This window comes from Sorex fumeus, unplaced genomic scaffold (assembly GCF_029834395.1).
Source record: "Sorex fumeus unplaced genomic scaffold, SorFum_2.1 ptg000051l, whole genome shotgun sequence".
NCBI classification, from domain to species: Eukaryota; Metazoa; Chordata; class Mammalia; order Eulipotyphla; family Soricidae; genus Sorex; species Sorex fumeus.
In genome coordinates this window covers 41650065-41721318 of record NW_026606108.1, presented here as the reverse complement: position 1 = coordinate 41721318, position 71254 = coordinate 41650065, and the positions used below count along the sequence as shown (strand labels likewise).

Sequence of the window (71254 nt, the reverse complement as noted above, 5' to 3'; positions counted from 1 at the left end):
ACCTAGAGGTGTCAGGACACGGCCAGGACCCCCAAATTTCAGAGTTCTAGGGGGACCCATTCCCCCAACATGGTCCAAGGGCCAAAGGAAAGGCTGCTGGGGTCAGGGGCATTGGAAGGACCAGGAGGGTGTGGGCAGGCGTGGCTCAGACTGGGAGCTGAGAAACACAGAAAAGCAGCCACCAGAGGAAGAGGCTAAACTAACAGGACGGCCACGAAGCCATGATGCACGAGTTAAAGAATTTCAACAGGGACAGAACGACGGTACAGCGGGGAGGGCATTTGCCTTGAACAGCTGACCCAGTTCAATCCTTGGCACACACAGTCCCCAAAGACCACCAGGAGGGATCCCTGAGCACAGAGTCAGGAATAGCCCCATGAGCACCCCCAAAACCAAAAATAAGTTTTGAATTACATTAAAAATGTGTGCTTTTTTTAAATACAAATGCCCATTTAAGAGACTCAGGCCTTTCTGCTGTGAAAAAAAAAAAAAAATTTGCGACCATTGCAACAGCACCTCGTCCTTCCAGACAGAGGTCAAGAGGCATTTTTTAAAATTTATTTATTTATTTATTTATTTGCTTTTTGGGTCACACCCGGCGTTGCACAAGGGTTACTCCTGGCTCATGCGCTCAGGAATTACTCCTGGCAGTGCTCAGGGGACCATATGGGATGTTGGGAATCGAACCCGTGTCAGCCTCATGCAAAGCAAATGCCCTACCCACTGTGCTCCAGCCTCCAAGGGGCCTCTTTAAATGCTGAAGGTGTAAAGGTGGAACTTGAGTCACCTGCTTGGTCCAGGGTCAACAGACTGGGTATATCGAGGCAGGGCCAGCCCCACCCTCCAGCTGTACCGATGTGCATGTATGAGCACTTGTCCGCTGAACTTACGAGGGAGCAGCCCCTGGATCAGGAAGAAATGGGGATTCTAGGGCAGAGGAAAGGCAGAGGGGGCTGTTAGCAGCTGCAGGAGGAAGGCCCTGGGGCTGACATGCCGGGGACACTCTGGGCTTCATTCTGCTACTCCCGAGCAGTGCCTGGACAGGGCTCTGCATTTCCCTGAGACTCAGTTTCCTCTTTCTGAAAAATGGGGGTAAAAATTCCTCTCCTGTGGCCATGATCCCAGAGACTCAGAAACAAATCTCGAAACCGAGAGGCTTTTGGCAGAAATGCGTCCAGACCCCACAGTAGGTTACTGTTGGCGGGCCACCCCAGGGGAGAAAGGGTGCTGTTCCTCCGCCTGCTCCCCCTTGGGGGCTCGGTGGCCTCCATCCGCCAGAGGCTATTGGACAGTCAGGTTTGGGCACACAGTGACGAGACACGGGGGCCTCACGGGATGGGGGTGGAGCTGGCCCTTTCCTCCCCACCCCAACGAGACCCCGAGTCGCCGCCCATGAATGGCCTTTCTGGCTCCTGATCAAGCTGCTTAATGGACATGATCCCAGAGACTCAGGAACAAATCTGGAAACCCAGCAGGTTTTGGCAGAAATACCTCCAGATTTAAGTGTTAACATTTCGGAATTCCAAAATCCCGAGGCCACTACTGTGGCCACGCAACATAATCTGTTATTCTTAACCAGCAATAGAAAACAAATTGCCTACTGTTGACTTTTCGGCAGATCTGAGTGTTGGGGTAAAATCCCAAATAATAATGGTGAGTCTGGTGTCAAAATATTGAATGTGATCAAAGTAGAGAGAGAAAAATGTGGAAATCATCTGCCCACAGGTAGAGGGAGTGTGTGGGATGGGGGTATACTGGGGTTTTCGGGGGTGGAGAATGGGCAACTGGTGAAGGTATGGGTGTTTCATTGTATGAATGAGACTAAATCCCGAAAGCTTTGTAACTGCTCTCACGGTGTTTCAATAAATAAAATTATAAAAAATGAAAAAAAATTCTCTCCTGGGGCTGGAGCGATAGTACAGGGGGTAGGGCATTTGCCTTGCACATGACTGACCTGGGTTCGAGTCCCAGCATCCCATATGGTCCCCTGAGTAACCACTGTGCATTGCTGGGTGTGACCCAAAAAGAAAAAAAAAATTCCTCTCCTGTCCCCCCACCCAAGGACAAGATAGCTACAAAAAAAAAAAGGAGGCAAAAGTGTGTGTGTGTGTGTGTGTGTGTGTGTGTGTGTGTGTGTGTGTGTTGGGAGATAGTTTATCAACATTGTACAGGTTTTCATTTCAGCTCTAGGGAGTACCTGTACCTCTCCCCACAACGCAGCCACCCCCAGCCAGTGACCCTCCCTCAAACCAGGACAATAAAGATCTAGAGTTGCCCCCCACACATACACCAGTTCCCTTGTCATCCATCCAGCACCCCCTCCCAGAGGCTATGCAGGCTGCACTCCTTTCTCTCCTCTCCCCCCTCGCCACTGCTAGAGGGTCTGCACAGGAGGAACCCACCTTCAGGAGACCTCAGCATTCACCCCACATGTAAAGAGCGCCTCAGGGAATGAAGAGATAGTCTAGTGAGTAGGGCTCTTATCTTATGCACTGCAGACCTGCATTCCATTCCCAGTACCCGCTATGATCCCCCAAGCCCCACCAGGAGTGATCCCTGAGCACAGAGTCAGGAATAAGCCCTGAGCACCACCGGGTATAAAACAAAAACAAAAACAAAACTGTGAGCTCAGTGCTGGCCCCTGACATGATCATTAACATGAAGCATCCTCCTGCGAGATGGGCTTCATTATTCCCATTTCACAGAAGAAGAAACTGAGATCAAGGAAATTCAGTACTTCAGTTATGCTGCTTCTTAGTGGGGCAACCGGATCTGACTGATGGCATAGCCTGGGCTCTGCCCACCAGGCTGCTCTGCCTTCCTTTCCATGTCTCGCTAGAAGGAAACCAGGCACAAACCAACAGGTGCCCCAGACGGCTGGATGCAGAAGGGAGCAGGGCGCAGAGAAAGACTCTGAGTACCACAGAATCAGCTCACCCCACCATGAAAGACTCCAAACCTCACTCCCTGACGCCCAAAAGGAGAAAGTGGCTCCAGAAACGACATTCGGCAAATTGCTATAAACAGGAATTAGGAGACTCTAGAGGAACAGGGAAACACTCTCTTATAAAGCTGGGGCTGTGAGTGCAAGGCACAGTCACAGGAACCCTATCCAGTCATTCCCTGGCTGGCAGCCACTGCAAGGCCCGCCTCAAGCTTGACTCCCCACCCCACCGACCAGGATCGCCGCACTGCTCTGAGCCTCAGTCTCTTCATGGAAGTATTGGGAGAATGCTTCCTTCCTCCCCAAGTTACTGCAAGAATGCCGTGGAAAGGATGGGAAAGGGCTGGCACACCCCGCCCCAGGTGGCAGCTCACAGGGTGCAGTGTGAGAGAGGAGAATGGACTGCAGGCAAAGGGCGGGGCTCCCAGGAGCTGAGATGAGGCTGGGCGGTTTGGTTATAATAGGAGGCATGAAAGGACAGTTCAGAGGACCAGAGTACAAGCTTCGTGTGGCGGGAGCCCCAGGTCTGATCCCCTGTGCCACTGAGAGCGACACCCCAACCACCAGGCTGGAAGTAGCCCCCGTTCACTGCATGGTGTGGCACCAAGAAATGAAGTGAAAACAGTAAGCCAGAAGGATGGTGCATGGTTAAAGCACTGGTCCTGCCTGGGGGTGATCCTGGCTTGACCCTGGGCAACATATGTGATCCCCCAAGCATAGCCAGGAGTGAGCACTAAGCCCAAAGCCAGAGTAAGCTCTGAGCAGTGCCAACTGTGACCCAAAAAATAACAAAAGAAATCAAAAAGAAAAAAAGAAAAAAAGGTGACGATTGTTATAATATCTTGGCTGGGAGAATACCTCAACAGTAGAGCATTTCCTTGCATGTGGAAGCTCTGGGTTTGATCCCTGACAACACACACACACACACACACACACACACACACACACACACACACACACAGTGAAAATATAGGGTTTAAGGAAAGGGGCTAGGGGGCTGGGGGCCATATCCGATAATGATCCGGTAATGTTCAGGGTTTACTCCTGGCCATGCTCAGGGATCACTCACTACATGTGGTCCCAGGGATGGAATTTGGGTCTACTCCATACCAGGATAGTGCTTTATATTCTGTTCTCAATCTCTCTCTCTGTCTCTGTCTCTGTCTCTGTCTCTGTCTCTGTCTCTCTCTCTCTCTCTCTCTCTCTCTCTCTCTCTCTCTCTCTCACACACACACACACACACACACTTTTACTCTGGGTCAGACTATTACAATACTTTAACAAAATATACAGACATAACAGGACTAGATTTACCCTTAGCAACCTTCTGCCTCCTGCCACCTGGTGCTGTGGCTAGAGGTTTAAGCCTATGCTTAGGACAAGGGGGAAACATCAGAAACACACGGAGTCTTTGTAGCCTCCCCACCCGCTGCCCATGAACTCCTCAGGCTGCCTGTCATCTGTTTCCTTAATGAACCTTCCACATCAAAGGGCGAGGGAGCCAGTAAGGTTGCAGGATGAAGGGCACATTCGTAATTTGAAACATCATAATTACTGTTTTAAAAAAAATGCTCAGAGGTGCTCTCAGAGCTTCGCTCCTCAGTCCAAGAATCCTCAAACACCCTTCAGTGAACCATGAGACTGTCCAATAGGGTGTCAGCCACCCTTTCAAAGGACTATTCGGGGCTGGAGCTATAACACAGAGGGTAGGGCATTTGCCTTGCACATGGCCGACCCAGATTTGATCACCCAGCATCTCATATGGTCCCCCGAGCACCCCCAGGAGTAATTCCTGAGTGCAGAGCCAGGAGTAATCCCTGTGCTGGGTGTAACCCCAAAAAGCAAAAAAAAATAATAATAATAATAAGTAGCAGCATTGTCCTCTTATTTTTCATTGATTTGCTCTAGTGGGCACCAGTAACGTCTCTATTGTGAAACTTGTTGTTACTGTTTTTGGCATATCTAATACATCACATGTAGATTGCCAGGCTTTGTTGTGCGGGAGGATACTCTCGGTAGCTTGCTGGACTCTCTGAGAGGGGTGGAGAAATCAACCCAGGTCGGCCACAAGCAAAGCAAATGCCCTACCTGCTGTGCTATCGCTCCAGCCCAATAATAAGTCACTGTCACTGTCCTTTTGTTCATCAATTTTGCTCCAGTGGGCCCAGTAACATCTCCATTGTGAGACTTGTTGTTACTGTGTCTGGCATATCAAATACATCACGGGTAGCTTGCCAGGCTTTGCCATGCGGGCGAGATACTCTCGGTAGCTTGCCGGGCTCTCCGAGAGGGGCTGAGAAATCAAACTCAGGTCGGCCATGTTGGCCGCGTGCAAGGCAAACGCCCTACCCAATGTGCTATCGCTCCAGCCCTCCAATAATAAGTAAATAAATAAATAAATGGACTATTCGTCCACAATAAGAACATCCAAGAACTGGAGCCATAGCACAGCCAGCAGCACACTTGCTTTGTATGCAGCTGACCTGTCACCCTGAGCCCTCCTGGGAATAATCCCTGAGTGCAGAGCCAGAAGCAAGCCGTGAGTCCCGCTGGGTGTGCTCCCCCCAACACCCTCCCCACCCAAACAAAACAAAACCAAAAAAACCTCACACACAAAACACAAAAGTGTATCCAGCCTGGAGGTTCCTGAGCTCAGCAGATGGTGAGGATTCATCATAGGCAGGTGACCGGGGCAGGACCTGAGTTGTTCCTAGACAGTTATCAGTGGATACAGCTCAATTACTTTCATTCCAGGGTGTCAACAGACAGGATGAATAATGGATCTATGTCAGAGAGGCCAAGGTTAAGGTGGTAAGGGAGAGGGGGGTTATTCGCAGGGCATCCTGTCACCAAATCTGTGGCACGCTGCCAGGGATCCACGGCACTGTGCCACCAATCCACAATGCATGTGATAGCGATAAGGAGAATGAGGCACCCACTCTGACACAGGACGGGCGAGCAAGGGCAGGAAGCCACTGGATCCAGTCAGTTTGGTCCTGCTCTGCAGGTTTTCCCACAGAAACTGGGAAAGGGCAAGGTGATGCCAAAGGTGTGGCTAAGTGCCTCAGGTGGAAACCGTCTCATCAAGATGCAGTCTCGGGGCATTGAGATGGAGCACGGGTGGAGGCACTTGCCTTGCATACAGCCAACTCTGGTTCAATCACTGGCACCACATATGGTGCCCAAACATCACAAGGGTAGTCCGGGTGGCCACCCCTCAGCGCAGGGACATGCCCACAGTGCAAGGTCGGAGCAGTGGAGCATCCTCAGGGTCCCACAATCAACAGACCACCAGTTGGTCAAGAATCCCCAGGAGAGGTCCCCCAGGATAGTGCTGAATAGTCCCCCATCCTTTCTGTGCTGAATCCTGGGCATCAGGCATCAGATGTCACTTTCCTGAACATGTTTGGGAGAACAACCCCAGTCCCACCACCCCACCTTCAAAAAAAAAAAAAAACAGCGCTAGAGATGGCTCAGGGGGCCAGAACAGACACTCTGCAGCCAGGAGAGACAGGTTCATCCCCAGCAATGAGGCCAGAGCAAGGTACAGTAGGGAGGACGGGAGGACGCATGGCTTGCACAAGGAGACCTGGGTTCAGTCTCTGGTATCCCCAGCACTTCCCGGAGTTATCCCTGAGCACAGACAGGAGTAACCCTGAGCACCTGAGCACCACTGGGTGTGACCCCAAAACACGAGCAAACAAAAAAAATACATAAAAATGGGAAAAGAAAAAAATAATTTAAACACACACACACACACACCCCCTCATCAACATGGTCCAGCAGTGAGATGGAATAACCAGGGGGTCCTCTTCCCTCCCCCCATCTCTCCTCCTCCACCAGCACAGCCTCTCACCCCTCCGATTTTGATCTCACCAATCACATTTCATTTGTGGGCGGGGGGCACTCAGGAACCATTCTTGGCTCTGTGCTCAGGGATCATTCCTGGCAGACTTGGGGGAACTCCACGGGGTGTGGGGATCGAACCCAGGTAGGCCAAGCGCAGAGCAAGCACCCTCCCCGCTCTGCTATCTTTCCAGCTACCCATCCTTTCTGTGCTGAATCCTGGGCATCAGGCATCAGATGTCACTTTCCCAAGAGCCTGTGAGCAAGGGACTGTCTTAGCAGCAGGCAAAAAGGCTACGGGCAGAGCTGTGCCTCACTGACACCCCAGAGCCGTCAGCCACAACCCTCTTGCCTCTTCTCTCTCGTCTGCCTGTGCGCGAGGCATTTTGATGGCCTCTCCTCCACCCCGAATCGAACCCCGTGCCTTCTGGGGTTGCAGGGGGCTCCTCAGGGAGGCTGACTTTGGAGGAGAAAGGCCCTTCAGGTCGGGAAGTCACATTTTTGAAATTTCTCAAGAATAGGAAAACTGGGGCTGGAGCAATAGCACAGCAGGTAGAGGATTTGCCCTGCACACGACCGACCAGGGTTCGATTCCCAGAATCCCATGTGATCCCCCGAGCACCACCAGGAGAAATTCCTGAGTTCAGAGCCAGGAGTAACCCCTGTGCATCCCCGGGTGTGACACATACACACAAAAGAACAGGAAACTTCCCGGGCTTGCGGGCAATAAATCCAAGACTGCCTTCTTTTGTGAACCGGCCCTAGGAGGAACCTTGGGGTGAGTCATCCCCAGGCTGGCAGGAGAAATGTACTGGACACTGGAGGTCACGTTGGCCAGGCGCTCACCGGCAGTGCCTGTTCTCTTGCTCTGTGAGCGGCCAGCCCCCAGGGCCCCGCCAGACTTTTTAGGGATCAATAGAGGCAAACACAAAGCATGTCCAAAATAAATCTGGAACCAGAATGTGAATCCCTGACAGTCCCTGCACAGCCACGGAGATCCCATATAAGGGACCATTATCTCAGTCCGTGGCTCTCTGACTTCCGGCTGTCAAACCTCACCTGCTCTCCGGCCGTCCCCTGGGTGTAGCAGCAAGCGGCAAACGGTGAGGACAGGAAAAGGAAAGGCGGCGTGGATAATAACCCTGTTATCCCAGCTGTCATTAGTCACTCCTGCCCAGCTCCCTGTCATCCTAGAAGCACGTAGCAGGAACAGCAGCTAACGTGCACGGAGTCCTCATTCAGAATGAACTGCACGCAGGATTGCCCTCACCCCAGCCCTCTGCCTGTGTCTATGACTTGCCCCCACTTTGCAGATGAGGAAAATAAAGTTCAGGCCAGTTGATGATAAAAACGCACAGGTCATTCAGCCAACAGCAGTGGAGAAAGTCCAGCCTCCAAAGGGCTAGGTCACATCTCTACCCATCTTCACTTGCTTTATTTCAAAATCACTAATTTTTTAATTTTATTTTTATTTTTGCTTTTTGGGTCACGCCCAACAATGCTCAGGGGTTACTCCTGGTTCTTCACTCAGGAATTACTTCTGGCGGTGCTTGGGAGACCATAGGGGATGCCAGGGATCAAACCCGGTTTGGCTGTGTGCAAGGCAAACACCCTACCACTATCATTCTGGCCCCAAAATCACTAATCTTGAGCCATGGTCTCCACTCGCTTTGCCTCTCAGAGTTGCCTGAGGGTTTTTGTCTGGAGGTAGGAAGGGATCTGGGTCACACTCACTTGCGCTCAGGGCTTTTGACTCAGTGCTCTCCTGGTGGTGCTCAGGGCTTTTTGTTTTATTTTTTTGTTTGGGGGCCACATCCAGCGATGCTCAGGGCTTACTTCCTGGCTCTGTGCTCAGAGTAATAACGCCTGACAGTGCTAGGGGACCATAAGAGGTGTTGGGGATCAAACCTGGGCCAGCCATATGCAAGACAAATACCCTCCCCACCTCAATACTATTGCTCCAGCCCCTGGCAGGGGGCGCTATATGCTGTGCCAGGGATCGAATCCAAGTCTCCCCTTCATATAGACAAGCAACTTACCTCCAAGACCTCTCAGCCCCGTTCTTCCGGCTTGATTACAAATTCCTAGTGTATTTTATTCACTTCTGCATGACCCTTCACCCCCTTGAGGACAAGAAAGAGACTCTGAACATTGTAAGAGATTCATGAGTACTGGCGGGTAACAGTTAACTCCCCCTAGTGGGGTTTGGAATGTGGGCTGGGGGGTGGTTTACTTGGGCAATTCGCTCTCCTCTCCTAAAATGGGCACTGGGTGGTAAATACGGTGCTTCCTCTCTGTGTTCCTGGGCTCAGCTCACGCAGATTCACCACAGAGGGAGCCTGATGTGGGTCCCAGAACCTTCGGGGTGGGGGCGGGTGTGTTCCAATTCAGCCTCCTGGGCTGTGGGTGACGGTTCAGTATCTGGTGCCACAAACTCCCTGCCGAGCAGCAGGCGAGCGCAAGGAAATGATACAGGGGAAAGGGGGACCTAATTAAGCAGAGAAGGTGACAGTGTCAGGAAGAAAAGGCGAGCAAGTGGCCATTTGGGTCTCTGCCTACCAATAAGTGCCTGCCGGTTTCTCTTCTGGTTCCTGTCTGCCTCATAAATCTCAGTTCCCTAATTCAAGTGTTTTAATTATCGCTGTATAACACACCATGCTGGGTTGGACCCATTGTGGGGAAATTAAAACCAAGGGGGGGGGCTGGCAGGGGGGCGGAGGGGGGTACCCTATTCTCCCATCTCTCTTGTTTACGCTAATCCGAAGGTGTCTTTTCCCCTGTGGGCCATAAACCCAACATGGGGTTTCCCAGCATCAAACACACTCACCTCTTGCACTCACAGAGTGAAATCTCTGACCCTGACCTCCTTCCCCCGCCCCAAATCATGCAGCTGCGAGACCCCGAGTCCCCTTGGGCTAGCAGAGAGCCTTGATGGCCAAGAAAAGGATCAAATTAGGAATGAAATACCAGCTCCCAAAGTTAGAATCTCCGGCTGGGGAAAAGCATGATGCTCAAGCACTTGAGGGGGAAGGAGTTAGGTCAAATGCATGCAAGAGCTCTGATTTCAATCCCTGGCCCCGCAGGATGCCCCCCCACCCCCACCCCTGAGCACTGCTGGTTTGTCGCCCCCCAAAAGAGACTAGTATTTGAGGAGCCAGAAAGATAACACAAAGGTCTGATATGCATGCACACCCCCCCACCCCCCCCCCACACACACACACTCCCACACTCCAGCATAGCCAGGTGCAGCCCTCCTGGGCCCTCGAACCTCAACGCTCTGCTGAATGAAGCAACAGTGTATCACTCAGCAGAGCACTGAAACTTCAAGTTCAGTCAGCACTGCTTGGACTCAACCCCCATGCCCGGGCCCAAACACACAAGTGAGAGCACTGGAGTTTCACCTCTACTGCTGACTGGGGGGCCTTGAGCGGCCTTGCCTTTGGCTTGGTCCTCTCCGAGCCTTGACGTCTTCGAACAGAAAACAGGATTAAATAACCAACGCAAACGTACATACAGCACCACCCGACAACCCTTAGGTCTAAAGGACACACTCGGGTTATCTCAGCCTGTCCTAGCGCCCAAAGCAAGCTTGGGAAAGCGCCAAGTCACCAACCTCCCTTTCCTTCTCAAATGCCGCCTTATCAATGAGCCTTCCCTTACTCCCCTCCCAAAAACATCAGGCTCTCCTCCAAGGCAGATGCATGCTGGGCATTCCCCGTCAAGCTCATTTTTGTACATAGTACAATGCTAATCTCCTCCCCACACTGAAATTCTTTCCCTTTTCTCTTCTTTTCACCTAGAAGGTAAACTCAGAGACAGCAGTCTTATATCTGAAGCCATAGTCTTGACCACTGTCTTCAGAGCATCTACAGTCAAGATATCAGAATGTTCTGGAACTTAACTGAAGGAAGACATAGAAGTTCTTCTTTTCTGTTTTGATTTTTCTGCAGGGACCATGCCCTGCAGTGCTCAGGACTTATTCCTGGCTCTGTCCTTAGGGATCCCTCCTGGCAGGGCTTGGGGGACAATCTGTGAAGTTGGGGGTTGATCCCACGGTCAGCCACATGCAAGGCAAGCACCGCACCAGCTTTACTATCGCTCTAGCCCCAGTTTTGTTTTGCTGTCTTTTTTTTTTTTTTTTTGCCCAGTTGTTATTTTGTGCTATTCTTTCAATGATGATGACTTGCAAAAGCCATCAGAGAACGAAAGACTCAAGCTCTTCCCAGGATGAAAAGCTCTGGCCAGGAAGCATCAGACACGGAGCTATGGGCTTCCTGCAGGGTGCTGGCTCCTGGCGTCTCTGCTGTGCTCTGGCTCAGATCAGTGACTCCCCAGGCTGGTACCCGGAGCCCTGCTCCTCCGAGAGGAATGGAAACAATTAAGCAGATGGTTGTCCCTGCCAAGGGCTGGGGACCCGGATGCACCCGTGACTGGCAATCTATAAAAGCGAAAAGGACAGGTGGGGACATGGCAGCCACCCTGGAAATCCATCAACAACTGTGCTCAGAGTTGAAGAACGGCAGACAGCTGCAGCACCAGGGAGCCAAAGGCCGCCAAAACTCCCCCCTCGCTCCATCCCCCAAATCACCAGCTCCAAGAACCCTCCCGGCTTTCCCAACAGGTTGAAAGGCAAAGCACTGCCGTGCTACCTTCCTTTCCAAACCCGGAACCCTGTGGGGAGAGAGGCTCACCCTAACTCCACCATCTAGAGGGGCAACCTCTCTGGGGGAGTGACCTTTCATCTTTGGATGATTCCTAGAGGCCAAAAAGGAAGCACCAACGTGGCCCCGGGCACTGTGGACAAAGGGCAGATGATACCAGACAGCGGTCTCTCTGCCCCACCCCACCCACAGTATAATCTGCCTCCCCATTCCAGCCCTAGGAATCTCAGAAGCTGCACTTGGACTTCAGAATTAAAGCGTAGTGTCTTGCAAATGAAGGGGTCACACAGCTTTAGAAGCCCTGCAACTCATTTTGTGTTTGAACCACAGCCGGCAGTGTTCAGGGTTTGCTCCTGGCTCTGCACCCAGCATCACTCCTGGCAGTGCTCAGAGGACTGAGTGGGGTGCCAGGGATCAAACCCAGGTGGGCTGTGTGCAAAGCAAGCATCCTTCCTGCTGTCCAATTACTCAATCCCCCAGCCATTTTTAAGGGTCCCATTTTTCCCATCCCAGTGGAGTGGGCCCCACACCATCTCCCCCGCCCCCCTTCCAGCTACCCAGTCTCTCATTCAGCCCCCAGTTTCTAGGTTGAGAGTAGGGACAGCCAACCACCTTCTCTGGTGGCAGGAAACAGATGGGTCCAGAGCTCCCTGGAGGCTGAGGTGACAAGAGATCTGACCCAGGTACCCTGTCCTCCCTTCCCTCCCCAGCCCCTTATCAGATTTGAAGCCATCAAGGACGTGGCCATAAGAAGGATGCGGTGACTAATGAATCCTGTCCCAGCCACTGCCACTGGGAGAGAATGCATCACTTGACAGCTGTGCTTGGCCTCTCTGGTCCCCCTTTCCGGCAAAGGAATGAAGGAATCATAGGCGGCTATCTTGCGCTGTGGCTACTGCGAGGACTCAGGGAACTCGGAGGAAGAGTCCGGGATATGAGCTGCCGCTTTGAAAATTCAGGCCAACAGGCCCAGTGCCACCAGTACCGGAATCATAAGCATTAACTGCTCCAAAAGAACACTGCGTACAGCGAAGGTAGCTCTCCCGCAAACCACAGACCAGACTCGACCACTACGCCATGCGCCAGGGCTTGAACACAAACATTAACTCCACCAGAGCCTTCTAGAAATCTTACAAAGTAGGGGGCCAGAGCCATAGGATAGCGCTTGCCTTGCACAGGGCCAAGCTAGGTTTCATCACCGGTATCCCACAGGGTCCCCTGAGCGGGCCAGGAGTGATCCCTGAGCACAGAGCAATGGGGTGGGGGGGGGGGGGGACATCTGGGCGATCTGGGCGTACTGAAAAAGCACAGGTGAACGTGAGACCCAGGCAGCTGCCGGGAGAGAGGCGCGCGGAGAGATGCGGTGGGGAAACGCTGCCTAGGAAATAGCATGAGCGGCACTAATTGTTGCACTGGCCTTCTGAGTGGAAAACGCCTCCCCTGCCGACTGGGGGCTCCAGAATGTCCCAGCAGTGGTCTCTAGCTCAGCAGCTACCAACGTGAGCTCTGGGATGCCCCAAACGTAAGCAGGGCAGTGCCAAGAGCGCCCCGAGGATTGCCGGACCTGATTCTGCTACAGCAACTTCCCTTGGGCCTCATCGGCTCGGGAAGGCCGAAGCCGCGGAGGGCAGGGCGGCGCGGGGCCACGGGGCGGCCGGCGCGGAGGCCCCGTCTGTGCTGCAGCTGTTGGAGAAGCAACGGGGCCGCGCGCGGGGGGCGCGGGGGCGCTGCCGGGGAGGCGCCCCGGAGCCAGCCGGCCGGGGAGGCCCGGAGCAGGCGCCCCGCGGGAGCGCCGGGGCCCCGCTGCGCCCGGCAGGCGGGGGTGGCGGAGGCGGAAGCGGGGGCGGCCGGAGCGCGGTGGGGATGTTTAAAGGAAATTTACAATCATTTCCTCTGTGTGGTTTGGTGACAAATCAACAACATCCTGTTCTTTTGTGAGGCTCCGGGCGCCTGCGAGGCGGGGGCTGCGCTCCGGCTCTTAAAGGGCCACACACACACACACACGCACACGCACAAGCACACACGCACGCACAGCCGGAGACACGCGCGCGCGCACACGGACACCGACCCGAACACGCACGCCCCCCCCCCAAAAAAATACAAACTCAAACCCATCCTGCCTCCCTACGGCGCCACCACCTGCGGGGGGGGAGGGTGGGGGGCGCGGCCGGAATGCTGGGGCTGCTGCTGCAGCCGCCCCCGGGGCCGCGACCCGGATCGCGCCCCCCACCCGCCCCTCGCACTGCAGGAGGAGCCGGCGGCGGCGGCGGCGCACCCTCAGATAGATGTCGCGGCCCGGGGCCATCTCCCGCCGAGGGGGCCGGTGGCGGGGCGCCCGCCCGACGGTGCCCCTCCTCCCCTCCTCCCTCTCCCCCTCCTCCTGCTCCTCCCCCTCCGCTCCCTGCTCCTCCTCAGCCTTCCCACCACACGCCGGTGCCGCCCCGGCTTCCGAAGACCTCAGGGTCTTTTCCCCTTTTTCTGTTTTGTTCTTTATACCCTTCTCCAAGCCTTGAATTCTCCAGCTCCCGACCCCTCTGGACGGATGATGGGGAAATGTCCACGTTTGCACACGAGGCTTATAAGACACCAAAGCCGAGAGACTGCCCGAACCATAGGCGTAATGAGAATCAGATGGCGGGGGGGGGGGGGGGGGGGGGGGCACCAGGAGAAAAGTGAAAAATCCACTCGGCTGCCCTCCCGGGGTTGGTGTCAGTCGTTTCAGGAGTGGAAGCACTGGTCACCAGCCCGGTATGTGTCTGCAGGTGATAGACACGTTTTCTGCCCCCCTTACCCCAGGAATGAGCTCATAAAGTGCGGGCGCGAGCCAGAGTCCAGCGGGTAGGGAGCGCTACCGACCCCGGTTCGATCCTTGGCACCCCATATGGGGCCCTGAGCACCACCAGGAGCGATCCCGGAGTGCAGGGCAGGACCAGGAGTAAGCCCTGCGCATCGCCGGGTTGGTAGCCCCCAACCCCTAATAATAACAATAGTAATAATAGTGCATGCATGAAATGAAAAGGTTTGACTGTAGATGCCGTAAGCAGAGAGTCCTATTCTAGAATAGCTTTCTATGCAGAGGCGACCCTGGAAAGTGACCATCTGATTGGAGATCTCAAGGGCGAAAGGGCTGCAGCCCTGGGAGGAAGTACCGAGCGGTCCCTTGAGCTCCAGGGAGAGAGACCGGAAGCGGCGCAGAGGCATACTGCAGATTTGCTTAGGGCAATCTTGGCTCTTGCATCCAGGCAAGAGAGGCCTGGGACCTTCCCAGCTGTGGAGTCAGTCAAGCACCTCTGGACTGGAGACCTCATAGCTCCTCATCTAGAAAGTGAGAACAGGCAGCGAGACGCCATTCGCAACCTTAGCAACAGATTATAATTCCCAGGAAGATTTTTCCATGATCCCGGTGCAGGGATGGGTGGGGTCACGACAAACACTCCCTGATTCCTCCCTCAATCCAAAGGATCAGCATCCCTCTCGTGGAAACCTTCCCCCATGAGACTTGAATGCGTTCCAGGCCTCTGAAGTCTTGAGCTTATTTTTATTTATTTTTTGTTTGTTTGGGGGTTGCACCCCAGCAATACTCAGGGGTTACTCTTGGTTCTACACTCAGGACTTACTCTTGGGGGTGCTGGGGGGACCATATATGATGCTGGGAATCCAAGACTGATCACTGCTTGCAAGGCAAGCATCCTTACCCACTGTACCATCGCTCTGACCCCTGAAGTCTGCGGAGTTTTTATTTAGTTTTGGCTTTTGGGGCACACTGGCTTCAATGCCCTGCAATGCAAAATTATATTTATAATGTTAAAAATAAAGTGCATGTGCTGGACTGATGGTACAGTGGGCAGGCGCTTTATTATTTATAAATAAATAATGCAGTGAGAACTCTTGAGATGTATAGTATAATCTGTAGCACTGTCCTGTGGCACTGTCCTCCCATTGTTCATCGATTTGCTCGAGTGGGCACCAGTAATGTCTGCATTGTGAGACTTGTTGTTACTGTTTTTGGCATATCAAATACCTCATGGATAGCTTGCCAGGCTCTGCTGTGCGAGCAGGATACTCTCAGTAGCTTGCTGGGCTCTCTGAGAGGGACGGAGGAATCGAACCCAGGTCGGCCATGTGCAAGGCAAATGCCCTACCTGCTGTGCTATCCATCATTCATTGTTTGATATTTGATCCGGGAACCACACCCACTGGTGCTCAGGGGGCATTCCCTGGCTGTGACAAGGGTTACAGCTGTTAACAGCTGGTAGTGCTTGGGGGACCTTAGACAACTCTGAGGATCAAACCAGAGTCGGTTGCATGCAAGGCAAGTAGCACCTTAACTCCCATACTATTTCTCTGGCCCCCACCTACATCATTTAGTGCTTTATATCTGATAGACAATCTACGAAATATACTTGTATATGTATAGGTAAAGGTAAAGGCCCTCCCTTTGTTCATCGATTTGCTCGAGCGGGCCCATTGGAGACTTTGTTGTTACTGTTGTTACACACACACACATCAAATACATCACGGGTGGCTTGCCAGGCTCTGCCATGCGGGTGAGATACTCTCAGTAGCTTGCCGGGCTCTCCGAGAGGGGCGGAGGAATCGAACTCGGGTCGGCCATGTTGGCTGCATGCAAGGCAAACGCCCTACCGCTGTGCTATCGCTCCAGCCCATGCTTGTGTATGTATATTTTACCTAAATTGAGTTACTGAGAAAAAGCCCTACCAAATCAGAGAGGTACTATTGCTGTCCCCCTTTTACTGGTGAGGAAACTGAGGGAGAGAGGGGAAGCAAAACCTCATTCTTGGGGGCCACCGTTCTGAAGACCAGGAGTGAATTTCCCTGGGAAATTGGATGCGTCCCTCAGCACCAGGACTGCTGGTTTCTCTGGTAAGAGGCTGGATCAGGAAGTCAGTATCACACCTTTTTTTTTAATCAAGTGAAAAGACCCAGGTGCTTTTAGCCAAGCTTGCCTGGGCCTCTTGGACAGCAGCAGAGCGCTGGCCTGAATAATCTTTAGTCAGGCTGACAGCCCCCAGGAAGTTGGGCTCAGAGGCAGATCCCAAAGGATAGAGTGCCAGTCTACCCGAGGCGACTTTTCTCTTTCTCCATGTTGATCTTCCTGGTTGTTTTCAAAGATAATTCCCAGCCCCATGGTGACATTTTGCTGTAGCCAGACTCAAGGAACCATTTGGCAGGGTTAGCGGGAGTGGGCAGAGCCTCCCATGTACCCCCTGTCCAGCCAGGATAGACCGCACTCACCCACCCCCACGCTCTCCAAATGGGATTCCCCACTGCCCTTTTCACCCCAGGACTACCATCCCATTTGTGCAGTGCCCTAGGCGGGCCCCAGAGCATGGTAAAAGGAGCAGGATGGGAAGGAAGGGAAGTAAAAGTTGGTTCGAGCAGAGCTGAGACAGCAGTGGCTGTCCGCTTGCACAGCAGAACCCTCATAAGCATAAACCCCCAAAACAAAAGGGATGCCCAGAGAAGGTCCAGTAAGGTACTTGCCTTCCCAATAACCCTAGTTCGATTCCCCAGCACCCTGAGACCTGCTAGATAAGACCCCTGAGGGGTCCTATCTAGCAAGCCTGAAGGAGGCCTGAGCACAGCTGGGTGTGGCCCCAAGCTTGCTTCCTCCCTAAAAAGAAAAGGAAATACAGAGATAGATCAGGACAAAAAAGACCTGTGTTATGCATGTCATAAACAGGATCTTCTCACTGATATGTTCATACCACTTACGTACACACACACACACACACACTCACACACACACACACTCACACACACACACTCACACACACACTCACACACACACTCACACACACACACTCACACACACACTCACACACACACACTCACATACACACTCACACACACACTCACACACACACTCACACACACACTCACACACTCACACACACTCACACACACACACACTCACACACACACTCACACACACACACATACACACTCACACACACACACTCACACACACACTCACACACACACTCACACACACACTCACACACACACTCACACACTCACACACACACTCACACACACACACACTCACACACACACAGATGGCAGAACAGAAGCATCTGGAAGGACAGGCTCTACACTATTACAAGAGATGATAGGGAAGGCTTATGGGAGTTTGGGGAGCAGAAAATTTATGGGTTGTGCTATGGTATATTTTCACTTTTTCTAAGCTTTTCTATTCATTGTTTCCCCTCCCTGCTTGGTTTTTAGCATGTCCTAGGGTGGCACTCTTGGTTTCACTGCTCCCCAGCACTTGTACCTGGATGTGGACCCAAGTTGCCCATCTATAGTGTCGGGGGTGGCACTCAATGATAAGGCTGTGCTGGGGATCCCACTGGAAGTCTCACACAAAGTCAGTTTTCTACCTCTGAGTATTCGCCCCAGGCCCACCCAATATTTATTTTATTTAAATGATTAACAATGCCCCGGGATGCAGTTCAATGGTAGACTCCATATCGCACGTGTGTGAACTTGGGTTCAAATGCAGGCACAACAAAAAGATATCTATGAACAAATAAATGATTAACCACAATCATGGATTAATTTTTTAAGATAGTTACTTCTATTATAAATAATACTTAAAGGGGGCAAAAAAAAGCCCACTCTGGAGGGCCGGAGTAGTAGCACAGTGGGTAGGGCATTTGCTTGCATGCAGCCAACTCAGGTTCGATCCCCCAGCATCCCATATGGTCCCCTGAGCACCACCAGGAGTAATTTCTGAGTGCAGAGCTAGAAGTAACCCTTGAGTATCACTAGGATGACCTAATAAGAAGTGGGCGGAGGATAAGAAAAAATTTAAAAAGTCCACCCCGGGATCTGGTAGATCCTGGCGATGCCATCTCTCTAGAATTTTCCAACTGGTGTTAATACTCCCTTCCATCAGTCTTCCCCTTGCTTTCTCCTCAGTATGCCATTCCAGAGGTGGTCCCTTACCTGATAAATTGCCTTTTCTCCAATCCAGAAGTGGTCCATGACATTTCTGGGTTACAGGAGACAAATCTGAGAGCTATCACCATCAGTTGATGTGAGAGATGGTGATGCTCATTTGAGAGGGGAAAAGGACTGTTTAGGGGCTAAAGGGAGTGGCCTGGTGTTCAAAGGTTCTGACTCCCTGTAATAGAATCTGACAGACCAAGCCCTACTGAGGAGCAATATTGCTTTGTGGTGGGAATCTTAATCCAGAAATCTGAAAGGTGAAGGCAATGGTCTGGTCATAACCTTGCATGCAGCACTGTCGCCTTGGAAAGAACCTGATAACTTTAGCAAAGAGGCAGTCTGTGGGACCAGCAGAAAGTGAATGAAATGTCCTGCTCCGGGGGACCGTTGTCTTGATACCAAAAATCTTTGTGTAGTTTATGAGTCTTTCTTTGAAAATACAGAACACTTCCACAGGGTACTCGTCTTTGGGCAGAGTTCCACTAATCCTCTCTGTCTCCTGCCCTCTCTGTGTCCAAGGGAACGCAGGCCTTTGTGGTTTATAAACAGCACAATGTCACAACAGAACCCTGAGCTCAGAAGGTAGAACCTTGGTGGGATTCTCAACTCCATCAGCCTCTCTCAACTTGGATGTCCTTTCTCGAGATGGGAATAATAATAGTACTTGCCACATCCTGCAGTTCGGGGAGAATGAAGACACGATCCAGCAAGTCGTGGGCCCTGTCCCTGGAGTACACAATCATTGATAATTGTTAAGGTGGTTGCTTTTCTTGTGTGTTTTATTGTGTTTGGTTTGTTTCTTTGTTTTTACAGTGCCCACTGAACTCAGAGCTTCCAACACAGAGGCTTGTGCTCTACCAATGGGACACTTACCAGGTTTAGCCATTGTTTGAAGTTAGCAATTGCTTTACAGATGAGAATAAGGAAGATGATGGTGTCTTGGTGACCATAGTTATTCACACGCTTACTAACATACACATCCCAAGCATAAGTTCAAATGGGTATTAGCTTGCACATCCCAAACATTAGTTCAAACATTGGCCTCCAGAATTTGAGGTCTCCCAAAAGGCTTGGTCTGACAAAACCCTTTATGGTACAGTTGTGGCTGTGTTCAGAGGCCAGGAAGAGAAGCACATATGCCTGGAATCCAGAAGGCCCAGGCTCAATTTTCAGTCCCATGTGGACTCCTAAGCACCTCCAGGGAGCCTGGGACCCAGCAGCACCAGTCCTGGAAGAGGCTCTGTGGCCCCCTCAACCCTGCTTTGGAGCAAAATTATCACCGTCATCTAAATTGAAAAAAATATTTTCATAGGATCCTACTTACATTTGCTCTAGCTCTAGCAGCAGTATGGACAGATCTAACAGAATATTCTTTTTTTTGCTTTTTGGGTCACATCTGGCGATGCTCAGGGGCTCATATGGGACACTGGGTCTGCCACGTGCAAGGCCAACACCCAAATACCCTACCTGCTGTACTATTGCTCCAGCCCAAACAGAATATTCTTTCACTGGGGCCTGACCACCTTTCAGCTTGGGGGTTTTTTGTTTGTTTTTTCTTAGTTTTTGAGCCACAGCCAGTGATGCTCAGTACCAGGATTGAACCCCAGTCAGCCACGTGCAAGGCAAGCGCCTAACCTGGTGTACTGTTATTACTCAGGTCCCACACCTTTCTGTTTTCCTGAAGTTCTTAAAAATTGCCACCCTTCCTCCTATTTTTTTTTCTTTTCTTTTTTTTTTTTTAACTTTTGCTCCCTCCTTCTTCAGTCTATTAGGAGGAAGAAAGTTTCTGGGGGTAGATGGTTTAAACTGATGGGCCATTAACAGCATAACAAAGCAAAAGGAATTTTCCAGGTCACCAGCCAACAACTTTAGAGCTTATTTAAAATTCACTTGCTTTGGAGGAAAGAAAGAGGCTGGTTGGGTTGGGGGTGGTGGGGAGAAGGTTAGATTGGGCAAAGATTTCTCTCAATTGATGGGAACCAGGGGAACACCTTTTTTTTTTTTTAATAGCCAGCAAAACCAGTGAACACTGTAACACACCTCTGGGCTGATCTTTTACCACTGCACATGAAATGCAGATCAGGAAAGAAAACAAATGTCTGCTAAGTCCATAAAGAAATGCTTCTCCTTGGCTTCGGGCTTAGGGACACGTGGATCCCTGCTCCGGCTTCCATTATGATTTGCCAAAATATAACATGCTCATAAATTTCCTCTGATTCCATTGAAAACACACACACACACACACACACACACACACACACACAACTTTCCTTACTCCAGCTGTGGCAAAGTTCAGCAGGAAAGGAGTTACAGTTATGCTGTATTTCCTCCATCTCAGGTTTGCATATTTAAAATGTATTTGTTAGCTGTCTGGAACTCATTGAGGGAAGCACTTGATTGCTAAGCAAATCTGTTTCAGTAGAAAATCCTCCTCCAGATCATCTTTGCTGCTGAAGTCCAAGGACCCACTGGCATTTGGTAGGTGGGTGTCTCACAGCCCCTTCCCCTGCACCCGACCAGGCACTCTCACAGCTCTGCCTGTGGCCACTTCTACAGACCTTAACATTCCTACAGCTCATTGACCTTGGGATCTTCTGGGGGCCCTGCCAAATTGCACAACTTTGATTAAGTAATAGTTGTCCACAGTTTTAAGTTCTTCTGGTACTGTGGCTTCCAATCTGTTCTAAAACAGGTAGAATCCTTTTCAAAAGAATATAAAAATGAAAAACATTAAAACTATCATGGGATGGGGGGGCTTTGGGGCCATACCTGGTGGTGCTCAACTATGCAACTATATGGGGTGCTGGGGGTTGAATCCAGGTGAGTCACATGCAAAGCAAATGATGTACCTGCCCGCTGTACCATCTTTCTGACCACAAAACTCTAGTTTCTAGTTGTTCACAATGCTGTTCACAAAGGTCTCTGGAATTGCCAAGATCCCTATTTTAGATAGCATCCTAATATCATTCTAATGACTTTGCCATTAGAATGTCCATTTTGCTTATGAAAACTTTTTGGACATAGGTCCTGTCTGTTGTCCTCTTATTTCTGTTGTATTGATTCAGGTCCTACAAAAAGACACATGGCAGGTAAATATTTTTAGACACAAGCTATCGAAGCCTATCTTTCCTCTTAATCTTTCTTCACATTTTTTTATATTCCTTCTATCTTCACATTTTGTATATTCCTTCTATCTTCACATTTTGATCAGTAGTTTTGCTAGGTATAAAATTCTAGGTTGTAAATCTTTCTTGGGCTGGAGCAATGCCCAGCAGGTAGGGCATTTTCCTTGCACATGGCCGACCCGGGTTCAAGTCCTCCATCTCTCTGAGAGAGCCCAGCAAGCTACTGAGAGTATCCCGCCCTCACAGCAGAGCCTGGCAAGCTCCCCATGGCGTATTCGATATGCCAAAAACAGTAACAACAAGTCTCACAATGGAGACATTGCTGGTGCCTGCTCTAGCAAATCAATGAACAATGGGAGGACAGTGCTACAGTGCTACGTCTTTCCCACACCAGCAAAGATCTCTCCCTCCAGTGTCTGAATTTCTGAACTACAAGTTCTTTTTGCATGAACATAGACTCCTACCCGACTGCCTCTACAGAGCCAACATCTCAATATTCTTGCCAGAGGAACTTCCTTGCCCAGCCATTTTCCCCTCCCGGACATGGCTGATATCCTTTCTAGCTGTGATTATAGCATTTTGTTCCTTGCTATGTTAGTCACATGATATTGGCCATACTTACTTAGCTATCTGTGTCCTCCACTAGTTTGTGAGCATGAGGGCTGGAAATACAGAATAACAGTGCCAATCAATAAGTATTAATAGGTCAGAACAGCTCAATGAATAATTGTGGTGTTATTGTTTGTTGTTGTTACAAGACACACTTGATAATAAAATCTTTGGCAAATGCACTGGTCAGTAAATTCATATTCCAGATTTGTGGGTAAAGAACAGGAAGAAATGCCATTTTGATACTAGAAACATATAACTTCTTATTCAGCAGCTGTCTCCCATGAGGACAGAAACCAGGTCTGCCTTGTTCACTATTACATATTCCCATCAATCAAACCATAATAACAGCTTAATAAAAAGGTGTTGAACAATGAACTAATCCAGAGAAATGGAGTACTATACCACTCAGAAAACTAGTAGAGAAAAAAGTCCTTAAACTGTCTTGGGGCACAGCCTACTCCTTTTTAGACCTCGGCATTGGATGCTCTAGAACTACTTGGCTTGGATCCCCCTTCCTTCACCATCTGTTTCTTTTCAACTATCAAGTCCTGTTGCCTCTTTTCCCTTTACAGCTTTTTCTGTGCCTTTATAATTTCTCTTTTCCCTTTCTCATTTCTCTTTCTAGTACCTCCATTGAGATTCCCATCCTCCTAATCTAGATTTTTTTCACATGGCATCCTCCCTTAACTCATTCTGTTACCTCTGTCACATTAATATATCTAATTTCGAGGGTCTCTGAACTGCCCCCAACATCTTGAGAGGTTTTTCATTTTCCTTCACAATAAGTTACTACTCCTCTGCCAGTTTCCAACCTTCAAAATCCCATCCTACAGACACGAGCTTGCTTCTCTCTCTCTCTCTCTCTCTCTCTCTCTCTCTCTCTCTCTCTCTCTCTCTCTCACACACACACACACACACACACACACACACACACACCACTTCTCATTTTGATTAGGCAGAGTGTCTTCAGGTCTTAGGCACAACAGAGCCCAACTCATGCATTATCCCCTCTGGAATCCCACCCCTCTTCAGTCAGCACATCCTTCCAGAACTGGCTTAAATCTTTCTTTTCCCAAGATGCCTTCATTGACAACTTCAGACCTAACTGATCTCCCTAACTTTAAAGTCCAAACTGGGGGGCTGGAGCGATAGGACAGTGGGAAGGGCGTTTGCCTTGCACATGGCAGACCCAGGTTCAATTCCCAGCATCCCATATGGTCCCCTGAGCACCGCCAGGAGTAATTCCTAAGTGCAGAGCCAGGAGTAACCCCTGAGTGTGACCAAAAAAAGAAAAAAAAAATCCAAATTGTACTTAACTTTTTTGCAGTCTGATTAAATGGAGACAGTTATATAAGACTCTGGATAGTTTGTACACGTTAGAGTGGACTCTGCCAATCAGACTGATATCCTTGACAAGAAAGATACAAAGAGGTCCTCTTCCTGACCTGAGGGCCCCTTAGAATTCAGATTACAGGAGATGTAAGGGCTGCTTTCAGAAACAGACACACCTGGACAAATCCCAGCCCAAACAAGGACAAATTGTGTCTATTTAGGCAAAAGTAATTTAGACCTTCTGAGCCTCAGTATCTTCATCTCTAAACTCAGGATAATGACAAGTGCTAACTTCTAGGGGACCTGTGAAGATGAAATGAGATAAAGCTACTTACAGCAATTTGCACATTGTCTCAGGCCAGTGGTAAGTACTCACGGTATGTTAACTATTTATTGTTAGAAGATGCTCCAATCCTTGTTCTTGGAGTTGAACTTTGTCCTTGACTTTGTTTTAGAGTATCACTGAGTCAGCTTTGCAAACAGTGATTTCCTGCCACTCCTGACCTCTGTGTCCATCCTTGGCTGGTCCAAGCACAACCTTGCAAGCAGTGGCCAGGAGCGAATTCCATCCTGCAAGACTGTCAAAGATGCCCCTATGTCATCTCTCTGCCCTCCACACCTTTAGGCTCAGTGCTAGCCTGTCATGGTATCTTTGGGCTATCAATCATCTTACGTCTTTCTGGCCTCAATATTTTCTTTATCATTGTCTATGTATTATAAAAAAAAAAAAGCAAGCCTCATTTTCAAATGAAAAAAAAAAATACAGACGAGGGGGTGGGAGATGGCTCAAAGGGCTGGAACACAAGCTTTCCACAGAGGTCTGGGTTTCACCCCAAAGACTGCATGGTCCCCCAGGAACAACATGGGAGCGGTCCCTGAATAGCAAGAGGAAAGGAGGCCCTGAACACAGCCAGGTGTGGTTCCAAACCAAAATAAATGTTCTTAAATTATTTTTATGCAGAGGCGGAGATAGAGAGATAGTACAGTGGGTAGGGTGCGTGCCTTGCTCGTGGCCCCCCCAGGTTCCATCCCCAGCATTCCATATGGTTCCCCAAGGTACTATCAGGAGTAATTCTTCAGTTCAGAGGCAGAAGTAACCCCTGAGCATCTCCAGATAAGACCCCAAACCAAGCAAACTATCACTGTATCACTGTCATCCTGTTGTTCGTTGATTTGCTTGAGTGGGCGCCAGTAATGTCTCCATTCATCCCAGCCCTGAGATTTTAGCAGCCTCTCCTTACTCGTCCTTCCCAATAGTGCCATATTGGAGGCTCTTTCAGGGTCAGGGGAATGAGACCTGTTATTGTTACTGTTTTTGGCATATCATGTGTGTGTGTGTGTGTGTGTGTGTGTGTGTGTGAGAGAGAGAGAGAGAGAGAGAGAGAGAGAGAGAGAGACATGTAAAGTGAGGAGTAAGATTTTGCTTCTCATCTCGATCACTACTCCTATTCTTTGGAAGTAACTAGTCAGTCATTTCTCAGGGGTGTTTTCAGAGATCATTCACTGCTCTGAAACAACATACCATACGCATATGCACCTACACCATTCTATGACTTGCTTTATTCACTTGACAACCAGTCCTGGACAACTAGTCCTCTCTCCTCCACACCTAGCACATCTGACATGCACTGTCACATGGCAACATTTACTCCTTTCATTTACTTCTTTGCAGCACTGAGGGTCAAACCCAAGGCCTTAGTCATGCAAGGCCTGCACCTCTGAGTCACATCCCCGGCCTCACATACATTTCTTTTATAGAGATCAACAATGTTAGATTTCATTAACCCTTTAAGATGAGCAATATTACTATGAAAACATAATGGGGACCAGATGTTCTGGGGTTAAGGCAAGTGGCTGACCTCAGCTGATTCCTGACACTGTATATAGTCCTTCCAGCCCCTCCAGAATGATCCCTGAGCTCAGAGCCAGGAGTAAGACTTGAGCACCGCCAGGTGTGTTACCACCAAGGAAAACATGATGAGACTATCCATGTGTGCATATATACATTGGTACTATATCCTTCCTCGATGGACTCCCTGAGTTTTTGTTTGGGGGCCACAGCCTGTGGTGCTCAGGGGTCATTCAATATGTTCAAGGGACCATACGCAGATGCCAGAGATGAACCGGGGTCAGCTGTGTATAAGGTAAGCTGTGTATAAGGCCTTAGCCCCTGTTCAGACTCTCCACCCCGACTCCTTAAGTCTTCATGGCTTCTGATTATCACACCAGACCAGATTGGGGGGCGAGTCTTCCAGTTTGGTTTTGCCTCCTGAGTTCTCTGCCCACACAGTGTTCAGTACTGAGACCCATTGACTCACTGACCACCTTCCTCCTCTCCTCAAAATAGAAAAAAAGAGGTCACTGGACTGTTTTCTCAGGATCCTGCCTAGGTTTCTTCTTTTCTCTGGAATCCTGGGGGGAAATCCCAGGCATTTGGGACTAAGATGTCAGAATCCGGAGCTTGGAGGAAGCCCCAGAGAAGGAAGGAAATGCGTCTTTGGCTCATCACACACCACCTCCAGCTGTTTTCCATGGATGTGAGTGTGACAATAAGGACAGTGGCGGAGATGGGCTCGGAGGAGGTGAGACAGGACTTGCATCAACAGTGACTTGGCACCATGATCTCGTGTACATCCGTCCCTGCACGCAGTGTCCTTTCCCAGGCCAAGAACAGGATGGAACAGCAGGAACTGCTTTAGCCCAGCATGGCCTGACTCATGCAAAGACCCCAAGCAGCTGCTTACTTTCTGGGTATGGGTGAAGCTCGAGCCGCAAAGGGGATGTAGGACGGTGTCCAAGTTGCTTAGTTAGGATGCTGTGACCCAGTGACTTCGTAAACTGCCCTAAGTCTCAGGGTGGTGAGAAAGAGCCATGCCAAAGCCCCTGTCTCCCACTGTCGTGCAGTTACTGAGCACGACTGAAGGAATGCAGAATGAGGCTCGGTGCCTCCCTCCTGCCTCCCTCTTGCCCAGCAGACAGCCCAACTAGGATGAGGAGCTTCATTCAAAATTTTTTTTCAGGGGCCAGAGAGATAGGGCAGAGGGTAGGGTGCTTGCCTAGTACGTGGCTGACCCAGGTTTGATTCCCGGCATCCCAGATGGTCCCCTGATTCAGGAACACAGAGCCGGGAGTGAGCCCTGAACACAGGTGGGTGCAGTCCCCAACATACAAATAAAATAAATGTCTTTTCAGGTCTGTTTTTTGAGCCTGTGTTCTCCCTTGAACACGCATCCTGCTGACTTGTCTCCATTTTGGGTTTTTTTTTTTCATCACTCTGGAGAAGCCCAAGCTTTCTCTTGAACACATATTTCTTCTTTCCCTTCACATATTTCTACAGAAGTTTCGTTCAATAAAAAAAAAAAAACCAACAACAACAACAACAACAACAACAAAAAACAACAAAAAACAAGAATCTTGCTTTACTCTACAATTTTTTTAAGTGACTGAATAACCTCTTTGCTTCTAGGAAACAGGCAAGAAAATGACAAAATGACCCCAAGGTCTCCCCAATCTCCTCCACCTCCCCCTGCCCTGCCCCCCCCCCCCCAATCTCTCTCTTTCTCTCTAGTCTGAGAAAAGATGTTTTATTCTTCCTGGCTAGGAAGATTCAGTCCTTTAAGATGACTAAATTCAAGGTCAACACTGGAATGCAGCTCTCAACTTGGAGTTGGGTTGTTTGTTTGTTTGTTTGTTTGACGGGACGTTGGGAGGTCTCAGTGATTTCAGGGAAGGGATATTAGGCCACACAAAGAGAAGCTCAGGGATCCCACCTCATTGTCACAGGGGATCAAATGCAATGCCAAATGGAGTGCTGGGGATGAATCCCAGGTCAGCTGTGTGCAAAGCAAGTGTCCTACACACTCTTATTTAACCTTTCCAGCCCTAACTTGAAGTTTTATTTATTGGTTTTGTGGTCACACGTAGCAATACTCGGGGGAAACAATTCTGGGCCCTGCACTCAGGAATCGTTCCTGGTGCTACTCGGGGGACCACATGGGATGCCAAGGCTTGAACTTGGGTCAGCTGCGTAATATCGCTGAAACCCCAAAACTTAGGATTTTATTCTAATTTATTAAAAAAAAATTTTTTTTACTTTTTGGGTCATACCGGTGATGCTCAGGGGTTACTCCTGGCTCTGCACTCAGGAATTATTCCTGGCAATGCTTGGGGATGCCAGAGATTAAACCCTGGTTGGCCGAGTGCAACCACCTTCCTAGCTGTCCTATCTCTGAGACTCCAGAACTTGGGAGTTTTAAAGCAAATCTGAATCTCAGATCACGGATGATAAGAGAGAAGAAACTGATGAGTTCATTCAATAGAGGAATAACTTGGAGAACCTTCTGTGTCTGGGAGGGAAGCCAGGAAGCTCTATGCTCAGCCTGCGTGCTCCTCTCCTTTCCTGCCCCACCTCTCCCAGCCTGGTCTCTGCCGTTCCACCCACCAGGCGTCGCCGCCCAGACTCCTCAGCAGCTTTCACAGATCAAATAATAATGAAATATTTTCAGTGCGTTTTTAGTCAGGTGAGTCTGATGTCCTCCAGCTCTCCCGGCGTGTTGTGTGAGAAAGGAGGAAGACGTGAGGGATAAAGGGCCCAGTTCCTCTCAGGGTTTGGTTCTGATGTTATTGTGCCACAGCAAAGCCCAAGACCTCCAGGCACTGCAGATAGCCGTGCCCAGATGACAGCAAAGTGTGCAAGCCCTGTCGTGTCGTCTCCACAGCAATGACAAAGGGAAGGGAAAGGGGATAAAAAGGAAGTTAAGGAACCAGAGAGAGAGAGAGGACAGCTAGTATGGCATTTGCCTTGCAAGCGGCTGACCCGAGTTCAATCCCCTTGGCATCCCATATGGTTGCCAAAGCCCGGCCAGGAGTGATCCCTGAACACAGTGCCAGGAGTAAGCCCTGAGCACCACTGGGTGTGGCCCCCAAACAAAACAAAACAAACAAAAAAACAAACAAACAGAAGAGGAATGCATGGTGAAAGTCATTTTTCAAACCTACATTAATAGAGAATGTGCTAACAGAAAATTACTGATAGAAATTCTAAAGGATAAATTAGGACGACAATCTTTCCTGGGCTGGAGCAATAGCACTGTGGGTCAGGCGTTTGCCTTGCATGCAGCTGACCAGGGTATGATTCCTCTGCGCCTCTTGAGAGCCTGGCAAGCTACTGAGAGTATCCTGCCTGCACGGCAAAGCCTGGCAAGCTATCCGTGATGTATTCGATATGCCAAAAACAGTAACAACAAGTCTCACAATTTGTTGTGAGATGTTACTGGTACCCGCTCGAGCAAATCGATGAACAACGGGAGGACAGTGCTACAGTGATGTTTTAAAAAAGCAGAAGGGGTAAGAAAGAGGGTCGGAGAGATAGAGCAGTGGTAAGGCACTTGCCTTCCATGTGGCTGGTCCAAGTTCAATACGGGGAATCCATATGGTCCCTTGAGCACTGCCAGGAATAATTCCTGATTGCAGAGCCAGGAGCAACCCCTGAGCATCGCCAGGTGTGCCCCAAAAATAAAAAGGAGGGGAGGTCAGAGAAAAAGTACAGGATTTAAGGCACTTGCCTTGTACTGGCTGACCTTGGTTCAATCCCTGACACGGTATATGAGCACCGCCAGGAGTGATCTCTGAGCACAGAGGCAGGAGGAAGCCCTAAGCACTACTCAGTGTGATCTCAAAACAAAACAAAAAAAAGTGAGATGCTGAGGAGATGGCTTAAGGGAGCTAGAGCACATTTGCATGCAGGAACCCCCGCCCCATTCAATCCCTAGCACACTATGGTCCTCAGAGCATCACAGCTATGGCCCAAACAGAACAACCACAAAGGAACAGTGAACTACAAGGCTGCTGGTTCTGTAAACTACCGTAAATAATATTAATATATTAATAATAATAATAATAATAAATCCTCTGCTAAGATAAGAAAACACTAAACTATTCAGACTACAAATAGGCAGGGCAGAGTGTAACAATGTAAGGATCTAAATTAAAGTAGCTATAGTCCTTAAATTATCTGGTTAAAAAGGATAAAAATCGTGATTCATTTTTAAATACCTGGAGGATTCCCTAAAAGAATAGAGAGGGGGGCAGCTGGTGAGATAATAAAGAGGCTGGCACATGGCCAACTCCCTGGCATCCCGTATAGTCCCCTGAGCCCCAATGTCTCTCCCTGTATCTCTCACACATCCACTCACCCACAATAATAAACATACACATACACTCCCCTATATGTCTATTTCTCTCTCTTTCACACACGCACAGTCTCCGCTCTTTCTCTCTCATACACACACTCACAAACATAAACAAACTTTCTGTCTCTGTCTCTATGTCTGTTGGACTCTCTCTCTCCCTCTCCCTCTCTCTCTCTCTCTCTCTCTCTCTCTCTCTCTCTCTCTCTCTCACACACACACACACACACACACACACACCACCCCATATATCTCCCTTGAGCAACACTGCATATGTTCAACACAGCCCCCAAGGCCTCTAAGGATTTTTTCCCCTCTTTCATATCTTTATCTTTTCCTTGGACCAGGATTCGCCCCATTTTCGGCCCTTCTCTCATTTCCTTGGATTTTCCGTGCGCACTCCACCCACCTCAGTGCCTTTGTATGTGTTACTCTCTGCCTGGCCTCTTCCTCACACTGCTTCCAAGCCCCTATAACATCACTCATCATCCTTTAGGTCTGCATACAAGTGTCACCTGTTAGAAGAACCTTCCCAAAGTCTCGGCCTTCACCCATCCCTTCAGGGTTGCGAGCCCTCTCGTGCTGTGCAGGGATCACTGTGTCCTTCCCCACAAATACATGCGCCATCGTCTGACGAATGCATGGCCCACTAGACTGCACGCTCCATGAGGGCAAGAACGGAGCCTTGTCGCACACTCCTGGATAGTGCCTGGCAGCTGGCCGCGGCTCAGTAAATATTGACAAATGAAGGCATGAAAACATGCCTACTGAGAGAAGGGCACGCTGCCCAGACACAGGTGTTATATACCCAGAAGCTTTGCCCAGTTACGTTACACACTTGCGTTCATTCATTCACAGATTATTTACTTAGCATTTCTGTGTGTCAGAGGATTGCAGGCAGCTGCCTTTAAAGGTCTTTCCTGACTATAAACACACTCGCGCTGTTTACAGGGCAAGGCTGTGGGGGGAGAGGTTTGAAGCCAAGCGTGGCTGTTGTGTCAGCAGAGCTAGTGAACCCAGGGCTTGAGGGACAAGGCCCACCGTTCCTGGCCTGTAGACTCAGAGCAAAGGCAGACAGATTGAGCAACCAACCACGAACCTTCCCAGGGCTACTAGGCTGGGCCACAGTCCTTGGCGCCAAGGACTGAATTCTGGATATCCGGGCAAGGTCGGGCTAAAATAACGGAGTTTGACTATAGACAACTACTCTGCTTCAAATTCCCCTTTAGGACTAATAAATCTGCATCCTGTTAATATGTGGATACCAATGACTATGCCTATGGTTCTTCTTTCTCAACAAGGATGAAAAGTTTTTTAGGATCTCTAAGGACATTAATAGCAATAGTAGCCATAGCAAGAACTAATATTTACTGATCACCAGACAGACAGTACAGATGCCTGGATCGATAACTCTATATCTCTCTGATACCCCTGCATTTGTTAGAGAGAGAGAGAGAGAGAGAGAGACAGAGACAGAGACAGAGACAGACAGAGACAGACAGAGACAGAGACAGAGAGACAGAATGTACTCTTTTTGGGACCTCTCTTGGCAGTGTTCCCAACTTGCTACTCAGGGATCACTCCTGGTGGTGCTGGGGGTAGAATCAAGGGTTCTCACATGCCCCCAAGTTATCTCCTAGAGCCCTGTATAAGCTCTTTTCAATCTTCATATTTATTAGCTTGTATTGGTCCCTGTTTAAAATCTTCTAGTCAGTCACCTCTATTGATATAATAATAAAATGCAAACTCCACACCATGTCCTTCAAGGCCCTTCGGGTCCCTGAGAATTTCTGCTATCATATCTCCAGCCTGCTCGCCCCCCACCCCTCCAGCTGGCGCTAGCAGCATCAATCTTTGTTCTGCAGCCCAGTGCGCCAAGCTGGTTCCTACCTCAGGGTCTTTGAAATCAACTAGTTCATCCTCCTGGTCACTAAATCTCTGCCCAGTAACATCAGCCCAACTCCATCATGTCCTGATGCCATTGCATATTTCTTGTTTACTGTCTCTATACCATGACTCCCTCTCTGAAAGAACCTGACTTCCTTATCTGCTCTATTAGCATTGGTTTCCCCTGATTTCCCCTAATAAAAAGATTCATTCCATGCGGAATATTCCTCATGGATCTTTTTCGCCCCTGAGTTCTCAGGGCTCAAAACAAAACCCAGCACACATTCCACAAACGTTTCTCAAAGAAAGGAACAGGTGACACAAGAGCTCTGGTAGTTGAGTTTGGAGCGATAGCACAGCAGGTATGGGATTTATTTGCCGGGTTCAATCCCCAGCATCCCATATGGTCCCCTGAATACCTGAGTGCAGAGCCAGGAGTGACCCAAAGAGAAAAAAAAAATCTCCAAACAAAAAGGAGCTACTGTATTTATGGTTCAAACAGCTCAGCAGCACAACCTTTATATGCAGAACCCCCCCTCTGCTCCCCAACACACACACACACACACACACACACACACACACACACACACAGCATTGAGCACTGCCAGGAGCAACTCCCAAGCCTCCAAACCAAAACCAAACAAACAAACAAAAAGAACTATGTCAGGCTGAGCGTCATTAGGTGACTCACTCCAGTCAGAGGTAGCAGCTAGGGTGGGGAGTTATCAGACTGTGGCCCGCTGGCCCAAGGCTTTTTTGTTTTGGCAGGGGGAGAGAGGACATTCCTAAGTAAAGCTCAGGGGACCCCAAGGACTCGGCCCTGGTACTTGCGCCAGCTGAACAGTTACGTGCTGCTGAGGCACAGTGATGCTGGGGGCCGCCAAGTTCTCCGGAGTCCAGTGCGGGGGGCCAAATGGTGCCAAGGATCACACACGGACCTCACTCAAGCAAGGCACAGACTCTCGTCCTTGGCACGTCTCCCCAGCCGCGCTCCACTCGAACTGAGATCCCTCCTGCAAACCTGGTCAGCCACGCTCCCCACGGCCACCCTTTATTCATTCTGAGCAGAAAGCCTGGCCCAGGGCCAGGCAGCAAGGAGCTGGCAAGTCCAACGTGGCGACTGAGAAGTAGCACAACCTCTTTGGAAAACGTGGGGACTTCTGGAAATACCTACTAACGCTGAACCTGTCCTTGGTCTATTGCCACAGACTCGCCAACAGGCACTGCAGTCACGGACAGGAAGTTCACAGAAGTAGGGTCTTCTTTGTTTCTAGGGATAGTTTGGGGGGACTACACCCAGGTGTGCTCAGGACCCAAGGCCACCCCCAGTTGTGCAAGGGTCGGGGACACAGGGACATCCTCAGAGAGAGAGCAGGCAGTCGTGGGGGTTGAACTGTGGGCCTTTCACATGCTCGGCAACTTGAACCACGTTCAGGCCAAACACAGCGCTCCTAGTGAGCAAACAGCAGAGCTAACAGAAGCCACAGTCAGCAGTAGCCTGGACAAACACACTGTCATGAAGTCATAGCATAGGACAGTCCACGTCCCACTGCCTGTCTGGCAAGTGTGTGGCCTCGAGTTTCATCCCCAGGGCCACCTGCAAGAGCTGAGCACGATTCCCGGGACTCTGCCGTCACCCCAAAGCCAGGCTTAGGCAAGCCCACATTGAGACTAAGACCCTGTGAATTCCACAAGTCAACGAGAGAGCCGGGCCAAAGAGATAGTACCGAGAGTAGGGTGCTTGCATGGGGCTAGCCCGGGGCTGAACCCCTGGCATCCCAACAGGGTCCCTGAACCCCACGGGGAGCGATCCCTGAGCACGGCTCAAGCCAACCAAAACCAAATGAATCAATGAGTCATTTAAGTTCAAAGAGGGGTGAGCACCACAGCAGGGAGTGTGACTGAATCTGTGGGAACGTGTGCAATGCTGCAAGTAAGGAAGTGAGTGGGACCCCCAGTGAGCACCGTGGCCCGGTGTGCAAGCACCTGCCCATCACACTGATGGGGAAAAGAAGGGGCAGGAAGTCAGAGAGAGAGAGAGAGAGAGAGAGAGAGAGAGAGAGAGATTGATTTTGTTGGGGTTTTATTTATTTATTTATTTATTTATGCATGCATGCATGCTTTGGCCATACCCTGCAGTGCTCAGGGCTTACTCCTGGTTCGGCACTCAGGGATCACTCCTGGGATAGCTCTGAGGACCAAACCTGGGTCTGCCACACACAAAGCAAGTGCCCTACTCACTGTACAGCCCCATTAAAGCAATAAAGAGCTAAAAACCCAGGACAAGGTTCTAGTTTATCCGGTTCTACAGCCAATCCCAGTTCAATCCCAGTTCAATTCCCAGCACCCCATACGGTCCCCCAAGCCCCACCAGGCATGATCCCTAAGCACAAACCCAGGAGGAAGCCTGAGCACCACCCGATGGCCCCCAAACCAACCAATCAACGAAAAACCAAAAAAGCCACCCACCCAAGCAAGCAAACAGAAAGAAAGCTGGTCAGGGTTGAATTCCTAGTTCCACAGTTGTGTTCATTTGTGACCATTTCTGGAGTTGCGCACCATCGATTTTTTCAGAATCTGCTTATGTTGAACCACATGCAGTTGTCGTCTTAGAACATGAAAAACTGTTGCATATGAACTGTTCCATACAACCCAACTAGTACGCTCCACTTCACTGAAGCCATTCCTTCAAGAAGGAAAAAAAAGGGGCTGGGGTAATAGTACAGTGGGTAGGGTATTTACTTTGCACGCAGCTGACCTGGGTTTGATTTCCGGCATCCCATATGGTCCCCCGAGCACCACCAGGAGTAACTCTTGAGCGCAGAGCCAGAAGAAGAAACCCCTGAGCATCGCTGGGTGTGACTCAAAAAGGAAAAAAAAAAAACAAAAGGGAAAAGATCCCACTGAGCTGTTGAATTGTCTTGTATGTGGCTCTTTGTCAAGTGGTCTGAGAAATAGCCTGTGTCCGTCACGGACTCCTGGACTTGTGGGAAACAGTCTCGGAGGGTTGTAAGTTCTTCCCTAAGGTGAGTGTTTCACTCACTGGACCCTCCTCTGGGGATCTGCACAGCCCTTGCACCTCAGCCTTCAGACTGCCCGAAGAGGCTTGATTTGATCTCTCCACAAAGGCAGGCCATCTCTTTATTACTTCCTTTGTGAATTTGGTGTTTGTTTTGCTTTGAGGGCCACCCCAGCAGTGCTCGGGGAACCATGCCGTGCAGCATAAGATCAGACCAGAAAGGCAAAGCCTGCACTTCCACCCCTTCTGCCATCTCCCTGGACCCAAGGGATTTTGATTTTTTCCTGGAGCAATAGCACAGGGGGTAGGGCGTTTGCCTTGCACACAGCCGACACGGCTGACCTGAGTTCAATTCCTTTACCCCTCTCAGAGAGCCCAGCAAGCTACCGAGAGTATCTCTCCGGCAAAGCAAAGCCTGGCTAGCTACCCGTGAGGTATATGATATGCCAAACACAGTAACAATTGTCACAATGGAGATGTTACTGGGCCCGTTAGAGCAAATCGATGAACAACAACGGAGAACAGTGACAGTGACAGTGATTTTTAAACAAAAGTCCCTCCAGGCGCTGCTCAGTCTAGCAGGGAGGAGCAGGCCTGAGGGTTTAGTGCTTATCCCACCCAGTGGTGCTCAGACCTGGAAGTGCTCAGGGGAAGGCAGGGAATTGCAGTTCAGAGGCACTGTATTTGCCAGGCACAGACTGCCACTTGAGCTCCCCCAGCTTCTCTGTGGTCGATTTAGCTAACATCTGAAATTGGATTTAAGGGGCCGGGGCCTTAGTACAGTGGGTAGGGCTCTTGCCTTGTATGCAGCTGACCCCAGTTCGGTCCCCGGCAACCCATACGGTCCCCTGAGCACCACCAGGAGTAATTCCTGAGTTCAGAGCCAGGAGTAACCCTGAGCATCACCGATGTAGCCCAAAAACCCAAACAAAGTGAAAGTGGGTTTTGCTTTTAATTTCATTTTAGGCACTGGGTTATTGGTAGGATTCCTTTCCTAAAACATTCTAGCACAACACCTTCCACCAGAATATTAGCTTTCCCCCACTCTTGTCCCAGTGTCCCTTTAGTGGACTAAACTGGTGGAGGAGGAACTTAAAACTAAACTGTTAGAGGAGGAACTTACAACTTAACCACTTTTGTATCCTTTTTTGGAGTAGGGGGTGGGTCTCACTGGATGATGCTTAGGGCTTACCTCCTGACTCTGCATCCAGAGATCACTGGGCTCAGGGGCCCTTATGCCATGCCGGAGATCAACCAGGTTGGGCCAGGTGCAAGGCAAGCGCCCCCAGTACATAGAAGGGCTTAAATATTGGTTGAATGGGTTACCAAATGGAGTGAGATGAATGGAAGTCAGGGGAGAGACTAACTCCAAAGCTCAAAGCCCCACTGTGGTTGAGAAAGGGAACAGCCCCATCCATCTTCCAGAACGAGAGAGCAAGGAGAATAGGAGAATACATACCCAGGGCTGGATGGACAGCTCAGGGGGACTGGAGCATGTGCTTCGCATGTGGGAGGTACAGGTTTGATCCCCAGCACCAGATGGGAGCGACCCTCATCCCCCAGCTCCTTCAGGTATGGCAAGTCACTGCCCAGTTAGAGGGGCACATGCTTCCCTGCCCGGAGCATCCCCTAGGGCCCTCCTCTCATACAGGGAGAATGCAGACATTTGACCCCACCACCCTGCACAGTGGGGATCATTCTTCTCTTGATATCTGGGACTTAGGTCTCAGTATGTAACTCACTCAAAATACCGCAGCAATAAACTGGTAGTACTTGGGGGCAAAGTTTATCTATTCCCCGGAGCCAGAACTCGCCTAACATCTTAGTTGTCAAATTAACCATGCAAGTTTTGTGATTTGCTGGCAAGGCCCCAGGAGCTGTTTTGAACTATTAGTTTTCTTTTTTATTTTTTGGGGGTGGGGGTATTGGGGCCACACCCGAAGGAGCTCAGGGATGACTCCTGGTAGTGCCCAGGACCATATGGGACGCGGGGGATCAAACTAGGGTGAACTAGGGTGGACAGCATGCAAGACGAGCGCCTCACCCTCTGGACTATCTCTCTGTCCCCCTTGGTCATTATTTTTTTTTTCTGCCTCTTCACTTCTCAGTAGTTGCTCTGGATCGACCTCCCAAGTCGTAAGTAGGCCATGTTCTTGCATTTGGTGTGAATTTGTAATAACACAAATTTGAATGGCGGCATAAAAATAAATTAATAAAGCTCTTGGGTTAGGGTGGTATACTCTCGGTAGCTTGCCGGGTTCTCCGAGGGGAACAGAGGAATTGAACCTGGGTTGGCCACGTGCAAGGCAAACGCCATGCCTGCTGTGCTATCGCTCCACAATGGAGACATTACTGGTGCCCACTTGAGCAAATTGATGAACAACCGGAGGACAGTGCTACAGTGCTACAGTGTTTGGGTGAGGATATGGTTCAGTTGCATAGTACACATCTTATATCACTGAGACCATGGATTCAAGTCCCAGCACCCCCAAATAGAGGCCTCAAAAATAATATCTATATTAATTAAAAAAAATCTCAATTTGGGCATGGGGGGTAGCACAGAGGTCAGGGACTCCTCATGCTCCAGACTCCGGTTTCATACGTGGTACCATGTACCCCTTCTCTCGCCACTCTCTGCCCCACCCTGCTCTACCCTGGGATGTGTCCATTGGTCCCCAGCACCATAGGGCCTGAACAGCATTATGGCTTCAGGCCCTGGCATTAAAACCTCCCCCTAATTCATGGAATATTACTGAGTAAAGGGGGAACCCAGGTTCTCTTCCCTCCTGGCCCCCCAAAAACCAAAATCCTAATTCTAAATCCAAAGCTGATACAATACAAATATCTGACTTTACATTTACACAGTTGAGGAAATAACTCCAACTGCATGAGGAATGCTTCTTTTGCTTAGTACTCCACTGCCTAGTTCAGCAAAGAGTCAAAAAGTAAGGGGTTTGGTAGATGGATGGCGAGGAGGAAATTAATGAGCGATATTACTGCAACAACACTAAACAGAGAGGTAAAACACACACACACACACACACACACACACACACACACACACGTACCCAATTTCAGACTAAATGTCTTGAAAACATCACACTTATTAATGTCCACAATATGCCCACAAAATCCACTTCTCACAGGGAAGAGATTACGATTTATGCAAAGTCACCGAGTACTTACTTGAAGCCCCCTTCCTCCCGATACAAGAGAACCATCCCTTCTGGAGAAATAGTGCAGCGGATAAGACAACCTGCCTTACCTATGCCAGGCCTGGTTCGATTCCTGGTACCACATATGGTCTCCTGAGCCATGAGTGACCCCTGAGCATAGGAATTAGGCAAGAGAAAGCCCTGAGCACCCCTGAGTATGGCCCATAAATGGAAAGACAGAAAAGTGTAAACTTGCCCACATTCAGTGTTGTACCTCGGGGTCTGCTACCAGGGACCTTTTTCGAGCACCTCTACTGGGCCTGCTTGAAATCCATCACACCTCTGGGACGTGGCTCGAATGGTAGAGCACAGGCCGGTGGGTGTGTGATATCCTGGGTCCATTTCTGGCACTCCCCCGGCCCCCAAGCACCACAAGGGATTGCCCTGGAACTCTAAACATTGCTGGGAATAGCACCTCCCACCCCAGCCCCCAAAATAAATGTCTGCATGTGTCAGGCTGAGAGTGAAGCCCATATCATTAACAGTGCGGCAATAATCCCCAGTGCCATGAGGGCACACAGTCTGGTGTGGTACCCCTGACATTACAGCAACATCAAAGGGAAGGAGGAGAAAAAAATGCCAACCAACTCTTGGGTGAACCAGTCACACTGCTTAAATTGCCGTGACTTTTGTCCTGCAAAATTATACAAGTAGGTCCAAAGAGTGAGTCATGTGGGAAGGGTGCTTGCCCTATACAAAACGAACCCAGGTTCAATTCCCAGTCCCCAGATGGTCCCCCAAGTCCCACCAGAGGTGATCCCTGAGCATAGAGCCAGGAGTAAGCCCTGTGCCCAGCTGGGTGTGGCCCAAACACTAAAAAAATTGCACTCACAAGCCAAGAATTTCTCAGTATTCACATTGCAACTATGTAATTGTAACAATGAAGAATTTTTTATTTGGTTTGGGGGCACATCCAGTGATGCTCAGGGCCTACTCCTGGCTTTGGGCTCCTGATGGTACTCAGGGGACCATGGGGTGCGGAGGATGGAACCCAGACTTTCTACAGACAAAGCACGCATTCCAGTCTGCTACTCTCTCTCTCTCTCTCTCTCTCTCTCTCTCTCTCTCTCTCTCTCTCTCTGTTTGGGTCACACCCAGTGATGTCCAGAGTTCTGGCTCTGCAGGTAGTGTGTTACACTACACTTGGCCTTTTCGACTTTTTTCCTCTTCTCTGAGATTTTGATGCTCCCAGATAAGTGGGCTCCGCTTGCATATCTCGCCTGTGTTTTTGAGTGGAGATGGCTGGCTACGCTGCGGAGTCACCGCTGTGACATGCATCCAGCCTCTATCACACATCAGGGGGCTGCTCTAGGTACTTTAGAAAGAGGCAGCATTCCCAGCCAGCCCTGTGCAGCTCTATTCTTCATTTTCATATTGCAGAGGAGGAAATAGGCCATCAAGCTGAACAGCTTCTCCAAAGCTAACGGCGCTGGTTAAGGATTGGCTTGAACCTCAGCCGCTGGTGATCAGCGTCCGTGCATCTGTCCTTCAAGTTCTTCAGCCTTCAAAGCTCAGCCAGCTGCATACACAACCTTGGCACGAAAGCCCAAGATCAAATTCTGACTTCTGAGGCATACTCCCCCAACGTGTGACGGCCCCTGGTTATCTTCCTCTGCATTCCCTACAGTTCCTCCCTGCTCCTGGGGACTTGGACCCTATTGCCAGCCATTTCAACCAAGGCCAACAGAGATGCAAACGGATGCCACTGTTAGCAGATAGTGGTATTATGCTGACTGCGTGGTGGCGGCATTGGGGAGGGCGTGGAGGACACCCAGAGATTAAGCAGGTGCTGAGTCTGTGCTCTCCATATCTGAGCTCCAAGGTTAACTGGCCCCAAGGTCCCCAGAATGTGCTCAATGCTTCGCCCCATCCCTTCACTCTCTGCACTTTATAACGCACTTCTAATGTTAACGGAATTTAATTTGTCCCTCTGGCCACTGTTTGATATCTTAACTCTCTGACTTGATGTATTTGCAGTATAAGTTACAGAAGGTCTATGCAGGTGGCACAAGAAAGCTGTTAAGGTTGGGGTCTTGGTGCCAGGCATTTAGTATCTGATGCACAGCTGATGAATACCAGTGGAACAGAGAAATAAAAGAGGGTGCTGACGACAACTGTGAGGGAAGGCACACTCACCCCACTCGCACCGCCAATCACGGGTGGTGTCACTTCGGACACATCCTCTGTCCTGCAATACAAGGGCAAAAACCATGTCTATCTCTTTTATCACTGTAACTCCCACAAGTGTTGCTGTGCCTAACACATAGAAGTGCACAAGAATCATTTAAACAAATCTCTGGCTTATCTGATGGAATGGAAGGAAGGAAGGAAGGAAGGAAGGAAGGAAGGAAGGAAGGAAGGAAGGAAGGAAGGGAGAGGGAAGGAAGAAAGGAAGGAAAGAAGAGAGGGAGGGAGGTAGGGAGGGAGGGAGGGAGGGAGGGAGGAAGGAAGGAAGGAAGGAAGGAAGGAAGGAAGGAAGGAAAGAAGAGAGGGAGGGAGGGAGGGATAGACGGAGGGAGGGAGGGATAGAAGGAGGGAGGGAGGGAGGGAGGGAGGGAGGGAGGGAGGGAGGGAGGGAGGGAGGGAGGAAGGAAGGAAGGAAGGAAGGAAGGAAGGAAGGAAGGAAGGATAGCCTGCCAAGCAGAGGTGCCCAGTACCGGTCTCACTTGAATCAGAATCCTGTTCTCTCAGTTCTCCCACAAACTCAGCTCTTGGGGCCTGGTGTGGCCTGTTTGACAACAGGAAAAACCTCACACTGAAGCCACTGTTTCACCTGGCTACCAGTTGATAGTGGTGAGGACCTTCATACTGAGGTTGGGCTAAAGGCCTGCAAGTTCGTGCTGGGAAGAACGGAAGGCCACCAGCGTTTGATTCTCACAGCAAAGTAAGACCTGGAAGACTGAGCAGTTTTGAAATCAACAGCTGAAGATGAAAAACTTGGTTTTGAAATCCAGCACAGATCTACTGGGGTCCATTCCTGGAAGACAAATGTGGGCTCCAGCTGGCTTACGGGCAGGAGCATATGCTTTGCAGGAGGCCCAGGTTCCATGTCAGCACCACCTGATCCCCCAGTTTTGGAAGGAAAGTAGCCCCTCAGCACCACTGGGTGTGGCTCAAAAATGCACAGGGGGGCGGGGGGGGGGGGGGGGAGAAGCATGGATGTGAGATCTTCAAACTGTCTAGGAACAAATGTTTTACATTTCTCCAGGTGGTGCCTTCTGTCTCCTCACCCCCAGACACTGGAGAGGTTTCCAGAAAGCCTTTGCTAAGGGTGTCTGCTTCTTTCCTGGCCAACTTCAACCATCCACCTGGCCACGAAAGCCTTCGGTGGGCACCTTTATGTCAGGCCCTCCCCAACTCCCATGGTCTCCACTTGACCTGTTCACTCTTCTCCTTCCAAGGCTCAGTCCTTTGCAATCTTCAGGGCTCTCCCACCCCCAACAGCATACCCACCCCCCACCTCCCGCACCAGCAAGCTACTTCCAGCCTAAGAGATAAACCAGGGGTTAAGGCATCTGCAGCCCAACCTCCCCCCAAAGAGAGTCAGGGTCAGCCTGCACATTATGAATAGGTAGGTGAGTGGATGGACGTAAGGATGGGCGGAAGGATGGATGGACAGATGGATGGACGGGTGGGTAGAACGGTGGATGAAAGGATAAATTTCTCATAAAAGTTGCCCCAAGCCATTCCTTTTATTATCTGCTTGTCTTCTGGTGATATCTGACAGTGCTGGATGTAGCAGATCGTGCAAGGCCCAGGATGGAACCCAGGTCTCCTGCGTGCCAGCCCTGCAACTTAATCTGTTGAGCTCTCTCTGGGCACTGGCTCACTCTTGGCCAATGCAGTTCTGGGGGTGGAAAATGGGGGGGGGGGGTGAAGTTTCCACAACCCCACCAGGACTGAGGTCACCTCATCTCTTCCTTCAGGAAAATTTTCTTTAAAAGACCTAGAATGAAAACCTGTCTCTCGGATCCAATAAAAGAAGCAAGAGAGGGGCAGCTGTCCCCATCTTCCACCGCCCCCCCACAACCCCCCCTTTGGGGTGCTGGAAACAGTGATTATCGACATCCTTCTCTTTGTTTGATAAGCGTTATTGCCATCGTTTTATTGAGCAGAACCATGTGTGAGCACGAGCACTAGCTGGGCAATCCTCACTCCTACTTTCCTTGTTTAATGTACTCAAACCACTGCAAGAAAAAAAATTGGGGAGGGGGGTGTTGCAGGGATGAAAGTGGTGCCAGGAAGGGGTGGTATAGCACGGGAGGAAATGACTGTTGCAAAGAGCTGAAAAACCATCAGCCCTACCAGGCACTAGCTTCCCTTCACCCCTGGCCTCCGTTTCAACCTGACACATGTGGAAAATGATATTAAAGGGCGGTCCTGAGTAACTGTAAAATACTCTGTTGTCTTAATCTTTCTCCGAGCCGATGCTAGTGCAGCAGTTACAGCGTTTGCTTTGCATGCAGCTGATTCAGTTCGGTCCTGGCCTTCTGTAAGGTTCTGAAGCCCAGGCAGGAGAGGCCCCTTGATACTGGTGATGGGATTAATGTCGGAAAATTGTACACAAGGAATTTGGACGTGACTGGTTGCTGTAAAGTTGGGTGCTCTGAATAACTCTGAAAATTAGTTCCTCAATAAAAAAAAAATTTTTTTAAATTAATAATCTTTCTCTGGGCTTGAAAGGAAAGTCCAAGGACGCAGGCCTGCTGGGTCAGGACGAGCTGAGGACAGGGCGCGTCCCAGCTAAGGCAGGTCAGCGTGGCTAGGAGGCATTTCCGACTAGGGCTTGGTGACCTTGGTCGCTAATCTGGCTGTGGGAAACGCGCCCGTCTGCTGCGTCCCGGCCTCCCTGCACCAGGCCAGACCTAGGGTCGGGGCTGAGCGTTTCTTCGTCTCCTCGGACGACAGGCCAGCACGGTCCTGAAGTGGAGGAGGAAGGTGGAAAAAAAAAAAAAGGCTCCACTGCCAGAATGAGGGCAGAACCCCAAGAGCAAGTCTAACCTCTCTAACCTTCAAGAGGTTCAGGTCCCGGCCCGGCTCAGCTGCCCGAGGCCGCAGCCTCCTCGGCTGCTGGGCGGAGCCGGGCCCCTGCGGGCCTCCCCGCCTTCCCGGGAGTCAGGCTTAATGGCGGGGGCTTTTCTTCCCTCAGCCTAGCCCGAAGCGCTCCCCCACCCCATTAACTGCAAAGAAAAGCTCCTTGGCCAGTCCCGTTTCCACTGCGGCTCCCGAGCCCAGTTGTTATTGAACCCGGCGGCCACCCCGGCTGCATCCTCTGCGACGCGGGCTCCACCCATCCACCTGGCCGAGTCCCTCTCCTGCTCCCCTTCCCCTAAGGGGAGTCCTGGGGGGGTGGTGGAGTGAAGGCCGGGGCCTGCGGCCGCGGAGGGCAGTGCCCTTGGGCGGGCAGAGGCTCCTCAGCCCGGCGTCCCCGGAGGAGAGGGGGGCAGCTGGCCAGGGCAGCAGAGGGCGGACGGGCGCTGGGGCACTGCGGACTTTACACTGGGCGGGGGGAAGGGGCGCGCGGGGAGGCTGAGAGCCAGGTCTCGCCTGGTGGAGTGGCCAGCATCACCCCGGGGACGGGGGTGGGGTGGGTGGGGGGTGGTGGCACTGGAGCCGGAAGAGGCCTCAGCCCGGCTGCGGTCCACACCCAGAATGGGGTAGGGGGAGGGGCGGGGTGGTCGGCACTAGCTCGGGCGACACAGCCTCAGCAAGGGAATCGTATTCACGCAGCAGCTCCGACTCCACCTTTTTTTTTTTTAAAAAAGTGAATATTTGCTATTTTCTTAATTGGGGGTATGGGTTTAGTAAATGCAGCTTCTAGATCCCTCTCCCCCCTCCCCCGACGCCCCAGTCCAGAGACGAGAAGGCACCCAGTAGGGTTCTTCCGCCCCACCCAGCCCCCACCGCCCTTCCCTAGATCTAGGTGTGTCTCCCCCTCCCCGCGGCAGAAAAGCCCCCCCTAACACCCTCCCCCCACGACACTGACGGTTCCTGCCCAGGCCCGCAGTGGCGTGAAGGTGGCCTTTACCTCCTCTCGCAGGCTGGGAGGGGGTACAGCCCGCGCAGCTGAGCCAGCTGCAGCAGTCTCCGCCGCCCTCCATTCATTAAAAAAAAAAAAGAAGGAAAAAAAAAAAGGCAACAACAACCTCCACCCCTCTTTGTAAAAGAACGACGGCCCCAGGAGCAACTAGAGCCAGCCCCAGCAATCACGGGTTAAGTTCTTTTCCGGCCCCCCATTCATAAAAAAAGGAGCGCGGCGCATGCGCGTGCGGGGTCTCTTGTGCCCACCCATTCATAGAATCGCGGACGGCGCGCGTGCGCACTGGCGCTCCATTCCCTCCCATTCATAAAAAAGCCATTTTCCCAGGCAGTGGGTTGCAACATCGCCGCGGAGGCTGCGAGACGCTGACAGCGCGGAGCTGGCGCTGCGGAGCGCAGGGAGCCGTGCCGGTTTCTCCGGCCGGCGGCGGCCGGGACAGCTGCGGCTGCCCTGCTCGGGGTCGGAGATTTACCGAGACGGGGAGCAATGCTTCTGACTCTGCGGCTCGTCCGAGTAAGTCCCGGGCCGGTTTCGGGATCCCCACACTGGCCCCCTCGGAGACGCGCCGCGACTCCTTCTCGGGCAGGGGCGAGTGGTGCGCTATTTCTAGACGCGCCTCGGTTTCTTCTTCCCCGCGCCGCCGCTCCCAGACGCGCTCGGGCCGGCCGGCCCGTCGCCTGGACTGTTGTTCACTTGCCTGGCACCGGCGTTCCGAACCCCGGGCACAGCCAAGCTGGGCTACCCAGCTCGCTGCAACTCGGGAAGCCCCGTGCGTGTCCCAAGAGTTTGCTTGGGTCTTGCGCTCTTTCCTTTTTTTTTCCCCCCTCAGCCACCTTCAGCTTCGGGCGCTGGCACGGGCAACTCTGGGTTCGGTCAGACGTCACCTCCTGGGTCCGCGGGCACCCTCGTCCTGGGCGGTTAGCCCACCCCGGGCTCGGGGATCTCCCCCAGCCCGCCGCAGCGGCCTATGCTCGACGTAGCTCTCCCTTCCCTTTTCGGAGCCGTGACGGACTGGGTTTTCTCTCCCTTCTGCCTCCCCCCTCGGTGGTCAGCGCGGGGCCGGCCCGAGACTGGGCATTTCTGCTCTCTTTGGCGAGGCGGTTCCTCGCCGTCTGACCTTTGCTCTTGCTGCCGCATTTTATGCTGGGCAAGTGCCTTGCAGTGGCCTCTTCCTTCCCCGGCCTCTACAGGGCCCAAGGCTCCTGGGCCTCCTCGTGCCCCTATATCCCTGGACATCGAGCTGTGCCAGGCCCCGGGGCCCACGGACCGCGCTGGGGCGTTGGTGGGGGCTGAAGGTGCGTTTACATAACGCCGGGCGTGTGGGAGCCGGAGGAAGAGGTTGAATGCGTAGGAGAGATAAGGCTCCCGCTTTCCCTCCTTGGTGGTACCAGGCTTAACGTTACAGAGAGGAGAGGAGGATAAGGACGGTATGTTCTGAAAATTTCTGAATTGCCAAGACCGGGGCGGAGGGGTTGGGAGGGGGGAAGCAGTGAGGGTGAGGGCGGGTTCCGCCGGCCTGGGCAGCTGGAGCTTGGCTCCATCACTGGGGCCAGTGCTGTGCCCAGTTCCCCCTCCATGCAGACGATCAAAAAGCATTTAGACAGTAGCTGCTCTTGTGCAAGAAGACGGTTTCTCAATTCTCTTTGATTGGGGGCTGGGGGTTGTGAGCGGAGGAGACAGGAGGCAAGGGCAGCGGAAAATGGTGGAGAGGCTTGACCCGGTGAGGAGCGGTGAGGAAGCAGCTGGGGCTGGAAGGACCTAGTGGTGGGCAGAGGGGCAAGCGCCTCGCTGTCTCATTCACCAGCTGCTGGATGGGCGTCCATATTTGCCAGGCCTGGATGAGGGCAGGAGGCTTCCCTCCTGGCGTCTGGCAGCTCCGTTGAGCCCTCCAGCACAAATGGGTGGGTTGAGTGGAAGGTGGGGGGGTCCCCAGATCAGTTGGGAACCCCCTCTTTCCTGCCCCCCAAATCAATGGGGTGATTCCCTCCAGCTTGGAGGGGGCGGGAGGAGCAAGTGCATGGCTTGCAGATGAGCTGGCCATGGATTCTGGGGTCTGCCTCTGGTCTCTCAGGAGTACCAAGCTGGACCGGGAAGGCGCTGAAGGTTCAGAATGCTGCAAATTATCAATCTCTTAATAAGCCCAGCCTGGCCCCAGGCCTTCCCCAATATTGTAGTGGGAATTTCACAATATTTTGAGTTCTCTGGATCTTCATGGAATGCAACATAAACATCGGAGAGGTTCCATTTCCCTCCCCCCACTGGGTGTGTGGGTGTGGGGCGGAGGAGCAAAAGGAGGGGTGCGCTGGGCCCCTTCTCCCTCCTCTCTGCAGCAGGGTGGGAAAGAGAGCGCAGACACGTCCAGTGTGAAATCGAATTTCCTCTCTTGCCCAGCCCTTGGGGGATGGGGGGCGCAATCTGCAGTCTCCGTGCAAATCCTCCAAGCAGTGCGTGAGCCAGTGCTGACCAGTCCAGGGCAGGGGAGGGGGCATTTCGGTGGCAGATTTTAAAAATCTTCTCGATGGAGCGAGGTTGGCCGGTGCGGGTGAGGGAGACAGAAGACGTCACCCCTTATCTTCCTCTGCAGATTTGAACTCGGGAGACACGCTTTTTTGCTGTGGAGTGGAAATGGCCTCCTCGCTCCCACAACCTTTTCCAGATCACCCTCTGAGATGGCAATTCTCTCTGAAGCTTGGGTTGGGCTTGGTGGCAAGAAAGAATGGTTCCTGGCTGGCACAGGCAGGGTCTGGGGACTCGCATATCAGTTTTGCTTCCCTCCTTCCAGAAGAGACGGCCAGGCTGAGTGTCTGCAATACTCACCCCCTGTCCAGTTTATACTGTACTCACAGCCCGTTAGCTCACCTGCCGCTCCCTCTGCCCCTGTGATTGGCTGGCTGGAATGACAGATGAAGGCAGCCTTTCGTGCAGAATTACAAAGAGTGATTTGAAAAAGGAAGTTATACTTCTTATGGGAGGGGGGACTTTGCTTCCAAGTCCGGCTGCTAAAATTCTGGAGGTGGGGCTGTGTGTGTGGGTGTGTGCTGTCCAGCCCCCGCCTGTTTTGCCCCTTACACTGCCCAAGCCTTTCTCTTTACTCCAGTCCCCATTTTGGATAGGTGTTGGTACCACAGATCCTTGGAAAGCGCGTCCTCTCTTCAGTCACGTTCGAGGGCTGAAAGTTGTAGGGCTTATGATTGGGTAGTGTCCAGAGAGCCTGTCTGTCCCCAGCCCCTGCCGATGGGCTTCCCCCAGGGGGAGAAGCCGCAGGTTCTTACTCGACTCTCCCACCTAGGGATGTGGATGGATATTGGGGATTTGGGGTACGGACATGACTGTTTGGAAGGAAGGGAAATGGCAAAAGGAAAGCAGTTCCACTTTAGGACACCCCCATAGACATAAAATTGACTCGGAATATGTTTTTTGCATTTCAGGAAAGAACAGCTAGAGGTAGAAGGGGATGAAGGTGATGAAATACTATGAACTGTGGACCTTTTCAGACCAAAGCTAGGAGCCTGGGCAGGGCCGGGGAGTCACCTAACAGCCTTCAGCTTCTGCCTTAGCCTTCCCTTCTTCAGAAGGGGGGACAGAATTCTCCAGTAACTCTGGGGCTCAGCTCCGTGCCTAGACTTGGGTGCCCGGTGGGGGTGGGGTCCTGGCTGTGAGGGACCTTTTCCTGCACAGTGGATGTGGGGTGTTCTGTGATGTAAGGGAGGGCTGGAGTATTCTTGGCTCTCTGGGGTCTGAGGCCACCCTGCCAATCTGGACAGCTGACAGGGCTGGGGCTGTATCCGGGACATGTGGCTGGGCTTAAGAAGCGCCACAGCTCAGCTGCGATGGCAATTGTTCTTTCCAAGGACAGTCGCTGGAGGAAGCAAGGGCACCAGGGAGGGAGCACAGATGTGCTGGATCCCAGGGAGGAGGGAAGGGGCCCTCCCGGGCAGGTGGCCCCTGGAGGCAGTGGGGGGAGGGTGCTTCCCTGGCGCCGAGTCTCCTGGTTCTGGTTAGGGGGAAGGGAGAGTTACTTCCGGTCCTGTGGGGGGTAAGTTAAGATCTGCAGAGATAGTTTCATTTCTCAGCAGGGGAGAACAGGGAGATAGAGAAAACGGTCTTGGTGCCAAAATAGAGGAGACTGTCCCATGGGGATCTGGGCCCTCCTCCCCATGACCAACAGGCTCCTGACCTAGTGCCATGGGTGGCAGCCTTCCCTGTGACCTTCCCACTCTTCCTTTTAGGGCACCTCCAGCAACAATTAGGGGTTGTTGTGAAGCCCGGATTGGAAGCTGGTTTGAGTAGCCCAAGGCAGCACTGTGTCCCTGAGCTCCAGCCAGAAGGAGGAAGGACCCTCTGGTGCTGAGCTGCTTCCTTTTGTGATGCTAAGAGCTGATGGCCAGAGGTGATCCTGGGGCCTGCCGCTGGGAGGGAGGGAGGGTGCTTGACCGACCTCTGGCTGCTCCAAGGCTTCCCTTCTTTGCCGGGATTATCTTTCTCTGCAGGATGTAGAAAGGGCAAAGTCCCTTGCTCCCCCTAACCCACAGTCTTTCTGAAGCAATAAGTCATTATTAGGTTGGTGCTTAATTAACTAAACTGAGATCTTGTCACAAAGAAGCCAGCAGTGGTGCTGAGTGGACTGGAGAGCTTTTCTTTCCTGGGTTGTTAAAGGGTTAAACAACCTTCCCTAAAAGAACCTGCTGAGACTGAATGGGGCCCACGCAGAAACTGCCCATTCATCCTGCTTGCCTCTGCCCAGTTTATCATTAGCTGACCTGTCTTTTTTTTTTCCCCTAAGTACGATTGCCAGATTTTTCTGATATTTCCCAACTGCTTCTCCCTAAGGGGAGTCGAGAGGAAGGGGGTTGGGGGTATGTGTGCGAGGGGATGGGGCTCTGTGTGTGTGTGTGTGTGTGTGTGTGTGTGTGTGTGTGTGTGTGTGTGTGTGTGTGGACAGGTCACAGGCCTCGTAATGCTTTGTGCCTGGCCTGTACTGAGCACTAATTCCTCTCCAAAGGCACCAACGCAGAATCCAACCTGCATCTCTAGCCCGGGGGCTCCCACAAAGCATATGCGCTGGCCTAGGATTCTGGGGTCTTGAGGGGGAGCTCTAGCTTCCTCGCCCTCCTTCCCTTTCCCACTCACCCGGGTCAGGAAAAACCCCAGCATTGAACTTGTTCAGCTGGACCAGCCAGAAGGAATGGGTCCCTTCCCACCCGAGTTTCCCCTTAGAGTCTGTTGTGAGATTCTGCATCGGGGTCCCGCTGGCCTTAAGGAAATGAAACAGGAAGAAAGCATCTTGGTGGGCGAGGTGACAGATGGACAACCAAGGAAACATTGGAAGGAAAGGGCAGTTGGGTTCTCAGACTTTTTTTTTTTTTTCCTTTTGGGTCACACCTGGCTATGCACAGGGATTACTCCTGGCTCTGCACTTGTAAGTTACTCCTGGCGGTGCTCAGGGGACCATATGGGATGCTGGGAATTGAACCCCGGATGGCCACATGCAAGGCAAACGCCCTACCCGCTGTGCTATCTCTCCAAGCCCTGTGTTCTCAGACTTCTTAAAAAAAAACCCACAAAACCCAGCCATCCACCTTGCACTGGGCATTGCCCCCCCCCCCCCCTTAAGGTGTACTTCATCACCCTGGAAAGGTCTGAAGAGTTTCCCTAGGGTTGCTGCAGATGGGGGCGGGGAGCGTTGTCATCAGCTATGCAGATGATAAATGATTGGTGCCTGGTGCCTTCCTTCCCTTTGGGTAGCAGCCTCTTTCGCTGTGTTCTGGTCCTGTCCTGATCACATCCCTGCTCTGAATGTGCTTCCATTTCTTCTTGGGGCTGAGAAGGCTGTGGACCCGGGATGGATCCTGGGTGTCCCATATGGTCCCCAGGAGTGATTCCTGAGGGCAGAGCCAGGAGCAATCCCTAAGCATTGCCAGCTATGGCCCCCAAACCATTTCTTCTCCTGCAAAATGGGCGAGGGCTAATGGAGAAAAATCTGAGGGACTTAGTGCCCGTGTTGACACCAAAAAACCATTCTGAAGTAGCCGCTGCATCCGTCATAATCATTATTCAGAGAGGATGGGTGTGAGAAGTTTCCTTTCCTTTGAGTCTGTCCCTTGACGCTTCATGGGGGGACTCTTCTGCCTCAATGGTGTTCTGGCCACCTTCCACTGTCCACAGTCTCTACCAAGTTGGTCAAACTGGCCACCCGTCTTCCCAGCAGCCTCTGTGGGGCGACACTTCGTAGTCTCCACTTCTATTGTAAATCCCTTCCTTCCTTGCAGGGGAAGCGGAGAGCACATATACACTGCATTACCCCCGTACCCCTGAGGGCTGGTATCCCTGGGAGTCGAAATTGATCTTCGAACCCTATTGAGGCTGGATGGCTGTTTGGGAGACTTAATTTAGTGGTGCTGAGGGCTTATCAAACAGGCTGCTCAGGAAAGAGTTTTCCTTTGTCAACTTGTCCTCTTAGAGGATCCCCTCTGTGGAGAAGCGGTCCCCTCCCCTGTGCCTCCCCTAGTAAGGAGGGGCTGCCAAGGGCGCTTACAGAGACGGGGGCTAAAGCCATGGCACTGGCTGCCAGTGCTGGGATTGGCCGCACTGGTGGGGATGGAAGCTCGCTCTGCAGTGTCTGATAGGGCAGATGCATCTAGAACGTCTGCTGGTGCCATCTTGGATGTTCCCGACCCAGGAGAGCTGAGTCACGGTGGACCAAGCTCACATACCTGGCCCCATTTGCTGGTCCAGATGTTGACAGCTGCCTCAGAGGGTGATGGGTGTTGCCTCTGCCAACATCCCCACTGCCTGCAGCTCCTACCCTGGCTTCCGGGGGAGATAATTTCTTTTCTTTTCTTTTTTTTTTCACTCCCATCAATCTGCCTTCTGATTCCAGGGCCGATTAAAATCCCGGAGCATTGTCATAGCTTTGCTTCATCCACAGAAAATGCGGCTCTTTTCTAAGACGCCCCAGGACAGACTGAGGGGCAGGAGAGGGCTGCGGGGGGGGGGGGGGGGGATTCCCTAACTTTCCCCACATGTGCCAAGTCCCCATCCTTGCCCTAAGGGGTCACATCCCAGTTTGGGTGGGGGGGGGTAAGACAACCTTCAGTCTGCCACCGACATTTTACTGGCAAGATCCAAGAGTGTTCGTGACCTGGGCTTTGGGGAAAAGAGAATCGGTTTGTCTTAGTCCGGCGGAGGTTCTTTCTGGCTGAAACACCTTGGCTGGCGTCTGAGAGTCTTATGCTGTGCATCTGTCAGCGTTTTCCATTCTTACTCCTCCTTCATACCTTTTCCTCTGCACAAAGTCCCAAGGGCTGGGTCCTGGCGCTCCTAACCCTCATCTGTTGACCCCAAACCCATTTATTCTGGAAGCGAGACTTTAGAACACCTCCAGCAGAGAATAAGGAGGCAGGCTAAGGTAGCATTTCCCGAGGTTTCCGTGGCCTACAGCCAGCCTGAGCCAGGGGGGGAAATTCCTCTTTGTAGAACGCATCGGACATTCCCCTGTTCTAGCCTCCACCAGAGTACCCTACAGGAGTCTGCCTTGGCAGAATCTATTTGGGAGTGGGGGGGGGGGGGGCACACCTTGTAGCAGGCACTTAGGGCCAACTGCCTGCCAGCGGGAAGGCTCCTGTTCTGATGCTCAGGGGATTTAACGGGATCAGCTGCATGAAAACAAGTGCCCCCAATCTCCCTTTTAAATTTTATTTAGCCTTTTGAGTCACACCTGGCAATGCTTAGTGGTTGCTTCTGGCTCTGCACTTAGGTGGTGCTTGAAGGATGCTTGAGGGGGACTGTATGTGATGCCGGGGATTGAACCCGGGTCGACCATATGGAAGGGCAAATGTCCTACATACTAAATAATTGCTTCGGCACAAGTCACCCATTTTAAAGTGCTACTCTCTCATTCCTTCTGGAGGGAATGTAGGGGTAGGAGGTGAGCACTGCTCCTGGGCTTTCTCCAAGGTAGGGAAAATAGAGCGGCCCAGAAATTGCAGTTGACTAAGCATTAAACTGCATAGATAAAAATCCCTCCTTCTCTCTCTCCCTTCCTTCCTCCTCCTTTTTTCCTCCCCCCTTCCCCTTTCCTTTCCTTTCCTTTCCTTTCCTTTCCTTTCCTTTCCTTTCCTTACCTTACCTTACCTTACCTTACCTTACCACACCACACCACACCTGGTGAGATGCTGGAGGTTACTCCTGGCTCTGTACTTAGGAATCAATCATTCCTGATGGTGCTCTGGGGATCAAACTCAGGTCTGCAGAGTGCAAGGTCCCACCAGCTGTACTACCACTCCAGCCCCAAGACTACCCGTGTTCTTAGGGTTCATTCTAAATTATAGATGATAGCCAGAGGAGAATATGTTTCGCTATCGTTCTTATCTTTTATGGACCCACAGCCTGCTCTTTATTTCATACAAATGAAAAAAGCTAAGTACTGGGAAAGTATCTCAGAAACCCTTCCTCAGTAATGAGAAACCATTCCAGGTCAAACTTGTTTGCAAGAAGGGGATGTCCGTGCCGCCTCCCCCTGAATGCACCTTTTGTCCCTTCACTCCAATTCTATAGATTGAGAAGCACAGATGAGTCACAAAAGTATGGATGAGTCACCAGGAGCGGGGTGTCTTTGTCCTCTGCTTGTACTGTTGGGATGGAGTGACCGGAACCCGAGTCTAGAGTGATTGTGGAGACAGTTTCTTCGGCAAGAATCTGAATTGGGGCCCGAATGGTAGTGCAAAGGGTACGACGCTTACCTTGGCACATGGCTGCCTCAGGTTTGATCCCCACATGGTTGGTTCCCTGAGCACCACTGGGTGTGGCCCCGAAACTTAAGAATGAAAAAGAATCTAACTTCTTCCAATTAAAGCATCATCTGCTTCTTGAAAGGAGCGCACACCTTGCATGCAAGGCCTTGAGTTTGGTCCCCAGCACTTGAGTGCCCTGCATCCTCCTGTCCCCCATAGCTATTGGATCTCCTGGACCCAGGCATTGAGCCCACCACATCCACTGACCTGGCTGTGGCGTATCTGAGACCACCCCCCACCTGGCACTGAAAACAAAAGACTTCTACAGAGAACCCCGGCTCATCGTAACACCTTGATCCAAGGCTCTTGGATTCTCTTTAAGCCAGTTCTCCCTCCCTCCTCTCCACACCCTGTCCCATCCCCCCTCTGCCCCATGGAATCTTCCCAAAGTCTAATCTTTCTCTTGGATTCCAAATCGTGTCCCCTTGGGCAGAGGTCTTGGCCTTCTGCTGCTATTTCTTTAAATTGATCTCCAGCCGAATTCTGAATGTAAAGGTCAGCAGGCGAGGAAATGGCACTTCTAATAGAAAACAATGTGCACTTTCTAAATTTGAACCAAGCCGTTTCCGCTCTTTGATTTAAGTGACTTCCTGGGGTTCTGTATCAGGCACTGCAGTTGAATCTCTGGCCAAATTCCAACTTAAAATTGCACTCTCTCGGTGAAATTGGAAACGGATCCAGGCTTGGCTTAGCTATTCTAGTAAATAGCATTTAGACTGAATGTTCGGCTCAGCACTTCGAAACGGGTGATGTGAGTGTCCCTCGAGAGGATTTCCCATCCACGCTGTCAGACGTGCACCTCCCCAGCCCGGGAAGCCGTCAGAGGCTGCTGCCCGCAGGAGGGGTGGTAATAAGTTAATATCCCGGCGTGCGGGCATCAGATAGGGCCCTTCCTTCTCCTGTGACCATCTGAAATAAAGGCTTTTGTTTATCCAAGCTGATAAAACTTCATGAGAACACACAGGGGCTGTGTGTCGTGGTCGCCACATCCTCGGCCTCTGCACAATGCTTGGCGCACGGAGCTCAGGAAATTGACACGGCAGCTCTCGGGGATGCTGATAAATGACGGAGGACGTCTTGTATGCCCGGAAAGATGCTAGATACTGGAAATGGCATGATTTTTTCCCCCCTCTTCATTGAATCCCTTTAAGAACCCATTTTACTGAACTAAGACATCGAGGGTAAAGAACCTAAGGTACCGCGGGGCTTTCAGACAGGTGAGAATCCAGATGTGCATCTGATTCCAGAGCGTGTGTGGAGAGCCGAGGAGTGGGTGCTTGAGGAAGAGCCATTACATCGGGATGACGGGGATGAGGGACTTGGTGCTGCTGACAGTTGGGTGTGACTCCAGCTCTTTGCATGTTCGTTTTTGTGTCCTGAGGATTAATGATCGCAGGTAGTACCATTCAGGGATGGTCCTCAGAGGACCATATGCAGTGCTGGAATCAAACTGGGGTGGGCCGCGTACAAGTACCCTCTGTACTACCTCTCTGGTCCTTACCAGTTAACGACAGCAACAAAGTTTATGGCCTTCTAGGTCACACCCAGCAATGCTCAGGGGTTACTCCTGGCTCTGCACTCAGGAGTCACTCCTGGCAGTGCTCGGGGGACTATATGGGATGCTGGGGATCAAACTCTGAGTGGGTTTGTGCAAGGCAAACGTCCTACCCGCTGGACTATCGCTCTGGCCCCTACCAGTTAACAGTTAACTCTTGTCGTGATTGAGGCTGGGGAGTCCACTCAAAGAATCATTTCCCCTTGAAGCTGGATCGATACTAGTTTGTCTGGCACTTGCCTTGCGTGCAGGCTGACCCAAGTTTGATCCTCGACATCCCATATGGTCCCCTGAGCATCGCTGAGTGAGCTGAACACCACCACCATCAACAGAAATATCCAGTTCCCTTTGCGGAGATGGGGACCACACCCAGCTGCTCTCAGGAATCACTCCTGGTGGTAGGGGTAGGGGGGGTGGACCATAGAGGGCGCCGGGGATTGAACCTGGGTTGACCGCAGACAAGGCAAGAGCCTTACCTGCTTGCACTTTGCTCTGGCTCCATTCAATGCCCAGTTTTTCTGGGCTCCCGAGCCACCCAGGGAGGGTGTGGTGGTATCCATGCATGGGCTGCGCACTGATGCCGGGACTCCGTTCTCTCTTACCTTTCCCCACCCCCTCAGGGCCCCTAGAAGCGTGTCTCTTGGTGCCATCCCGGACCTCCAGCCCCATGGAGCCCCCGATCCCACAGAACGCGCCACTGGCGCCCGCGTCTGTCCTGGTGCAGCCCCTCCTCGACAGCCGGATGCCCCACAGCCGGCTCCAGCACCCGCTCACCATCCTGCCCATCGACCAGATGAAGACCAGCCACGTGGAGAATGACTACATCGACAACCCTGGCCTGGCGCCCCCCGCAGGCCCCAAGCGGACCCGGGGCGGGGCCCCCGAGCTGGCGCCGACGCCTGCCCGCTGCGACCAGGACGTGACGCACCATTGGATCTCTTTCAGCGGCCGCCCCAGCTCCGTGAGCAGCAGCAGCAGCACCTCCTCGGACCAGCGGCTCCTGGACCACATGGCGCCGCCCCCCGTGGCCGACCCGGCGTCCCCCAGGGCCGTGCGCCTCCAGCCCAAGGCCGCGCATTGCAAGCCGCTGGACCTCAAGGGGCCCCCCGCCCTGCCCCCGGAGCTGGACAAGCACTTCTTGCTGTGCGAGGCCTGCGGGAAGTGTAAGTGCAAGGAGTGCGCGTCTCCGCGGACGTTGCCCTCCTGCTGGGTCTGCAACCAGGAGTGCCTGTGCTCGGCGCAGACCCTGGTCAACTACGGCACGTGCATGTGCCTGGTGCAGGGCGTCTTCTACCACTGCACCAACGAGGACGATGAGGGCTCCTGCGCCGACCACCCCTGCTCCTGCTCCCACTCAAACTGCTGCGCCCGCTGGTCCTTCATGGGCGCCCTGTCCCTCGTCCTGCCCTGTCTGCTCTGCTACCTGCCCGCCACGGGCTGCGTGAAGCTGGCCCAGCGCAGCTACGACCGCCTGCGCCGCCCGGGCTGCCGCTGCAAACACACGAACAGCGTCATCTGCAAGGCGGCCGGCGCCGACCCCAAGGCCGCCAGACCCGACAAGCCTTTCTGACACTTGGGGTGAGCCGAGCCCCCTCGCGCTCCCCCAGGGCGCGCGCTTCCCTTCTGACGCCCGGAGAAGACCCACTGCCAGGACAGAGCGATGAAACGGACCCCGTGGCCCCTCACCCCCACAGCTTCCGTGGCCACCGGCACCATCTCCCATCTCCGTTTCCCAAAGGAGGAAGAAGCAGCAGCTCACTTTGGGGTGTGGGTTTTGCTTTTGCCTTTTTTTTTTTTTTGTCCTCCAGGGCCCTGGAACTTTGTCAGACAGTGGCAGGGGGGCGTGGGGGCCGGGGTGGAGTTTTCTTTTTTCAGAAGACGGAACACAGATGTGCACATATCGGGGAGCTGCTTGAATGCCTTCCCGCCTCTCCTCCTCCCGCCCCTCCTCCCCTTCTCTCTGGCCACCTGGGAGGAATTGACTGGCCCCAGGGGACTTTGGAGAATCTGCCTCTATACCCCCCTTTCCCCCTCCACTTTGTTCCTGACTGGGGGAGGGGGGCCCTGGCTGTCCCTGGAGTATATAATTAGGAGCCCCTTGAGAACACAGGAGGCAGGGGAACTCAGCTGCCCATCACGCTTTGTCCACACCTAGCCGTGGACAGCGCATTTCTCCCTCCCCGCTTCATCGCTAACTTAGGGGGAGGAGGAGGAGTGAAAGGGGGAGACCCCACACTCCTTCGTTCTCACTGAGTCACAGACTCAACCTGCCCGCTCCATGTCCCATGTTGGCTCTATCCAGATCCTTTCCAGAAACATCTATGGGTAGAGCGATGCCCGGGCCAGCCAGTGCGAGACCAAATATCATTTTGCCAATGAGTCTGAGGCTGTGGTCTCTGGATCCAGTCGTTATGTTTTTATAGAATAATAAAAGCAGATGCTAACGGTGTTTAAAAAAAAAAAAGAATAAAAAAACACTTGCTTCCTTTTGGGCCACCCCCAGGAAGGAAGGGCTGCTTTTAAAAAAATCTGGGGGCGAGGGGGGTGCAAACCACAAGAAACACACATCTCCCTCTGCACCAGTAAGATTTTCACGGCAGAGAGACAGCACCTACCTTCCGTTGGCAGGATGACGGTGGTGCCGAACGGGGGTGGCCCCTCCTCACTCTTGCCCTCCTAGGCCCTGTGTGTACAGTGACGTGTCAGTGTATCTTTCATGTAAATAGACAGACGTTCTAAAGAGTCTATTTTAGTGTTAGGAAGCCCCCAGCGGCAGGGGGTCCTCAGAATGTGGGATGTGGGGGGGGGGATTTTCCAGGGGCTTCTTGGGGTTGAGCCCAAGAAGTGCTTCTGTGCGTGTGTGGCCACGACAACCCCCCTCCCGGCAGCACCCCCTCCCCCCCTAAGGAAAAAAAAAGACGTAGCAACTCTTTCTCTCAAGGTGCTAAAGGACTCGGAGAGGGCGGCGTCCGATGGGTAGGTACTTGTTGCATGCGAACGCTGTAGTTGTGTCCTGGTTTTCCTTCCTAGTGGTGGCGCGGTGTTCTTGGCTTTGCGTGGGATTTTGTGTTCTCTGTCCAGAAGCAGCTGCCTGGGCGAGAGAGCTGTGGAGGCAAAGCTCCCCCAGGTGAATTGGAGGTGCAGAAGGCCCAGCATGTATTTGATGGGGGGGGGGGGGGGGCAGAAGGAGGCAGGGAAGCTGGGAGCTGAGTTGTGCCCCCCCCCACCTGCCCCGCCCAGGCTTCTCCTGGACTTTTTCTTTCTCCTTCTAGAAGACTAGTAGTGATACCTTATGATTTAGCATAAGTTAACTTGTAACCATAGGTATTTATTGATCGGAGGACAGGAGGGGAGGGTCTTATTATTTTAGGCTTTATTTATATAACAGTCGCTGGCTTGTAAAAGGCAATATGGAAACCTGCATTTGCTAACGCTGGTTCCTGTAGCTGCCCACAGACAGAGGGAGGGAGGGAGAGGAGGCGGGCAGCCGAGCACTCACACCCATTGAATGTATCAGAGTGTCCCCCGGGGGCCGGAGGCCTTTTCCTCAGAGCAGGAGTGCAGAGGTCGCCCCCCAAAAGATGGCATGACGCTCCAGGCTGAGGCCTGGGCCTCAGAACTTGTCCCAGCGTCCCTGTGTCATGTGTTACATGGGAAACTTGCCCCCTGGTGAGTTGTCCTTGGACGGTCTTGGTGTTCTACACACCTTTTCTGTTGAGAATTGACTCACATAAGCTGTGTATACACACACACACACACTCTCTCTCCTCTCTCTCTCTCACACTCTCTCTCTGTCTCTCTCTCCCACCCCCAGCCCCCCACTGACCCTCTAGCCACAGACACCCATTTCCTGACAGCCTCCTAAACCCTGACTTTTTGTGTACATAGTTGTAAACACGGATTTTTCTGGGGTTTGGTTTTCTTTTTTCCTTTTGCCTCCCCCCCTAGTGGCTTGTTCTTTGGTTTGCATTTCACCCACTAGACAGACCCGTCTGCAGCCGGAGAAGGGTGTGTGCTGGGCACAGAGGAAGGTGCTTCAATTTCTCCTCGCTCCGCCGTGGCATCCCCTCGGCGTGCCTTTCTCAGTGTCTTGGCGTAGGAAAAAAGCAAGCTGGCCCCCCGCCTGTGAGCTCGGGGGTCAGTCCCATGACTAAAGAGGGACCAGGCTGTCACCAGCTGCTTTAGGCTTTTGAAAAGTGCCAGCTGGTTCCTACTTCCGGGGTGCTGCCTGGAACTGGATCCAGGACACTCTTGAGAGCTTTGAACTGCCCCCCCCCCCCCAGCCTGCAGGCCAAGGGTGGGTTTGGGCAACATTGCAGCACACACCTCGAGAACTGGGTCTAGGATTAAGCCTCAACCACTCCCAGCTAGACGCTGGGACCCAAGCCAGGCCTGTGACAGGCCTACTAGACGGAAGGGAGAGCACTGTGGTTGGGAGGGGCCCTTTGCCGAAGGCCAGATGGGAGCTCTTGTTGGCCTGGTTCATCCTGGGTCCCCCAGGTCCCCGTGGTGCATCACGTGGAGTCCAGCTAGATCAGTACTTGCCCGGGTGGCAGGACGTGGAAAGTGTTGGTGGGGACCAGCAACCAAACGTGTAGAGCCACTGTGCGGCCTTGGGTGCAGTGGCTGGGGTCACCCTGGTCCTGCCGACCCTGCTTGGCTGCAGCTTGGTCAGCATCCTCTTGGCCTCTGCTTACGGTGTCAGCGGGTGACCCGGTCTGCGCTGCCGTGTGTCCTGCTGTGGGTGCTCCCGTGCCGCGTCTTCTCTTGCTTTCCTCCGGCCCCACGGTGCGGTTTCGTGTTAACCAACAGAAAAGCTGTTCAGTGTCCCCACCCCCAACTCCATGGCCCCCCCCATCACTGTAGCTTCCTTCTCACCCCCTCCCAAAGTTACCACAGAAGGTTTCCTTTGTATAGAATATTTATTTTGAAGCTCTATTTTAATAGTATTTATTTTAGAAAGTCTACTATTGTAAGAGTTCTTCTGTTTGTGAAGAAAAAAAACAAGTTAAAAACTGAATGTACTGATCTAGAAAATATATATAAATATATATTGTTAAATATACCCAGGACTGCCGTTTCTCTTGTGTCTGTGTTTGTATCCTGACATCCCCGCCCGGGTCAATCCCAGCTAGGTGACCACTTGCCTAGGGGCAGGACATGCGAAGTGTTGGTGGGAACCAGCAACCAGGCGTTGCGTGGAGCTACCGTGCAGTTGGCCAGTGTCACCCCTACCCTGCCAGCTCCACTTGCCTTGGGCTTGGTCAGTGTCCCCATGGCCTCTGCTTACGGTGGCAGTGGGTGACCCGTCCTGTGCTGCCGTGCCCTTTGCTGTGGGTAATTCCATGCCGCATGCACCTGATGGAGATAGATGCCCAGGCTCTGTGCTCTGGCAGGACTTGGGGATTGGGGGAAGGGTATTTGGGCCATTAGGATGCTCTGAAGCTGCCTCAAGGCTGACCTGGAACCACTGGACAAGAGCGTCACTTTCTTACGCTGAGTCCTGGGGCCTCAATGATACTACAGCATGGAGGGTGTTTGCCTTGCATGCAGCCAGCCCACATTCAATCCGCATTATCCCAGAGGGCCCCCCAATCAATCAGGAGTGATTCCTGAGTGCAGAGCCAGGAGTAACCCCTGAGCATTGCCAGGTGTGACCCAAAAAGTCAATTAAAAAAAAAAAAGCCAAATCCTGCTGCCTGAGGTGGGAAATGCTCCTTTTGGTTGCATTCCTGTTTGGATGCAATCATTGCTGTACATACAGCACCCTCCACCCTGTCCCCCACCCCCACCCCTCACCCGCAGCATTGCCAGGAGTGATCCCTGAACCACCCAGTGTATTTACACACACACTTCAAGGCTGGACCACAGGAGCCTGTACTTGATATGCGGAACCCCGGCGCTAGCCCTGATACCACAGTCCTCTCCTGGTTGTGGCCCCCAAAACCAGAAAGGGACTTAAGGAGATGGTATGGCAATGAAGGTGCTTGTGTCCAGGCCGCCAACTTTGGTTCATTCAATCCCTGGCATCACATCTAGGTCTCCCAGCATTGCCAGGAGTGACCCAGAATAAGCCAGGAATAAGGCCTGAGCACTGCCAGGCATGGCCCAACCCTCCCCTCCTCAAGGTAGCTTCCCTCTGTCTTCCCCAGATGCCCTCAAGTTTGGCAATACGCCAGCCTCTTCTTGGTTCATATACACGGTGAGCCTTTTTCATTACAGTGTCCATCAGCACCTTTTATTTTGAATACATGCCTCCTTTTCTAAGAGCAAAGGAATTGATAATTACAGATTTCTTTGTTACCAATAAGGGGGGTGGGGGTAGAGATGGAGGGAGTTGTGAAAGTAGGAACCCCAGCTTCATTCCTGGCTTCTCTGACTTTCACCACAATGGCATCTTCCTTGCACGACAGCATTAAAGAGCTGCCCAGGGCCCCTTCGGGTAAGTGCGTTAAGAGTCCTGCTCCAGAACGTAGAGAATAATGACGCATCACCTTTGCTCTGCCAGACCTTGCATGGTGGATAGAGTGCCCTTTGCACTCCAGAGTTGTTCTTCGTGGACCAGGTGAGGACCTGCTTCTTAGGGATGCTTGCTCTCCTGTTTCATTGGCTCTACTCAGGTTCTAGCCAACTGTAGACCGAACTTGGATTCACTCAGTCCTGGTTTATCTGATGGGTGGAGATGTGGAGCCGTACTGCCCTGCTTTTTTTTTTTTTTTTTTGGCTTTTTGGGTTACACCGGGCTCTGCACTCAGGATTTACTCCTGGTGGTACTCGGAACTATATGGGATGCTGGGAATCGAACCTGGGTCAACCACATGCAAGGCAAATGCCCTACCCACTGTGCTATCGCTCCAGCGCCCTGTCCCCTGCCCCCTACCCTGCTTTTATTTTCCATTATTTCTCCTGTTCGCAGATGAAAACCAGCCAAAAGCTCTACAGGGTGTTGGATTAGCATCTCATGTGCGCACATGTTCTTGAGGAGATGGGAGCAGAATAAATAGGCTGGATTAAAAACTAAAATTAGGTGTGGGCTCATAGTACAGCAAGTAGGGTGTTTGCCTTGCACGCAGCCACCCGGGTTCTATCCCTGGCATCCCATATGGTCCCCTGAGCACTGCCAGGAGTAATTCCTGAATCCAGAGCCAGGAGCAATGCCCTGAGCACTGTTGGGTGTGGCCCCCAGACCAAAAATTGAATAAAACCCAGGAGAGATTTATTTATTTATTTTTGGGTCACACCCAGCGATGCACAGGGTATCGCTCCTGGCTCTGCAATCAGGAATTACTCCTGAGGGGGACTGAATGGGATGCTGGGAATCAAACCCGGGTCAGTCACATGCAAAGCAAATGCCCTACCCGCTGTGCTGTCCCTCCAGCCCTAGGAGTTTGCTGAGGATTAACCCTCCCTACAGCCTGTAGCTTCGAGTGCCCCTTAAGCCTGGGGCTCACTCCACAAGAACCAAGAGTCTGGCGGAGGCATGCAGTGCTGACAGGGAGCAACCGAAACTCCTTGGGCAACGTGGTCATCTGACCAGGAGGCCCCAAACCACTGCTACAGCTTCCTGCCTCCCCCCACCCCTCACCCCCTCCAGCTTTCCCAATCCCCTAACTGGCCCTCCGGTCCACTGAAACTGAGCCTGAAAACGAGCTCAACTTTGCAAAGGAGGGTTGTGAGCTCATAGAATGAACCCAGGTCCACTCTGGAGCTCCGTGCCAGATGAAAACCAAGAGGACCTTTTTAAGAGCCTCGCGTTTATTCATCGGAACTTTAATAAAACAATATGTCCATGGCCTAGGGCAGGTATAATTTTCATAATTTATGGGTCTCTGAGACAGGAAGAGAGCTCGGGGTTTTATTGTGTTTTGCACGCTGAACGGCATCCCGCTCGTCTGCACGATGTTCTTTAAGGCGCTTGTCTGGCAGAGACTCAGGCCTTCTGGAGCCCACCTGGGCCTGGAGGCCTGAGGCAAGGGGTAATTATGAATCCATCTGTATCTGCTAAGCAGGAGATGATTGAAAAACTCCCTCGTTTCCTTCTGTCATTAGAAGACACTTCCTATGCCTGCCGACACCTAGACTCACATTTAACTGTTGCAGGAACTCTCCCAGGTCTGACCTCTTTAAACCCTGCCTGGTGAAAGAGGGGGGAGCCCGTCACCCCCACCCCCCACCCCCGTTCCCATGGGAAATGGTCATTGGCATACCTTCCATTCTATGGCTTCTACTAAGCCTTCATGGGGCATCAAGGGCCCTCTGAAATCATGACTGAAGAAGCTACAGCTTCTGAGCGTGGATTTAGTGTTACCGTTTATAATCTTGAAAAGAATCCAATTCGCTTGATAAAAATCAGCCTGAATTTTATAGGCAAGGGAAACGAGCTCAGAGAGGTTAAGTCATGTGCCCAAGGCCACACGGCCTCTTAATGGGAAATCTTGCTCCAAGTCCGTGTACTTGGCTCCAACTCCTGACTCCACCAATATATAACTTCTTTGGGAAGCTTTCCTACGGCCTTGGGAGAGGTTTCTTTGCCATGTGTGCTTATGTAGGATTGAGTGGGTAGTTTCCCAAAATTGCTTGGATTGTAATCGAGAGAGTATCTGAAAGCATTCCAATGCTCCAATGCTTCATCTCATATGAAATATGGAGGCCAGGACCAGAGAGTTAGCTCAATGTATAGTGTACATGTTTTGGAGGTAAGAGGACAGGGTTCCATCCCTGTTACTACATGATCCCCCAAGCACTGCCAGGACCAACCCTCAGGACAGAGCCGCAGAACACCTCTGGGTATGCTCTCCTCTGCCCCCAATGCTGAGGCTGAATGTTCTAAGTCACCTCAGGAAGGACCAGCCCCTCCGTTTCCAAATGACACATGACAGTCCCTTGGCCAGCCTTCCCCATATCCTCGGCAATCACAAGAATTGCTTTTGGGGCCGGAGAGATAGTCCAGTGGGTAGGGCGCTTGCCTTGCAAGATGCCGACCTAGGTTTGACCCCAGCACCCCATATGGTCCTCCAAGCCCACCAAGAGTGATAACCGAGTACAGAGCCCAGGAGTCAGTCTTGAGCATCACCAGGTGTGACCCCAAAAAACAAACAGAACCTGGATGTCAAACTTGATAAATGAAAGAGTCAGGAACCAGGGCGAGCTCTGGGCTCCTGCCTCACAGGCGAGAGGCCAACTCAGCTCTGGACTGAGTATTCTCACTGGCCTCGCCGCCATGTGGGATTCTTGGTGCCACAACCCGCTATGCCCTCTCCTCATGCCACGCCAAGATGTGTCCAAGCACGTCACTCACACCAGGAGCACCGCACTGATGACCGTGCATGAGCACCGCCGATGCAGGCATGAAGCCAGTTGTCACCACAGCTACAGGAACTACAGCAGATGGGTGGGAAGAGGAAAATGAGTTGACCTGGCTTCGCCCATGCCCACGGCAGCCATGACTGAAGCCAGAGGGAGCCGCCTTTTCCAGACTGCAAAGGGTCCTTCCCACCCCCTTCCCTTCCACGCCCCCAACGTGGGCTGAGTGCTGCTGGCTCGGTCACTGTCCTTGTGTCCATCCCTTAGGCTGGCCTGCTCCTCCTGCTGGTATTAATGACCTGCCTGGCTCTCTGCTCCAGATGTGGGTGGGTATCGAACTGCCTTGGGCACTTTCACCACTGATGCAGTGGGCACTGAGGGTGAGTCTGAGGGTGCCCACCCCAAAGTAAAGCCCTCTTGATACCAGCGTCAGAGCCAGTCCCCGAAGGATTGCTGAGGTCTCTACGTGAGGGTTCTGTGGGATTTTTTTTTTTTTTGCTCTTTGGGTCACACCCAGCGATGCTTAGGGGTTACTCCTGGTTCTGGACTCAGGAATTACTCCTGGCAGTGCTTGGGGGATCATATGGAAACCTGGGTCGACTGCATGCAAGGCAAACGCCCTACCCACTGTACTATCGCTCCGGCCCTCTTTGGAATTTTGTGGAGCTTCCTTGGTGGTGTTCAAGGGTGCAAGCTGCTGGGGCTCTGCAGTGCCAGGGAGTACCCAGGATCCCCTGCAGTGCTTGGGAGCGACCAGGGCTGCTGTACCCAGCTCTGCTCAGGAGACGGTGCGGTTCTGGGCATCACACTGGGGTCTGCACCTTAACACCTGAGCTGGCTCCCGGGCCCCTCACCTGGGATTTGACAGGATCCTTTTAACTATGTAGATTTGCTTGTGTTTTGTTTTGTTTTTCATCCAAGAGAGACTCTCTGGATTCTCAAAGGAGTCTGTGACTCTCACAAAATGTTAAAGTCATCAGTTGAGTTTGTTCCACCAAGTGTGAGAGGCGTTTTTTTGTATCCCGTTAACACCCTAGGGCAGGCGCGGTAGTCCAGTGGGGAAAGTGTTGGCCTTGCATGTGACTGACCCTGGTTCGATCCCCAACATCCTGTATGGTCCCTGAGCCCTGCCAGGAGTGATCCCTGAGCACAGAGGGCAGGAGTAAGCCCTGAGCACTGCTAGGTGTGGCCCCCAAAGGAACGAAATTTAACTTCCTAGTGATGTGGGTGGAATTGAGCTTAGTTATTTCCAGTAAGCAGATATTGATTAGCAATGACATATAATAAAAACGACTTGCCATCTATAAGTTGAGGAGATGATTTCAAGGACTGGAGCACTTGCTGGGCACATATGAGCTCGGGGTTCAAGCCCTGGCACTGTGTAGTTCCCCAGCACTGGAGGGAGTAACCCCCAAATAAGCAAGCAAAAATCCACACAACGGCTTCTCCAGAAAGCCACGAGTGGAAACCAGGTTTCCTGTCTCTAGGAAACTGTGGTTTTTCAAGCATTTATGAGCCGATCTATGGTGTCTCCTATAAAAATTCCCTCCAAGTGAATCAGTAGTAATGATGTTATCAGTCACCCCCCACTCAGCACCTCTGCCCCCACTTCTCTCTGGGCTCCTGTTGGACGCACTTGCAAATGCAGCTCTGATGCCTGGCTGCATGCTCACTGCCCAGCCCATCTCCTTGACCAGAGTCTGAGCTCCGCGTAGCCAGGAAACTCTCTTATTCAGGATCTCTGAGCCCTGCCTGGCCTGGGTCACAGTTCATGTAGGCACATGCTGTGAGGATGCTGGAGCAGGGGCTGGGTCCGCCCCATGCTGCACCCAGGCCCTGAGCACAGGGATACGAGTTTCCAAGCCTGGTAGGAAGCTTCCAGTCTGGCATCTGGCCCATGAGGGATGGTCCATGCATGTATAAATGTTAAGTGTGAGTCACGTATGTAAATGTTGTAAGTGTGTGTAAATGTTATAATACATGTATAACATTGCCACATGTATTATACATTATGGGCTGGAGCGATAGCACAGTGGGTAGGGCGTTTGCCTTGCATGCAGCTGACCCAGGTTCGATACCTCCGTCCCTGTCAGAGAGCCCAGCAAGCTACCGAGAGTATCCCGCCCTCATGGCAGAGCCTGGCAAGCTCCCCATGGCGTATTTGATATGCCAAAAACAGTAACAACAAGTCTCACAATGGAGACGTTACTGGTGCCCACTCGAGCAAATTGATGAACAATGGGAGGACAGTTCTACAGTGCTACATTATACATTATACGCACATGTATGAGTGCTAAACATGATAGACCGAGAGAAACAAGAGAAATGCACAAACTTCAAGACTTAGTTCCTGGGGCTGGTGAGATAGTACAGTGGGTCAGGTTCTTGCCTTGCCAACCCAAGTTCAATTCCCAGCACCCCGTAGGGTCCCCTGAGCGTGCAGGAGTGATCACTGAGTGCAGAGCGGAGAGTAAGCCCTGAGCATCAGTGGGTGTGGCTGAAAAACAGACAAGTCACATGATTAAAAGAAAAAGAACTGTTGCAAGCTAGAAAACAACACAACCAAAAACCAAACTTTGCGCCTATCCCCAACATCACCTTCTGCCATTTCCACGGCTTCCTTTATCCCACTGTGCCTGGATGCGATATGAGACACTGCTTCCCCGCGTGGAACCCCTGGTGGCGTCACCCACACAGAGAGGCCCCACTGTGCTGCTGGCTTCTCTCTCCACCTGTCCTTATTACTATTGTTTCTCCCCTTCCATTCCCCCCTGGGGACCTGCTCTGCTCCCCACACCCTGCATACCCCTTAGCTGGACAACACCAGTTGCACCCTCCCTTTGCCTCGGCTAAAGAGGCTGGCATCAAACACAGGAGTCCCAAAGATCCCTGCATTTGGGAGCAGCCCGTGCGGCCCACCCTGCCCCATTTCCTCCTCTTCTTTCACACTGACATAATAACCATTGTGCCCGCGTTTCCCAAAGTGCCCCCTCACCCCCTACGATAGGGGGTGAAACTGGGGGTTGCTTTCTAGTCTGTTACAGAAGGTAGATTTCCAGAGGCTTGCTGAGGGCTTTTGTTTCTGAATGTGGGATCAATAGGTTCGGGAACTTCTAGGTCACTGAGTATGAGAAAACCCCGGGCTCAGGGATGGTCAAAGGGCAGAGCACACTTTTCACCCAGAAAGCTCAACACTGCATGATCCTCCACCCCCCGCACCTTGATCCTCCCCAGCATCCCCCAGGAGCAACCCTCAAGGCCTGCTGTGTGTGGCCCCAACCAAAACGGAGTGGAGAGACCCGCAGAAAGCCTTCCCCAAGGCTAAGCGGCATCTGCCGTCCTGGGTTCACACACCCCAGAGGTGCCCAGAATGTCACGCCCCTCTCTGCCAAGCACACAGTAGTTTGGGAGACCACCACCCAGTGCCCAATCTCAAACTCAGGGTGGGGGCAGTCTGCAAATACCACCCACCCCCCGAGCATGCTCTTCAGAAGCATCCGAGCCTGGGAACCAGGGATGGAGAGATTGGATAAACAGAGATCAAGGAAACGGAGCCTTTGCGATGCAGAGAGGGAAGACATTAGAGCAACAGCCAGTGGCGTGCAGGTAAAGTGTGTTCGGGACCCACCACTGTCTGCTCCAAAGCCTCCATCAATGGTGCATGGTTTGCAGGATGACAGCATTTGGGAAGCTGCTGGCTGCGATGCCATGCTCCTGAAGCCTAGATAGTATTCCTAGACAATCTTGTTTTCATGAAAATTTAAAACAAAACCCAGGACTGGAGCAATAGCACAGCAGGTAGGGCGTTTGCCTTGCACATGACTGACCCAGGTTCGATTCCCAGCATCCCATATGGTCCCCCGAGCACCGCCAGGAGTAATTCCTGAGTGCAGAGCCAGGAGTAACCCCTGTGCATTGCCGGCTGTGACCCAAAAAGCAAAAAAATCAATAAATAAACAACCCAAAGGGGCAGCTGGGTAAAGAATATAGGGAATTCTTTGTTCTTTCATTGCAACTTGTCTCTGAATCTAAATTTCTTTCCGAATAAGAAGGGATGTGTGTGTGTGTGTGTGTGTGTGTGTGTGTGGTGTGGTGTGTGTGTGTTTAAAGCAATTTTTTAATTTGGTGAGCCAGCCCTGGTGGTATTCAGGGGCTACTCCTGGCTCTGCTTAGGGGACCCAACCACAGAGCCCCAGAGAAGCCCCCTGCATTTTTGGCCCCCAAATAAAAAAATGACAAAAAGGAAGACTTTCATGGCCTGCTGTGAATGTGCAGAGAATATGTTCCGACGCCCCTCCCCTGTTCTCTTCCTCTGCTCTCTGATGAAATGCCTCCTCCTCAGAGAGGCCCTCCTGGGCTACCCTGGTCTCTGTTACAGTCCCTATCTTTGCTTCCATTGCACTTGAATTTCCAGCTGCGTACATGAGTTCATTTATTTCTTTTACAATCTACCATTTTTTTCCCCACTAGGGGCAGTTTTATATTCTGCTTTGTCTACTCTGCCTGACACACTGGTTATTAACCAAAGCCTGGCACACTTTTTCATTAAAAATATGAATCCAGTTCATCCGTCCAGTTTTGTGGACTCATGATTCAATCTCAGAAGAGATGCAAGACACACTTCTAAAATTCATGGGTCCATGGGTCTCTCAGCTGAATACTCTGGGGCGCCCTCAGGAGGGGGGGACGGGGTGCTCGCCCTGCCGAGTCCCGGCAGTTTGTACCCACAACCCCCAACTGCTGCCACATCACTGGCCCAATTTCACTGTCGCATGACTAAGCTCTGCAGAGACACCAAACTGACGAAAATTCCCAGTACCCGGGATTACAGTCTGAGAACTCTGGGGTCTTTTGGACTAGGGGTGGGCAGCCTCCTCCTGTCCCTGTACTTCCAAAGTCCCATCAGCCTCAGCCCACAACCACCACCATGTAAACTCCAGGAGTTTACAGATCCTGGAGTTTCTTGAGCATCCGGCCACATATGATGCTACATGACACGTCAAAATTCCACAATACTGACATCCCAGTAGGAGCACACCAAATTTGATGGGAAAGTGACATAGAAGCCAACTCATCTTAATAAACAGAAACAGCAACACAGAGACTCAATTAACAGCAGCTTAGAAAGCCCTCAGATAAGAACTTAATGACTCCATGGTAAGATGGAACTTCACTGTAGCACTGTACTCCCATTATTCATCGATTTGCTCGAGCGGGCACTAGTAACGTCTCCATTGTGAGACTTCTTATTACTGTTTCTGGCATATCAGATACGTCATAGGTAGCTTGCCAGGCTTTGCCGTACGAGCAGGGTGATTTTGGTAGCTTATTGGGCTCGCCAAGAGGGGTGGAGGAATCGAACCCGGGTCGGCCATGTGCAAGGCAAACGCCCTTCCCGCTGTGCTATCACTTCAGCCCAATTGGAAGTAAACTTTAGGAAATTTGTATTTGTGCTCGCTTCGGCAGCACATATACTAAAAATAGGAAATTTGCATTTATTGCATTTTTGTATACTATCAGAGAATACCTATAATTGTATGAAAAAGGTGTTAAATTAAGATAGAACAATTTTCATAAATTTTATTTTACGGAATTTTTTTTAATTTTTGGGTCACACCCCGTGATGCACAAGGGTTACTCCTGGCTCTGCACTCAGGAATTACTCTTGGCGGTGCTCAGGGGACCATATGGGATGCTGGGAATCGAACCTGGGTGCCGCATGCAAGGCAAACGCCCTACCTGCTATGCTATTGCTCCAGCCCCTGAAATATTTTTTGATAATTCCATTTAGTTGTAAGAAGCAATATAAAATAAATTATTTTGTGCCTACTAAGGGATAGGCTTGGGTAGTGGTTGGGAAAATGGGGACAGTGCTAGTGGGATTGGTGTTAGAATATCGAATGCCTGTAACAACTGTATTACGGACAACTTTAAGAGAAAATATGAATCCAACCTCCTTCCTCCTCCCACTGATGGAAATTTAAGTTGCTCCCAAATTTTGGAATCTGGAATCTTCCTGAGGATGCTCAGTAAATTATGTTGGATGGAGTCTCCGTGCTAGTAGTTGGCTCATGCACAAACACGTGGTACAGTGATGACCAGTAAGATGTGAGGAGGAATCTGAGTGCTTCCAGGAAGTGTTTTCATTCTTAAAAGGAAAAACAGTTCAGGGAGATAGCAGATAAGGCTGAAGCCCCGTTTTTGAGCCCAGCACTGCGTGGTCCCCTGAGTACGGCTGCAGGAATAGCACCTGAGCTCCCAGTATGGCTCCAAAACCAAAAACCAGCAAGAAGGAAGGAAGGGAGGGAGGGAGGGAGGGAGGGAGGAAGGAAGGAAGGAAGGAAGGAAGGAAGGAAGGAAGGAAGGAAGGAAGGTACTATAAGGAAGAAATGAACATACTCTAGGGTCTCATTAACATCAAGCTGCAACTTTCTTCCAAGTGTTTTGAAGACAGCTGCTCTGGGGTAAAGGCAAGAAGCTGAAAGGCAGAAAGAGAACAAGGAAGATCACAGGTCCTTCCTTCTTGCTACTGTGGAACTGTTGGATGAGCCAATTCCGTTGAGCCAGATTTCCTGTTCTATCAGTGAATAGACTTATCATTTAAACCAGGCTAAGTAGGGTTCTGTGTGATTTTCAAAGACATCCTGATGAGAAAGCTGGTACATTTTTACCTTTTTATGAGGCTGATGTGCAGAAAAATCATAGATTTGGGAGGGAACTTAAATCATCTTGCCTGTAACTTCAACTCTGTAAGAAGGCATCATTTTCAACCCTGAGATTTCCCTTGAAACCAAAATCTGCAAAATCATGTCTTTTTTGGTTTGGGGGCCACACCCAGCTGTGCTCAGGGCTCAGCACTTAAGGCTCAGCTCCCCGCCAGGAGCACTGAGGACCAGTTGGGGAACTGTCTATGCCCAGGTGGACAGTGTACATGGTGAGCAGTGGCCTACCCATTGAACTATCTCTCCAGCCTCTAAAAGCTTGCTTTAAATGGCCAGTGACTGGTTTATAGCAATCCATATTCTTGAAACAGCCACCTGCATTATTAAGTAGAGTTGGTTACTAAACTGCTCATAGCTAGTGTCTCTTTCCACTCTCAAACAAATTCAGAGTTCGGGGCAGGAGAAGGGGGTTGCATTTTTCAAAGTATATCCTATTTGTTTATTGAAGGTCCCCCTTTTCTTTCAGAGTAAGATCCACAGAACTAGAGCATTGACAAATCTTCCAAGGCAGATGACTTGAAACATTGTCTTAAAAAATCAAAATCATGTTTTCCTTGTAATTCCAGGAAGGGGGGGGGGGAAGTCAGATATTAAATAAGTCCCAAATTAGAAACACCACCCTCCGCCCCAGTCCCCTGCCCCCCTCCCCCACCCCCCAGCTACACAGCCGGACAAGTCTTTCTCTTGCGACTTTCAGGCTGGGTCACTGCCAAAAATGTGAGCAGGAATTTGGCCCATTGTTGCTTTAAATATCCTGTGTCGCAAGCCATCTAGGAATGTCTAAGTATGGGAATTTTCCTTCTGAGGTCTGGGATGTAGATATAAATAACTCGTTTGTTAGATTCTGTCTCCATCCTGCCTCTTCGCTCCAATGTCCCTGAATGAGCCAGTCTTGTAAGAAACTTACCTACCCACCCACCCCATGGCAGAGGCCGCTAACCTCACGCCTCTGGGAGCTTTTTGGCCCCTGATCCCCAACAACGACTATTCCAGGTCGGCTGAGCCAGGAAGTGGCTCGTCTCCAGGGCCACCCCAAAC

The 71254-nt window shown here is 51.6% G+C and overlaps 1 protein-coding gene across 2 annotated transcripts; it reads left to right on the top strand.

Annotated features, from left to right (window-relative positions):
- Positions 1 to 44116: 44116 nt before the first annotated feature.
- On the top strand, positions 44117 to 55875 carry SPRY4 (sprouty RTK signaling antagonist 4). Of its 2 annotated transcripts, none has more exons than XM_056124534.1 (2): positions 44117 to 44357; positions 54812 to 55875. In XM_056124534.1, exon 2 carries the CDS (start codon positions 54859 to 54861, stop codon positions 55759 to 55761), a length of 903 nt encoding a protein of 300 aa, XP_055980509.1. In that variant the 5' UTR covers positions 44117 to 44357; positions 54812 to 54858; the 3' UTR covers positions 55762 to 55875. The 2 variants fall into 2 exon arrangements, with proteins under 2 accessions (XP_055980509.1, XP_055980508.1); XM_056124533.1 differs by lacking the exon at positions 44117 to 44357 and adding an exon at positions 45133 to 45271.
- The last annotated feature ends 15379 nt before the right edge of the window (positions 55876 to 71254 follow it).

What these genes read in the sequence shown, in the direction of transcription:
- SPRY4 (XM_056124534.1), top strand. Translation starts at nt 54,859, where the DNA reads ATGGAGCCCCCGATCCCACAGAACGCGCCACTGGCGCCCGCGTCTGTC.